Source organism: Ovis aries, chromosome X (assembly GCF_016772045.2).
Source record: "Ovis aries strain OAR_USU_Benz2616 breed Rambouillet chromosome X, ARS-UI_Ramb_v3.0, whole genome shotgun sequence".
Lineage (NCBI taxonomy): Eukaryota > Metazoa > Chordata > Mammalia > Artiodactyla > Bovidae > Ovis > Ovis aries.
The window spans coordinates 129,180,853-129,252,941 of NC_056080.1; the positions used below are offsets into that span (position 1 = coordinate 129,180,853).

The following is a 72,089-nucleotide window of genomic DNA, read 5'->3' on the forward strand; positions in this document are numbered from 1 at the left end:
AGCATGTATCAGCTCTTTATTCCATTTTTACTGAAAAATAGTATTCCATTATTATACCACATTTTTTAATCCATTCATCAGATCATGAACATTAGGGATATTTCCACTTTTTAATTATTATGAGTAATGCTACCAAGGACATTTGTATATAAGTTTTTGTGTGGTATTTTTCCATTTATCTTGGATCTAGAAGTAGAATTGTCAAATCATATGATAACTTAATGTTTAACATTTTGAGAAACTGCCAGACAGCCTGTTTTCTACAGTGGTACATCATTTCCCATTCCCACCATCATTGCGTGATGGTTCTAACTTCTCCGTGTATTTGCAAATGCTTGTTATTATCTGCCTTTTTATTATATCACTACTAGTGGATATGAAGTGGTATCTCATTGTGGTTTTGATTTGCATTACCCTGGCAGCTGATAATGTTGAACATCATGCTTATTGGTTTTCTATACATTTTCTTTGCTGAAATATCTATTCAGATCTTTGACCATTTTTATTCATTTATTTATTCATTGCACCATGAGGCTTATGGGATCTAAGTTCCAACCAGGGACTGAATCCATGGCCTTGGCAGTGAAAGTGCACACAGTACTAACTACTGGACAACCAGGGAATTCCTTGCCTATTTTTAATTGCATTGTAAGTTCTTTTTGTATATTCTAGATGTAAGTCCCTTATCAGGCATATTACTTTCAAAAATTTTCTCTTCTGCGGGTTGTGTTTTCACTTTATTAATTGTGTTGTTTAAATTTAAAAGTTTTCCATTTTGGTGATGCCCCATTTTTCTATATTTCTTTTATTGCTTGAACTTTTAATGTCGTAGTGAAGAAATCATTGCTTAATCCAAGATCATGAAGAATTACACCTTCATTTTCTCCTAAGAGTTTAATAGTTTTAGCTTTTATATTTAGGACTTCATTTAAGTTCTGTATATGGTGTGGTGTGGGAGTCCAAATTCATTTTTTGCATCTGGATATCTAGTTGTCTCACATCATTTGTTAAAAAGATTCTTCTTTAAGCACTAAATTTTCTTGGCATTCTGGTTGAAAACCAACTGATTATAAATCTGAGGCTTTATTTCTGTATTCTCAATTCTGTTGGTCTGTATGTCCTTCTGCCAGTGCCACACTGTCTTGATTCCTGTAGATCTATGGTAAGTTTTGAAATCTGAAAGTGTGAGACCTCAAACTTTATCCTTCTCTTTCAAGATTATTTTTGTCTGTTCTGAGTTCATTGCATTTCTGTATGAATTTTGGGATCAGCTTGTCAAAATCTGCAGAGAAACCATCTGAGATTTTGATAGAGGTTGTGTTGAGTCTGCAGATCAATTTAGGAAATATCGTCCAACTCAATGATATGAAGTCTACCAGTCTATGAAACATAGGATATCTTTCCATTTATTTATGTATTTTTTAATTTTGTTCAACAATGTTTTATAGTTTTCAGTATACAATTCTTGGACTTTCAAAATTTATCTCTAAGTATTTTATTCTTTTTGATGATATTTTAAATGGAAATGCTACTTTTCTTTCCTCTTTGAATTATTCATTGCTAGCATATAGAAACACACTCAATTTTTGTTTATTGATCTTATATTTCTGCCACAGTGCGGAACTCTTTCATTCTCATAGTTCTTTAGTGAATTCCTTGGGATTTTCCATATGTGTGATCATACAATTTATAAATAGAGATAGTTTTTACTTCTTCCCTTCCAATCTAGAAACTTTTCATTTTATTTTTCTTGCCTACTCTGAAAAGAATTTGCGTGTTTGTCAGAAAATAAGGCTCTTCATTTTCTTTAACTATTTAAATAATTATACAAATTTACTTTCCATAATAACCTATACCTTACTACTGAATAGAAATGCTTCTTTATCTTATACTAAAAACTTTATACTTGGAGATGTTTTATTCCTCTTACTATCTTTATTTCAGTACTACAGTGAGTTAAGCTTGTAGCTTTATAAATCATTCTGCTTCACTGAAGTATGAGTTTTTCCATCAAGTATAAATGAAATCCACACCAGATAACATAAGGTAACAAGCACAGTGCCTGGCACATAGGTGGTATTCTCTAGAGCAAGGGTCCCCAACCCTCTGTTAGGAACGAGCCCTTACCGCCTGAGTTCCACCTCCAGCTGGTCAGTGGCGGCTGTAGATTCTCACAGGAGTGCAAACCCTACTGTAAACTGTGCATGAGAGGGGTCTAGGTTGTGCCCTCCTTAGGAGATTCATCCCCAAACCATCCCCAGTCAGGGTCCATGGAAAAATTATCTTCCACAAAACCAATCCCTGTTGCCAAAAAGGCTGGAGACTGCTGCTCCACAGGTCAATACCACATCCTGTGGTTATCCTTTGGGTCACAGCATCCACAGTAATTTCGGGTTATGGATAGCAAATAATTATTTTTACTGCATTTTGAGCACCCAACATAAAAGGATTCTTTTTCTAACCAGATGTCCAAAGATAACCAGAGTAAACAAATATACCAAGAAGCTTATGTAACCCTGGTTTGATTCCTGGGTGGGGAAGATCCCTGGAGAAGGGATAGGCAAGTATATCTGTACTGATGGACAATTGTGATGTTCCCTTTTTTCCCATTGTAAACAAAGCCTACAGAATCCCTACTGTAGCCCCAATTCCAGCAAAGGATAAATGCATAATAAATAATTGGTATGGGAATTTAAAAACATATTAAAACACAAGATTCTATTTTAGCGTTTTATTATCTCCATGGGTAAATATTTGAGTTGGAATTGCTGAACCAAAATATCAAATATTTTTATTTTTAAACAATTTACAAAATTGCCCTGCAGAAAATTTTTACCAGTACACTCTACAAGAGCAGGGAGGGGTCGGGGTGGGAGGGAGGTGGGAGAGGATAGCAGCAGGAGTTTGGGGTTAGTAGATGCAAACTGATATATATAGACTGGATAAACAAGGTGCTACTGTATAGCACAGGGAACTATATTCAATACCCTGTGATAAACCATAATGGAAAAGAATATGAAGAAGAATGTATATGTATATGTAACTGAGTCACTTTGGTGTACAGCAACAATTAACACAACGTTTTAATGCAACTATACTTCAATAAAAAATAAATTTAAAAAAAGAGCAGGGAGAAATGCATGTGTCCCCCATCTCTTACGTTTTCATGTAATCAAATCCATCAGTCAAGTTCTTAATTGTTCAACTTTCAGTTATTATGTTTTTAAAGATCTTCTACGAAAAGCTTATGCAGAAGCAGAAGCTAGTTATTCAGAGCTTGTTATAACAAGGGAGTTAGCCACCCTAACCTGTGTTTGGCAGAGACTTAAACAGGCAGGGCAATGGGAAAACTTAAGAGTGAAAAAAATGAAGACCATATTTTCTCTGATTGGAAGTTGTTGGCAGTGAAACGCTGGTGAGCCAGAGGTATTTTATGTGATTGGTTTGGGGAGCATATTTAGATTTCTGGTTAGTGGCAGGGCAAAAATAGGAAGGCTGGTAGTCATTGATCAAGTCCAGAAGATTGCTGTAGAGGCTGTGGTTTGGCTTGTGGGGCTGCTTGCTACAGAGGTTGTGGGTTACAATTCTATTGTCATCTGGTCATCGTCTGTTCTGTATTCAGTCTCTCACTTAAAGATAAAAATCATTCTTTCATTTTGTTTCAAATATAAAATCATTTTCAGATCTAAATATTTAATTCATTAGAAAACTTATGTTTTGCATACCAGGACAAAGGGACAATTTCACTTTGACGGTAACATTTTTTCCTAAAAGTGCAATATTCTACTCTTTGTACAATATTAAAGTTCACAGTCATAGCATTTCATTTATACGTCTACGTTCTTTCAAAGGAATTTAAGAGCAAAGTTAGACTCCTCCCCCAGACTGCCCAACCCATAAAAAAAAAAAAAAAAAAAAGCCTCTGAGGTTTTGTTTTGTTTTGGTGGCGCCAGGCAGCGTGTGGGATCTTAGTTCTCCCACCGCGGATAGAACCCGTGCTCCCTGCAGTGGAAGCGCGGAGTGCTAACCACTGGACTGCCAGGTAGGTCCCCACCTCTGCGGTTTTTACTAAAATTATTTCTTTGACCAACTTCTCAAGAAGAGGAAAGGGACAAAAGGGCCCAGAGAGGTTAAGAGGCACCTGCCCGAGGGAGGCGGTGGGCGGCTAGCAGACGCCGGCTGGTGGGCGGGGTGCGGGGGCGGAGCTCGGGTGACGCGACGCTCACGTGACCGCTGGGCCCAGAAGTGGGCACCGGTCCGTAGTGGCCCTCCCTCGGTGTTGTCGGACCCGGAGCCGTCTGCGAGCCCCTAGTTGTTGCTCCTGGTTCTTTCAGGTCAGTGTGAGGGTCCTCGTCGCTGCCTGTGGGACACCGGAATGGGGGAGGAGGAACGGGCGCAGAAAGGAGAAAGGTTGGGGATGGGGTTCTGGTCGAGGGGAGCTGGCCAGACTGTAGCTAGAGATGGCGGAGGGAAGACGGCTAAGGGGGAGCAAACGGCCGTTGGGCGGAGGGAGGGGAAGGCGGACACCCCAAGTACCCATTCCCCTTTCTCTAAACATCCTTTTCTCTGCCCTCCGTCCATTTTGGAGCCGGAGATTGTGAGCTAGGGGGCGCCCCAGCAGTGAGGCAGTGGAAATAAATCCCCTCTGCCACTCTGTGCGTAGAGTAGAAAGTTGACCTCGAGGGTGGGGAGGCGAGTTGCCTTTGGGAGAGAAGGACGCAGAGATCCAAAATTAGTTTGGAAAACATCCTGGTCTGGCGCCCGAGGCATGAAAAGAAATGGCGGCTGGGGTGCAGGGGGCGGAGGAGGGGGTGGGGGAGGGAAACGGTGGGTGAGGAGGGCAGAGATTCTGGAAAGGGGCCCGAGTTCCTGTGCATCCACCGGTGCCCATCCCCGGTCTCCTGTCTGTCTGCAGGTCTACGTGTCTGTTGTTCCCTGCGCTCTACTGGGCTATAGAAAGAGGAGGAACCTGTCCAGAATCCCCGCAGGTCAGTGAAGGAAGAGGGCACTGGACAGGGACCCAGAGGGGTGGGGAGTGTGGAGGGACCGCCCGCGAAGAATTGGGGGCCCCACTGCCCACTTCCCAACACATTTACACACTGCCGCGCTGAGCAAGCATAGGGAAAAATGGCAGGGCCTGCCAGGGAAGTGTTGTCTCACGTGTGCACGAGGAATGGTGGGGTAAAGGGTGGGCAAAAGGCACTCTCGGAGGGCCAGACCAGGTCAGGAGATCCCTGACAAAGGGCAAGAAATGACTACTACTGTCCGGACCTGCATTTCCCCCCAAACCTCAGTCTCTCTTGTCTCCTCTTTGTCTTCTCTTCCCCCGCCCCACTCCCAGGACAGGAAAAGGAGGGGACGCTCAACATGGAAAAACTCTGCAGTGAAAATGAAGCAAAGCCTGAGAACCAGGGCAAGATGGAAAACAAAGAACAGCCACTGGATGCAGGAAAACCAGGAGCAGCTTGTACTAGGGAAGATGAGGAAAACTTAGAAAACCAGGGAAGGACAGATCCCAAGGGAAAAACAGATGAGGAAGTATTAACAGTTACGGAAAGGCCAGAGAGTGAGACCAAGCCAGAAGAAGGAGCCCCAGAGAGCCAAGAAAAGCCAGAGAGTGAGGAACAAGCGCAAGAAAGAAAAGCAGAGAGCGAGGGGAAGCCAGAGAGCGCGGGGAAGCCAGAGAGCGCGGGGAAGCCAGAGAGCGAGGGGAAGCCAGAGAGCGAGGGGAAGCCAGAGAGCGAGGGGAAGCCAGTGAGTGAGGAAGAAGCAAAAGAAACAAAAGCAGAGAGTGAGGGGAAGCCAGAGAGTGAGGAACAAGCACAAGAAAGAAAAGCAGAGAGCGAGGGGAAGCCAGAGAGCGAGGGGAAGCCAAAAGAAGACAAGCCAGCCAGCGAACCAAGGGAACCGAGGGCTGGCAGAAAGCGCCCAGCTGGGGAGGATGTACCCAGGAAGGCCAAAAGAAAAACCAACAAGGGGCTGGCTCAGTGTCTCAAGGAATACAAGGAGGCCATACATGATATGCATTTGAGCAATGAAGAGATGATAAGAGAATTTGATGAGATGGCCAGGGTGGAGGATGAGGTGAAGAAAACCAGACAGAAATTGGGGGGGTTTATGTGGATGCAAAAAAGTTTACAGGACCCCTTCCACCCAAGGGGCCCAAGGGAACTCAGGGGTGGCTGCAGGGCCCCGCAAAGAGGCTTTGAAGACATTCCTTTTGTGTAGTGTCTCTGGCAGGCATTTACCAGGCCTTGTGCTTTATTAACCTTAAATGCTAATCCTATACTGTAGGTGTCGCTCTCATTATTCAACTGCAGCCCTCTATGTTTCAGTAGCAGATTTTCATCCATTGCATGGAAAAATGTTTATGGTGCATTGTAAAATTAAAAACAAAAATAGTTTTCAGAACCATATATATGGCATCAGTCCATTTTTGTAAAACTACAAAGATACTTTACTAGTGATCCATGTACAAGAAAAACTGAAAACTATCTACTAAAAAATCAATAGCAGTTATCTGTGGGTGATTTTTTTTCTGTTTTTTGTTCATCTGTTTATATTCTCTTTAAAAACACACAGCTTACTTTTTATCATAGCAATAATGAAAGATAAAAAATAGGAAAGCAATACCAAGCAATCAAGTACTATTCAGTGAAGTGCCTTCTGAGGCAGTGGAGACACATAAAATTTGTGTTGCCAGGATGTGAACTGAGTAAAAGTCACATTACCTCTGGGACTCAAAGGTGCAAGAATCAATTTGGCAGTTAGTACAGATCCATTGTTGTAAGGGAAACTCTTGGCATCAATGAGTTGGGGATAAAACTTGCCTTCTAGGGCTGTGGAGAATATTCAATAAGATGCTGAGTATGTGAGCTGGTTCCCACTCTCTGCCCTGCACTAGCAGGGCCAGAGCCCCAGCAGATGTTTTGGAGAGGGCTGAGGAGGTTTCAAGTGTGTGCAGGAATAAGTCCAGACAGCTGTGAGGTGGGTGGCCCTCTCCAGCTGGGGTAATGTCATGACTCTTGGGGGGTATGCCTCTGCTTGTTGGTACTGTACCCTCCTAAGGCTCCCACTGCTGCTGATGGGCTAGAGATCGTGATGGTCTAAAACAACACCATGTCACAACTGAAAGGTGGAGAATTCTCTACAGTAGAGTTACCCTAACTCACCTGGGTAGCACCCAGTTGTCACTTGGGTCTTGCTATTTATAAAGTTCTTATAAAACATACCTTTGCAAGTATTTTGTTGGTTTGTGTGTGTTTCTGTGTACAGCCATCTGCACTGGATTTAGATACTGGAGATTGAACCGGGAGAAAAATCTGACCAGATGCTGTGCTATTCTCACCTGTTAATCTCGTGTCTGCTGACGCTTTTTTCTTAGAAGTCGTCTCCTAGGAAATTCCTGTTAAGCCCTGGCTTATCATTTCAGCAGACCCATCTACCTATGTGATTTTTTTCCCTCTGTCTCTTCATTAGCCTTTTATTTGCTTATAGTGTTTCTTTAAATAAATGTTTAGGCTAGTTGTAGATTTACAGAATTATTACAAAGATACAGTTTCCATATACCCCATACCTGTTATTAACATCATTGGAAAAGACTCAGGCTGGGAGGGATTGGGGGCAGGAGGAGAAGGGGACAACAGAGGATGAGATGGCTGGATGGCATCACTGACTCGATGGACGTGAGTCTGAGTGAACTCCGGGAGATGGTGATGGACAGGGAGGCCTGGCGTGCCTGGGAGACCCTGGTAGACTACAGTCCATGGGGTCGCAAAGAGTCGGACACGACTGAGCGACTGAACTGAACTGAACTGAACTTTTAGCTTGAAGCGTTCGTTACAATGAACCAATGTTGATAATTTATCATTAACCAAGATACATAATTTATTCAGAGTACCTCAGTTTTTCCCTAATGTCTTTTTTCTGTCCCAGGATCCTATCCAGGTTTTCATCTTACAATTAGTCATCATGTCTCCTTAGGCTCCTCTTGGCTGTGACAATTTCTCACACTTTCCCTGTTTCTTATGCCTTGACACTCTTGAGACGCACTGATCAGGTACTTTGATTAGTGTACCGCAGTTTCAGTTTGCTTGATTTTTCTCTTATGGTTAGTGAAGTGAAGTAGCTCAGTCGTGTCCGACTCTTTGTGACCCCATGGACTGTAGTCTACCAGGGTCCTCTGTCCATGGGATTTTCCAGGCAATAGTCCTGGAGTGGGTTGCCATTTCCTTCTCCAGGGGATCTTCCTAACCCAGGGCTCAAACCCGGGTCTCCCACATTGTAGACAGATGCTTTACCATCTGAGCCACCAGCGAAGCCTCTCTTATGGTTAGACAGGTGTTAAGTGCTTTTTTGGGAAGAGGATCACACAGGCAAAATGGAATCTCATAAAGGGTACATACTATCAATATTATCACTTTATGTTAATATTGGTCACCTGGCTAAAGTAGTGTTCTCAGGATTCTACATGGTAAAGTTACTCTTATTTCTCCCTTTCTAGACTATACTCTTTGGGAGAAAATCACTCTGCACAGTCTACACTTAAAAGACTGTGGTGTTATGTTCAATCTTGTTGAAGATGGAGTATCTCCAACATTTATTTGGAATTCTACATATTTGATTTCTCTCCATTTATTTAATATACTTTGGACTATACTACTACTATATATATTTTCATTGCTCAAATTTTTCCACTTTTGGCCATTGGAAGTTCTTTCAGTTGGCTTTTGCATCTATTTAACATACCCCCATCATTGTGTACGTGTGTATGTGTGTGTTTATAAAACTTTCTGGTGCTACAAAATGGTCTAGTCATATCTTGCATATTTCCTGCCCAAATCCTAGAATCAACCATTTCTTCAAGGAACCCTGGTACCTTTGGTTGGAGAACAGTACTAGAAACCAAGATTTAGGTGTTAAGTATACACCCTACCATTTGGATATCATTGCTTGTAGGCCCTTTCAGTTGATAAAGAAGATATATATGCATCTCTTTCTGTCTCTCTCCATATATATATATATATATATATATATGTACATATATATACATCTTTATATGTTTTAAAATATATATAGAGAAAATTTTGTCTTTAGTCTTAACAGACTCCACTCATTTCCAAAGTTACCTATATCAGTGCCTTATTCTTCCATCCCTTTCAGTGAAGTTGTTTCGTGCATTTGTGATATACTTGAGTCTTTTGTCACATTCTGTGTTGTGGGAATGTTGTTATAAATGCACTTTTAAATATCAATTCCAGTTGTTCATTGCTGGTATATAGGAAAGCAATTAAATTTATATATTAACTTATACCCTGTGATCTTGTGACCAGGAGTTTGTCAATGCTTTGGCATTTTCTACATAGACCGTCATGTCATCTGCAAATAGGGATAGATTTATTTCCTCAGTTCTAATCTGTACACTTTTTATTTCCTTTTTTGTCTTAATACACTAGCTAGGACTTCCAGTATGATGTTCAATAAGAGCAATGAGAAAGGACATCCTTGCCCTGTTCCTGACACTTCAGGTGAAGTGTCTCCTTTTATATCACTAAGTACCATGTTAGTTTCTTGTAGTTTTTGTTGTTCAGTTACCATGTAGATATTCTTTATCAAACTGAGGAAGTTCCCCTCTACTCCCAGGTTGAAAGCGTTTATCATGAATGGTTGTTGGAGTCTGTCAAATACTTTTTCTGTATCAAATAATATCATATAATTTTTCTTTTTTAGTCTGTTAACATGTAGTGGATTATATCGATTGATTTTCAAATGTTGAATCAACCTTGAATACCTGGAATAAATTTCAGTTGTTTGGCACATAGCTTTTTACACATTATTGGATTCAGTTTTATAATACTTTGTTGAGGATTTGTGTCTGTATCCATTAGAGATATTGGTCTGTAATTTTCCTTTCTTGTAGTATCTTTTATCTGGTTTTGGAATTAGGGTAATATTGGTCTCACAGAATGAGTCAGATGTTCTCTACTTCAGTTTTATGGAAGAGATTGTGGAGAATTGGTATTATTTCTAACATAAACATTTGGTAGAATTCACTGGTGATTTCTAAATGTTTACTGGTGGTCCTTAAATGTTTGGTACAAATTGGTCCTAGTGATTTCTATCTTTGGAAGGTTATTGATTCAATTTCTTTAATAGATACAGAACTATTCAGGTTATCTTTTTCCTCTCCTGTGAGTTTTAGGAGTTTGTATTTTTTGAGTAATTAGTCCATTTCATCTTAAGTTATCTAATTTGTAGGCATAGAGTTTTTCATAGTATTACTTCATTACCTCCTTAATATCCATGGGATCAGGAATGATAACCCCACTTTGATTTCTGATATTGTTAATTTGAGTCTGTCTTGTTTTCTTGGTTACCCTCATAAGAGATTTAATAATTTTATCTTTTCAAAGAACCAACTTTTGGTTTTGTTGATTTTCTCTGTTGTTTTCCTGTTTTCACTTTCCTTTCATTTTATTTCTAGTTATTTCTTTTTTCCTATTTGCTCTAAGGTTCGATCCCTGGGTTGGGAAGATAACCTGGAGAAGGGAAAGTCTACCCACTCTGGTATTCTGGCATGGAGAATTCCATGGACTATACGGTCCATGGGGTCGCAAAGAGTTGGACATGACTGAGCAACTTTCACTTTCACTAGGCTTAAATTACTCTTCTTTCTTTAGTTTCCTAAGAAGAAAGCATAGGTTATTGATGGGAGAACCTTCTTTTCCATATATGCGTTTAAGCTAGAAATTTCCCTTTAAGCATTGCTGTTGCTTTACCCCAGAGATTTTGATATGTTGTATTTTCATTTAGTTCAAATCATTTTTAAATTTCTGTTGAGAATTCTTCTTTGACTCGTGTTATTTAGACATGTGTTGCTTAATTTCCAAATAGTTGGGTTCGCCATCTATCCTGTTATTGATTTCTAGTTTAATTCTACTCTTTTAAATTTGTTAAGGTGGGTTTTATGGACTCTCTTGAGCTCATGTTCTATATGAGCTTGAATGTTGAATGGAATGTTCTATAAATGTGAATTAAATCACCTTGATTAATAATGCTGTTCAGGTCAACTACGTATTAGGTGCTCAGTTAGGTGTCTTGACTTTTTGTGATCCCATGGACTGTAGCTTGCCAGGCTCCTCTGTTCGTGAAATTCTTCAGGCAAGAATACTGGAGTAGGTTGCCATTTCCTTCTCTGACTATATCCTTATTCATATTCTGCCTGCTTAATCTGTCAATTACTGATTGGGGGCATTAAAGTTTGTAACTATAATAATAATTTGTCTGTTTCTCCTTTCAGTTCTATCAATTTTTGCTTCATATATTTTGACACTTTTGTCATGTACATATAATGTTTAGGATTATTATATGTTTTGCTCAGAATTGATCCCTTTATCATTATGTAGTGCCTCTTTTGATCTCTGATAACTTTCCTTGTTCTGCTTTGTCTGAAATTATGTAACTACTCCGGCTTTCTTTTTTTGTCCAGTTTTTTGTTTTTTTTTTTTTTTTTTTTTTAGTGCAGATCTTTCTCTGTTGCTTTGCTTTTAACCTCTCACTCTTTATCAGGGCTTCCCTAATAGCTCAGTTGGTAGAGAATTCATCTGCAGTGCAGGAGACCCCAGTTCGATTCCTGGGTTAGGAAGATCCCCTGTAGAAGGGATAGGCTACCCACTCCAGTATTCTTGGGCTTCCCTTGTGGTTCAGCTGGTAAAGAATCCACCTGTAATGCGGGTAGACCTAGGTTCGATCCCTGGGTTGGGAAGATCCCCCAGAGAAGGGAAAGGCTACCCACTCCAGTATTCTGGCCTGGACAATTCCATGGACTACAGTCCATGGGGTCTCAAAAGAGTTGGACACGACTGAGCAACTTTCACTTTCACTCACTCACTGTATTTAAAGTGGGCTTCTTGTACACAGCATATAGTTGGGTTTTTTAATTCACTCTGATAGTTTCAATCTTTAATTATGTATTTAGACCATTCATATTTAAAATGACTCAATATATTTGGATTTAGTATGAAGCATGTTTATAACTGTCTTCTATTTGTTGCCAGAGGCTTCTTTTTCTGCCTTCTCTAGTTTATTTTTGCCTGCACCAGGTCTTAGTTATGACATGTGGGATCTTTCAGTTTAGTTGCAACATGTAGGATCTAGATCCCTGATCAAGGATCAAACCCATGCCCCCTGCATTGGGAGTGTGGAGTCTTAGCCACTGGACCACCAGGGAAGTCTGCCTTCTCTAGTTTTCATTGAGTATTTTACATGATTCCACTTGTCTTCTCTTAGTGTATTGATTATATTTCTTTAAAATTTTTTCAAAAATTTTCCTTGAGTTTACATTTTTAACTAAGAACATTTTCAAATAATACTGTTCTGCTTTACTTATATGTAGTACAGGTACCTTAAGTGTTCATTTCACTCATCCATTTCCTGCAATCACTTAATACACTGTTATTTTATTACTTTTGATAAAGAGTTATCTTTTACATCAATTAAGAATAAGACAAAAAATTTCATTATACTTTCACTTATTGCATTTCCAACGCTCTTCCTTTATGTAAATCTGAGTTGCAGGCCTGCACCATTTTTTTGCAGAAAATCTTTTAACATTTCCTGAAGGAAAGGTTTGCTGATGCTGAATTCCATCAGTTTTTGTTTGTCTGAGAAAGTCTTTATTTCTCCTCCACATTTGAAGGATTATTTCACTGGATATAGAATTTTAGGTTAGTTTTTTTTTCTTTCAATATTTTAACTATTTACAGTTATAGAGATAGGAGTGTTAACACTGAAATGAAAGATATTTTTTTATTTCTTCTTGTAGTTCTGTCAGATTTATTTATTTTGTGGTCTATTTAATAAATGCATACAAATTTTAAATATCACTAAGTGATGCTTATGTCTTGTAATGCTTTTTGCTTTAAAGTCTATTTTGTTATTAATTTAACTATAATGGCTTTCTTTTGGTTAGTGTTTTCATGTTATTTTTCCCTTATACTTTTACTTTCAGTCTTTATGAATCTTTATATTTCAGCTATGTCTTTTGTAAATAGTATATAGTTGGGTTTTTCCAGTCCAAAAATCTGTGTTTTTTAATTGCTTCATGTAAACCATTTACATTAATGTACTTACTGCTATTAATACTGGATATAACCATTGTACCACATTCCTTCTCTTATATCCCATCTGGTTTATGTTTGTTTTTCCTTCCTTAGGATTGATTAGTTTCTTATTTTTGCCCCTCTATTAGCTTAGAAGTTTTACTCTCTTACTCTTCCTTAATAGTTATCCAGTAATTACAGCATAGTCTTGACTTACTAAAGGCTAACATTAATTTATACTTATACATACTCTTTAGATAATGCCAGAACTTTAAATGCTTTTACTCTAGTCCTCTTGACTCCTGTGTTGTCAGTATGAATTAACAAGATAATATTATTTTATATAGTATTGATTTAAATTTAAATTTATAGATAGATATTTAGCCTTTTAATTACTTTCTTTTCCTTCCTTCATCCCCAGTCTTCCATCTGAGATCATTTTCCTGTTATCTGAAAAATGTCCCATAGAATTGAGTATTTCCTTTGGTTTCTGACTGCTGCTAGAAACTCTTTGTTTTGGTTTATTTATAAAGCTTTTATTTTGCCTTCATTTTTGAAGGGTATTTTTGCTGCTTATTTTCTTGGTTGGCATTTACTTTCTTTCAAGATACTAAAGATGTCACTTCACCATCTTTCATTATTGCTGTTGCAAAGCCATTAATTAGCCTAAGTTTTGTTCCTTTTGAGGCATACTCTATCGTTTTGGCTATTTTTATGATTTTATATTTGTCTTGAATTCTCTGTAAATTCACTATTATGTATTCTATGCATGGGCTTCTTTTTATTTATCCTGTTTGGGATTTGTTAGACTTCTTGGATCTATGGATCAATGTCTTTAATCAGTTTTGAAAAATTCTCCACCATTAAATCTTCAAAGAGTGTCTCTGAACAGTTCCATTTCTCTTTTCCTTTTGGAATTCCAATTGAACATGTATTAGACCTTATCCTTGTCTGTATTTTCCATCTTTTTGACCACCTGTGCAGCCTTACAGATAATTTCATCTGAATATAAGTTCTAGTTATTTAATTCTCTTGAGTTGCATCTAATCTGCTGTTAAAAGCCATCCACTGAGTTTCTAATTTCAGCTTTGTTATTTTTCAGTTTTGGAGTTTTCTTTTTTCCCTACTTTTTTTTGGTTTTCTGGTTCCATGTTGAAATTTTCAAGATTGGATTTTATTTATCTGAATACACTGAGCATTGTGGTTTTATTGTTCAGTCACTCAGTCGTGTCTGACTCTTTGAAACCCTATGGACTGTAGCATGCCAGGCTTTCCTGCCCTTTACTGTCTCCCAGAGTTTGCTCAAACTTGTGTCCATTGAGTTGATGATGCCAAGCACTATGGTTTAGTAGTCTGTATCTGATAATTTGAATAATTCAAAGCTAATGGATCTGCTTCTGTTGTCTATTGCCTATGGTGCTTCTTATCTATGATGTCTCTTCTTTGTTTTTCTGGTTATCTTTGTGTATGGGCATTGTACTTAAATAGCTGTTTGTTGGAATAATTTGAGGCTGAGGATGGTGGAATCTTTTCCAAAGAAGATTTTGTTTGCACTGGTTAGGCCCATAAGGATACTTCTTGTCTAAAACCACCATAATCTATATTCAAAAATTAAACTTTACTAGTCCACCTAGATGTTGCAAAGCCAAGCTAAAAGACTTTGTGAGGGCTAGTTTATTTCCAGTTTATAATTACCCTTAAAGTGAAACATTTGGAGTTCCTAGGAAACTCCTTCCCTTTTAATAAGACTTGGGCTTTGAGTTTTATTATTCTAGTGCTTTGAGTCTTCTAAAGCTTCAATTCACTTAACACTGGTTTATTCCTTAACCTTTACTCCTTAACCATAGATGCCCTTAAGACAAATACAGTTAACCTTATGAGTACTAAAAGAAAATGGGGAATTCTTCTTTGACCTCATATAGGAAAAGTTTTTAACTATGAGTCAAAAATCTAGATGCAATAAAAGACAAATCTGATAAATGTGACTACTTTTTTTAATGTATGGCAGAAATACATCATAAAAAGTCAAAAAGCAACTAACAAGTTGGAAGTAAATATTTGCAACTTTTATAACAGATAAAGGCCTAATATAATGTATAAAGAACACTTCAAAAGTGCAAAGGAGCAATAACCCAATAGAAGAACGTGGAAAAGGGAATTCCCTGGAGGTTCAATGGCTAAGACTCCACGCTCCGAATGCAGGGGGCCCAGGTTTGATCCCTGGTCAGGGAACTAGATCCCACACACCACAACTAAAGATCCCACATGCGGCAACTAAGACATGGTGCAGCCAAATGAATAAAAATAAATTAAAAAAAAAAGATGTGGAAAAGACATGTACAGACAATTCACAATGATATTTAATTTGCTATTAAACAGAAATGCAAAATAAAATGCCATGGATATACTACTACTCACTTATATCAGTGAAAATTAAAAAGTATGCCACATTATGTCGAAAACGGGAAATAAGCACTCACCTTTATTTTTGGTGGGAAAGCAAAAATGAGCCTGAGATTCAGGAGAGGGAATAACCTGGATGTGTAGATTTGGGAATCTGTGTTTACAGGAAAATGGACAGAGTCAGGGAGAGAGAACACGTGGATTGAGAAGAGCTGAGGCTCAGGCACGGCTACGCAAGGTGGCAGCGCGGCTCCCTGGCGGGACCAGCACCAGGACTCTAGAGTCAGGAGGAGCTAGTCTTGAAAGCGGGCTGTGGGGCTATGTGGTGCTTTAGGCAAAATCTGGCACCTTCCTTGTGATCAGCTGCCACAACTGGGGATGATGGGCATCTCAGAGGGATGCTGAGCGAGGACCCGAGATGCTCCAGGTAAAGCACCTGCAGTCAGGAAGCCTCTCCACTCCTGCTTTATTGGTAATGCCTCCTTCTCCAACTACCACCACCCTCCGCCGGCCCCCACCTTCTGGAGCTGTCGGGTCCCTCTGGGCTGGGGGCGAGGGAGTGGGGCGGAGGACCTGGCTCAGGTGACGCGACGCTCACATGACCGGCTGGGCGCCAAAGTGGGCAGCAACCCCCATGCCCACCCTGCCCGAGTAGAACCAGTTCCCAGAGCTGCCCGGGCGAGGGGCGAGAGGGCTTAGGCGAGCCCGAGGAGGTGCAGACCTGGCCCAGGCCCCACAGGTCAGTGTGAAGGTGGCCACTGCTGGCGTCCCGGGCAGGGGTGGAAGCTGATGGGACTAGGATCCAGGAGCAGCGGGGAGAGATGGGGAGAGAGGAGGGGGTCCCGAGATGAATGTGGAGAATGGCGAGGCGCAACGTGGGTAGGTGGCCCCGTCTCCTCCTCGACGGCCCTCCTCTGTGCTTTCCACCCATTTTTGAGCCTGAAATTGCTAGGGTTGGGGGGGGGATGCGCCCCCACAGTGCAACGGTGAAACGTAGACAAATTCTGAAAATAATTCCCTTTCACACTCTGAGCCCAGGAGGAAATAACTGACCTCACGTAAAGGGGTGGGGATGCGGCGGGTTGCTTGCGCGGGAGGAAGACACAGACCCAAAATAGTTTGGAAAGCATCCTGGTCTAGTGCTTGCGGCCTGAGAAGTAATGGTGGCTGGGATGCAGGAGAAGTAGGGGAAAAATTGTAGGATGAGGAGGGCCCAGATTCAGGAAAGGGACCCCAGCCCATGGACCGTGCAGTCCCTCTCTGTCTTCTGCCTGTCTGCAAGTCTGCATGTCTGTTCCCAACACTCTGCAAGGCTAGAAAAGGAGGAGAAACCTGGCCAGAATCCCTGCAAGTCAGTGAAAAATAAGAGGGCACTGGACAGGCATGGGTCTTGGGGACACAGCTTTGGCAGCATTTTAAGGCCCCACTTCCCATCCCCCCACCAGATAAAATATATACCCTCCCTGCCACGCTAAAGGATGGTACAAGGTGGTAGGGCCTTCCAGGGAATGGTTGGCTCTCAGTGCAGGAGGAATGGTGGGGTAAAGGGTAGGCAGAAGGCACACTAGGCCAGGCCAGGTCAAGGGACCACTGACGTGGGTCAGATGCCAGTGCTGTCCAGACCTGCCTTCCACCCAAGCCCGCAGTCTCCCTTGTCTCCTCTTTGTCTCTTCTCCACCCCCACCTTCACCCCTAGGACAGGAAGGGGAGGGGACATCTCAACATGGAAAAACTGCAATGAAAATCAAGGAAAGTTGGAAAGTGAGGGAAAGCCAGAAGATGAAGTAGAGCCTGAAAATGAAGGAAAGTCAAATGAGAAAGAAAAGCCAGAAGTGGTGGGGAAGTCAGAATAGGAATGAGAGCTCCAGAATGAGGGACAGCCAGACGATGGGAGACAACCCGCACATGAGGGACAACCAGCAGATGAGGGGAAGCAAGAAAAGCAGGGCAAGTTCGAAGCTGAGGGAAACCCACTCAAGGGAAAGCCAGGGTCCCAGGCAAAGTCAGAGAGCCAGTTGCGTGCTGCCAAAAAGTGCCCTGCTGAAGATTATGTGCCCCAGAAGGCAAAAAGAAAAAAGGACAGGATTCCCCCAAGGACTATCAGGACAACTTACAGGAAAGGCATCTGGGAGGAGATACTGAGAGAATGTGGAGATCTGTCAATGGCTCAGCTTGAAGAGCTAAGGAAAAGACAGAAAATTGGGTGGATTTCATTTGATACAAAGAAATGTACAGGATCTATTCACCCCAAGGGGGCAACGGGGTGTCAAGGGAACGAAGGGAGGAGGGAGGAGCCAAAAGGGCATACATGATATCCCATATCTTTAATGCCTTGGCATTTGATTCTGGTTTCTTTGATGAGAATATCACTGACACTGCTTTCCCTGGCAGGCACTTGCCAGGCTATGTGCTTTATCCTCAAGCTGATACTTTGCTTTAGGGGTCACTGTCCTTACCAGCAGCCATTTGATCCAACTACAGTGCTCTGTGTTTCCGTAGGGGGTTTTCACCCACGTTCATGGAAGAGATGTTCATGGTACACTGTAAAAAGAGCAATAAAAAACACTAAATGTATAGTATCAAACCAGTTTTGTAAAAGGGCTTCCCTAGTGGCTCAGACTGTAAAGAATTCGCCTGCAATGCCAGAGACCTGGGTTTGATCCCTAGGTCTGGAAGATCCCCTGAAGGAGGAAATGGCTACCCACTCCAGTATTCTTGCCTGGCAAATCTCATGGACAGAGAAGTCTGGTGGGCTACAGTCCATGGGATCGCAAAGAGTCAGACATGAATGAGTGACTAATACTTTTCACTTTGTAAAAGTAGTAAATGTTTGCATAATGCATTTGTGCACAGAGAAAACCATGAAAACTAAAAACTAGGTGATAGTTTTTTCCTGCATTGTAGCCAGAAAATAGGTCTTGCCTGTACTATCATCAGATGGTACCTCCATGCCATTCCTCCACAGGTATGTCCATCCCCATGTCTTCCCCTAGTTGTAACCATGTCAGTGGGCACTGGCAGCCCTTCTCCTGGGTCCTCTACCATCCTATGGCTCCTCCCAACATGTGTGATTCTTTTTCTTGTCTTTGCTCACTCATCTCTACTTTTTCTTAAATGATGTTTGTCATAATAAAAAAATTCCTAGAAATCAATACATGATAAAAAAAATGGAAATGTTCAGTGAGCTTATGAGGGCAATGAAGATTCCTGTTGTCAGACTGTAAAATGATAAGTAAAACATTACATCTAGGACTCATAGCTAGAGGAATCAACCTGACAGTTACAACAGATCCAGTGCTCTAAAGGTCAGTCTTGTCATCTGTGAAATGGGACTAAAACTTGTCTTACAATCTGCTGAGTGGATCATATGAGGTACTGGATATGTTAGCTGTGTTTGGAGAGCTCCTTTGTAGCAGTAGGACTCTGAACCTTGTCAGACACTCAGGAGAGAGCTGAGGGTAGGTCTCACCAATGCCGAGGAACAAGTCTAAGCAGACGAGAAGAGACTGCCACTCTTCTCTGGATACTACCATATCTGCTGGGCATGCCTGCTCTTCCCAGCCCTGTACCCTCTGCTGACAGCTATTGATATGATGGAGGCCTTATGGTGACAAAGCCCCTCTGGTTCCCTTTAGTCCCCAAAGGGTCAAAGCCCCTATCTGACTTCTATAGGAATGTGGGTACATTCCCTCTCCCAACTTCAGAGTTGTATCTACCCTGGTGGCATTGCCCCAGGGCAGTTTGGGCTCCATTATATTATATAATTCTTAGCAAAGTAGTCATTAACATTTTAGTTCATTTTATATTTGCTTATAGTAGTTTCTTATCTCTTACAGGACTCATATATTTTGGGTCCCCTGGGGATTGTATCCTGAGACACATCTATGGATGAAACAGTAGATAGTTATTTGAACTACACACCACAGTACCTCAGGGAAGCCATATCTAAATTTATATACCATTATTAGTGTGAGTTTTCTCTCTAAAAAGTCTCCTGGTTGGTTTCCTACACAAATTCAAAGGACTTGTCTACACATAATCAGAGAGGGTTACACAACTGAATTTCAAACTGAAAATATCCCTTCCCATTCCAGACCAATTCCAACTAAAAACTGTAACAGTGCTCTTAAAAATATTAAAAACTCTCAATGTTAGGGATTTTAATTTAACCCACTAGTATGTCGCTTTTTCCAAATGAGGACTTTCTTATTCACATATGTTTAATAAATTATGTGATACATATACTTAATTATGAATGAATCAGAAGCCCTGAGTTAAAAAAAAAAAGATACCCTATTCATGGATTAGAAGCCTTGATAGTGTTAATATGGTAATTCTCTCCAAAAGTTATCTATAAATTCAATTTTATATGGAAAAGCAAAGGACACAGGATAGCCAAAATATTTTGAAAATGAAGAACACATTTGAAGGACTCGTTGCCTGATTTCAGGGCTAACTAAAACTGCAGTAATCAAGACTATGTGGTATGGCATAAGGATAGACATATAAATTGATGGAATAAGACACAGTCCAAAAGTAGACCCACATGTCTATCATCAATTCATGTTTTAAAAAGGACCCACAGGAATTCAGTGGAGAAAGATTTTTCAACAAATGATACTGGAACAACTGTATGTCGTCTTGGTCAGTTCGGATTGCTATAACAAACATACCACAGACAGGAATTTTTCATAGTTCTGGAGTGTGGGAACCCATGATCAAGATGCTGGCAGATTTCGTATCTAGTAGGTGTCAGATTCCTGGTTCATAACCAGATGTCTTCACATGACAGAAGGGGCAAGGGAGCTTTCTGGGGTCATTTTTATAATGAAACTAATTCCTCATGAGGGCTCCACTTGCATGGCTTAATTGCCAAAGGCCCTACTTCCAAATACCATCCAACTGGATGAATTTTGCAGTTACACAAACATTCAGTCTATAGCAGACATCAATATACAAAAAAAGTACCCTTACCTCACACCATATACAAAACATGAATTAAAAATGGCTCACAGAACAAAATGTAAAACCCCCAATTATAAAAACTTTATTTAGAGAATTCCTGGGTGATCCCAGTGGTTAGGATTCTGAGCTCTCACTGCCAAGGGCCTGGCTTCAATCCCTGGTCAGGGAACTAAAATCCCATAAAGCCACGTGATGTGGCCAAAAAAACCCAAAATAGAATAAAAATAAAAATTTCATTTAAAGATAGGAACAATATGGAATAGTTTGTTTCAGAATAAACTATTATTGTTTATTCTGAAGTAGTGTAAAGATTTTTTATTGTAATTTTTTATTTTAGGCTGCACAGGGTCTCCACTGCTGCTTGGGCTTTTCTCTAGTTGTGGTGAGTGAAGGCTACTCTTTGTTGCAGTGCGCAGGCTTCTCACTGTGGTGGCTTCTCTTGTTGCTGAGCACAGGGTCCAGGGCACTAGGGCTTCAGTAGTTGTGGCATGTGGGCTCCAGAGCACATGCTTAATAGTTGAGGTGCACAGGTTTAGTTGCTCCACATCATGTGGGATCTTCCCGAACCAGGGATTGAACTTGTGTCTCCTGCATTGGCAGGCGGATTCTTTACCACTGAGCCACCAGGAAAGCCCAGTTCAAAGATTTTTGAAATGAATTTTCTGCCACTATCTACTTCATAAGTTCCAGAGTTTTCTTCTACTAAGAAATGGGAAAAGGTGAATGCTAATTATAAAATATTACATGTGGACAATAAAATTTAAGATAGCATTAGAAGAATAGGGAAAAGGGTAATCCTGGATTAGCATATAACATGAATTTGTGCCATATGACAATTGAAGATAATAACGACAATGAGGGTATTGACAAATTTCTGTGAAGTTCAAACAAGTCTAGAATATCTGTCTTAGTAACATATATCCATACATATATAACCTAAGAAAGCATAATATTTCTTATTTGACAATGTTTCCCATGTAATTTAACATACCAAAAAAAAAATCTAATTGTTTTAACATCTCTTTTATAAAGTGAGAGACAATTTTTTTGAGATTTCCTAAGGACCCTCTGGGAAATCTCAAAACTAGTTTGAGGTCAAAAAGACTCCATTTAGATTTTGATTTTGGGAAGTTGCCAAAAATGACAAAAAGTTTGAATATTTGATTAAACAGGATCACAAATCAATATGAAACAATACTTACTTATCTATCTAACCAAAGGGACAATCAAAAAAAATTTTAAGGTAAATACAGAAGGTTACAAAACTGTGAATGAAAATATAGCTCTTTTCACATTGAGAAGACTCAATTCTCCCACATAATCAAAGACCTGATAAAGACAACATGAAACACAAAAAATTCTTTTGGTAAGACAAAACCTTTGCTTTCCAGGCAGATTACCCAAAAGGTAAAGAAAAACATTTCACAATCTCTTGTCAAGAGAAGACCAATAGTCCAAAAGACATTTTCTTTTTAACGGAGAGAAAACCAAACTAATTTTGTACCATTGTACCCTCCCTCCCTCCCTTTCTCCCTGCCTCCCTCCCTCCCTTCCTTCCTTTCCTTTCTTTCTTTTTTTCTTGCCATACCTCTAAGCAAGCTAGATCTCACTTCCCCGACCTAGGATCAAATCCTTTCCCCCTACAGCGGAAGCATGGAGTCTTAACCACTGGACTGCCAGTAAAGTCCTTGTACCACTGTACTTTTGAGGTTAAAGCTCATTCTTTAAAAAACTTATAAATAAATCCATTCTAATCTTAGCAAGCTTGACCACACATAAAATTCCTTTCCCAAGATTTTGTTTACTGAAACTGTCTACCCACTCAGCCACTCAGGTTTTTTTACCTGTATTTTCCTCTTCCTCATTCTAGAATACCAGTCATTTGACTTTAGAACAAAATTACTTTTTCCCTTAACAAAAACATGTCTTTCACACTTCTTATCCAAAACACACATCCTACTTTTTTTTAACCTACTTTTCATACATAGTTGTTTCCTTTTACCCTTATTGTTTCTTGTATTTTTAATTACATATATAGATTAGCATTCTTAACCCTTAGAAACCTTAATTTCTACTGAAACTAAAAAGTAAACAATTGAGGACTGCCTGTTACTTAAGCATTCTATAATTGGCAAATTTATAAATATATTTCATAATTTCTAAAAGCATATTCTTTCTGACAGTGAATTTTCCAATATGGTACAACACATGTTTGCTGATACATACAAATATCTTCAGTTCCTTTATAAGAAGATGCCAAAGTAGATAAACCTATGTTCAGTAGTGTGTTTCCGTATTTTATTTTATCTGAAAATGATCTAGATATTCAATGTTTATCCATCATTAGTTAATATAACTTTTAAGTTTTCAAGTTATCAAAAAGATTTTTGAAACTATTTTTAAGTAGACATATCATGAAACATAATTACTGTGGAAAAGTTCATATATAAAGTTTTATCTTAATTATATCTATATAATTAACCTTTTAAATCACTCATGAAAATTTATTGAGGCATTAAATAGCTAACCATCATCTTAAATCAATTTTCTTTCTAACAAATCCTGTAACATAAATAATATGACTTTTAGTAAACCTGGTAGAATAAAAGCTGTATGTTTACATCATACTTAATGCTGATACCTCTGAAGACATGCCAGTTTTAATTAAACCAACAAAGTTAGACTAACTATTATTTATGAAAGATTATCCTCAGTTCAGTTCAGTTCAGTCGCTCAGTCGTGTCTGACTCTTTGTGATCCCATGAATTGCAGCACGCCAGGCCTCCCTGTCCATCACCAACTCCCAGAGTTCACTCAGACTCACATCCATCGAGTCAGTGATGCCATCCAGCCATCTCATCCTCGGTCGTCCCCTTCTCCTCCTGCCCCCAATCCCTCCAGCATCAAAGTCTTTTCCAATGAGTCAACTCTTCACATGAGGTGGCCAAAGGACTGGAGTTTCAGCTTTAGCATCATTCCTTCCAAAGAAATCCCAGGGTTGATCTCCTTCAGGATGGACTGGTTGGATCTCCTTGCAGTCCAGGGGGATTCTCAAGAGTCTTCTCCAGCACCACACTTCAAACGCATCAATTCTTCTGCACTCAGCCTTCTTCACAGTCCAACTCTCACATCCATACATGACCACTGGAAAAACCATAGCCTTGACTAGATGGACCTTAGTCGGCAAAGTAATGTCTCTGCTTTTGAATATGCTATCTAGTTTGGTCATAACTTTTCTTCCAAGGAGTAAGTGTCTTTTAATTTCATGGCTGCAATCACCACATGAACTTGAAAAACATTTGGGCTAATTTCTGTATTTCTGAGAGAATACTTTAAAAAAAATTTTACTGGATCAACAGTCCAACTTTCAATTATCCAAATTCCTATATTAAGATTCAGGGGATTCTGAATTGCATGATTTATTAGCATAAATAAGTGTAAATTTTCTCTGCAGGAAGTTTACATCATCCTAATCCTACAGTTATTTTGGTGAATAGTCTGTCTACATAGTAAAATGTAGCCAGGTACAAAATGAGTGCAGACATGAAAAAAAAAATTCAGCAGAAACAACACACAGCAAATACAGATCTATAGGAGTTCCAGATATTGGAATTATAAGACTCAATTTAAAAATAATTTTTCTGGGAATTCCCTGGCAGTCCAGTGGTTAAGACTGCACTTCCACTGCCACTACATGGGCTGTGTTTGATCCTCGGTTGGGAAACTAAAATCCCATCTGCTGTCCAATGCAGCTAATAATAATAATAATAATAATAATAATAATAATAATAATTTTTCATACTAAATAGGGGATAAAAGACTGACTCATGGAAATTTCAGCCAATAACTAGAAAGTATAAAAAACATGAAATAGGCCATTCTATAACTAAAATTTTTAAATTTATTTTTCATTATAGTTGAATTACAATGTTGTCTTAACTACTGCTTACAGGGAAGTAACTTAGTTATATATATATATATATATATAAAATATTCTTTTCATATTCTTTTCCATCATGGTTTTTCACAGGATATTGAGTATAATTCCCTGTGCTATAAGTAGGACCTCGATGTTACATGCCAGTCTGCATCTGCTAATCCCAAACTCCTAATCCAACAGTCTCCCACCATCCCCCTTGGCAACCACCAGTCTATTCTCTATGTCCCCAGTTCTGTTTCTGTTTCATAGATAGGGTCATTTCTGTCATATTTTAGATCCTACATATAAGTGATATAATATGGTGTTTGTCTTTATCTTTCTGACTTACTTCACTTGGTATGATAATCTCTAGTTGCATCCATGTTGCTGCAAATGGCATTATTTCGTTCTTTTTTATGGCTGAGTAGTATTCCACTGTATATATGTTTGACATCTTCTTTATCCATTCATCTGTCAATGGGCATTTAGGTTGTTTCCACGTCTTGGCTATTGTAAATAATGCTGCAGTGAACATTGGAGTGCATGTCTCTTTTTGAATTCCAGTTTTGTTTCTACTATCCTGATCATTTACAATATCTATAAGCACTTTTGATACAAATAGAGCAAATTTAGGATTTGGTAAAAATGATAGATAGGCTTTAATTGCTTCTAGAGCCACAAATTGAGTTCTCTAAAAGACTCTATTTGTAAGACAATTACAATTATTTTTAATTCTTAAAAGAACTGGGTTGAAACCTGAATGATATCAAGAGGCTAACCCACCCATCCAACTATCATCAATTTGCTTCTTTATATCAGGGAGAAGATATCCAACTAAGACAGAAATCAAAAAAATCATATGTTCTAGACTTAGAGCTGTATCGTTGGACATTATTTTCTTGGGATCCAAAATCACTGCAGATGGTGCCTGCAGCCATGACATTAAAAGATGCTTGCTCCTTGGAAGAAAAGCTATGATCAACCTAGACAGTATATTAAAAAGCAGAGATGTTACTTTGCTGACAAAGGTTCATCTAGTCAAAGCTATGTTTTTTTTTCCAGTGGTCATGTATGAATGTGAGAGTTGGACTATAAAGAAAGCTGAGAGCCAAAGAATTGATGCTTTTGAACTGTGGTGTTGGAGAAGACTCTTGAGAGTCCCTTGGACTGCAAGGACATCCAACCAGCTCATCCTAAAGGAAATCAGTCCTGAATATTCATTGGAAGGACTGAAGCTGAAGCTCCAATTCTTTGGCCACCTGATGCGAAGAACTGACTCATTGGAAAAGACCCTGATGTTGGGAAAGATTGGAGGCGGGAGGAGAAGGGGACGACAGAGGATGAGATGGTTGGTTGGCATCACTGACCCGATGGACATGAGTTTGAGCAAGCTCTGGGAGTTGGTGATAGACAGAGAAGCCTGGTATGCTGCAGTCTATGGGGTTGCAAAGAGTCGGACACGACTGAGCAACTGAACTGAACTTATTTGGAATGTTTTAGTAAATCTTTCCACAAAGACTTCAGAAGGTCTCATTTTGTTTTCTGTGCTCTGGGTGCATAGTTTCATTTTAGCTTAGGGGTGGTGGTGGTGGTTTAGTCACTAAGTTGCATCCAACTCTTGTGATCCCATGGACTGTAGCCTGCTAGGCTCCTCTGTCCATGGGATTTTTCAGGCAACAATACTGGAGTGGATTGTCATTTCTTTCTCCAGGGGATGTTCCCAACCCAGGGATCAAACCTGGGTCTCCTGCATTGCAGGCAGATTCTTTACTGAGCTATCAGGGAAGTTCTTGCTTAGGGGAAAAGCCTAAAAATGTTCCTATCAGGCTGTGAATATCAGCTTCCAATTTGCCAAACTTCTAACCAGAGCTTCCTTTAAAGAAAAATTTTCTCAAATATCTTATAAGGTTTTCAAAAACAGTAAATATTCCTGGCAATATTGAGCTCTTTAATATTTTTCCCTTTACCTTTAAGTCAAGTATATACCTATCAAGTTATTTCCAACCCAAAGCAATAAGCCTTTTATGATTAACCATGGACACTTCAAGCGTCCCCAAAGATGGTAAAAACATGTAGTTTTCCCATGATCCAGGACCACTTGCAAAGACAACCAAAGGAAAGAAAGACTTGGACAATTCCCCTGAGAGCTAGCAACAATCAGTAAGACACTAGCTGCAAATGGAATGCAAGTCATTCTTGGGGGTCCAAACCTGACAGTTGAGCTGCCTGTACATGTAAGCAGTGACAACTTGTGCTCCCCAGCAGGAAGAAACCCGAGCTAGTTCCTCAGTACACATAATGAGAGACATGCAGGAAAGTAATAGTTGTCCTTGGGGTGGAAAGGATTAATAACAAATGGGTATCCCCAAACCAAACTCACAGAAGTCTGAATTTAGAAAAGAAGGAACACCATAAATTTTTACTTAATATTCTCTCTACCATTCTGAGTATTTGGCTGATAACTGTTTTCTCATAAATAGATGAGCTCATCTAGGCTAAAAGTTTCTTACTGTGGCCACTGTAATTAAAAGATTATCTTTGGTAAAAGTAAACCATTTGTTCAGAAAAACATAGGTTTGGGGATCTTAATTTTTATCCACATTTATACTTGATATGCATAATATACATATTTATATTTATTTTTCATATATACATATAATCCCAGTTAACTGGAATCCAAGATGGAGGAGTCTCTGATTCTTTGGCCTTGAACAAACCCATTTTTTCTTTTTCTCTCTTAAAACAAAATTTATTTACTTGAAGCCTCACACTGGCCCAGTGCAGTTTAAGTCAGACCAGTCCAACTTCAGACCCAGTCTAGAAAAAGAAATGCTCAAGTGAAGTCAGCTCACTCATTATGCAAAAACAGTAGAGCTTGGATATCCAAGAGGGACTTATTCATGACCCCCAGACAGAGCAAGAAGGCAATGAGCACAATGGGATCAGCAGGTATCTGCTCTTGCTCATTGCTCCTTAGGACCATTGGTGATCTACTTTGGATACCACCAGGACATTTAAAGGGCTTCCCATGTGAGTTTAGTGGTAAAGAACCCACCTGCCAATGCAGCAGACATAAGAGACATGGGTACAATCCCAGAGTCAGGAAGATCCACTGGAGAAGGAAACAGCAACCCATTCCAGTATTCTTGCCTGGAGAATCCCATGAACAGAGGCACCTGGAGGGGCTATAGTCCATAGGGTAGCAAAGAATCAGATATGACTGAGTGACTAAGCCCACAGGACAATTAAAACATATACCGAAGCATATTAAACATCTTAGAGTTTATCTGGGGCTTCCCGAGTGGCTCAGTGGTAAAGTATTCACCTGCCAATGCAGGAGACACGGGTCTGATGCCTGATTCGGTAAGATCCTGCATGTCACAAGGCAGCTGAGCCTGTGCACTACAGCTACTGAGCCTGTACTCTAGAACCCAGAAGCCACAACAGTTGAGCCTATATGCTGCAACTACTGAAGCCCGCACACCTTAGAGCCTGTGCTCTGCAACAAGAGAAGGCACCACAGCATGAGAAACCCTCACACCACAACTAGAGAAGTAGCCCCCACTCACTGCAATTAGAGAAAAGTCCATGCACAGCAACAAAGACCCAGCATAGCCCCAAATAAACTAATTAAATTTTTTAAAAGTTTATCTGAGCAAACATTGATGCAAACTAAGCTGTACAAAACCAGAAGTGGTTAGAAGCACTCCACCAACAGGACCTAGGGGGAAGGATTTTATAGAGAAGACACAGAAGCAAAGCAAAAAGAAAATTATTTGATCAGTTATAGCTTAAGTGGTAGCATTATTTTGGAAAGTCTAGTTGGCTGATTGTGATTAGTTGTTCTTCTTAACCTTGAGAAACTTACAGGAATTGACTCTGGCTTACATGGACTACCAAAAGTCATTAGAGCCACCTCAGTTTAGTAGTCTCCTTGTTTGATTACTGTAAGAGTATAGTAGAGGAACACATCCCAATTGACTCTATGAAAGCTGTATCACTCTGATATCATAACAAGACTAGGTACAACAAGAAAAGTACAGACCAATATTTTTTATGAATATAGAGGCAAAATCCTTAACAAATTACCAGCAAGCTGAATCTAACAATATATAAAAGATTATACACAATGGCCAAGTGGAATTTATTCCAGGAATGCAAATTTGGTATAACACAGAAAAATCAGAAAATATAAACTACTGAATTAATATAATGAAGGCCCCAAACCACATGATCATCTCAAAAGATACAGGGAAAAAAAACATAAATCCACTACTTTTTCATGATAAAAATATCCAACAAACTAGGAATAAAAGGTGACTTCCTCAACTTGATGGAGGAAATCTACAAAAAGATGCAACTGACATCACACATAAGGATGAAACACTAAAATATTTCCTTCTAGGAACTGAAACAAGACAAGGATGACTTCTATTGCCACTTCTGGAGGTTGTACTAGAGGTTCTGGCCAAGGTAATTAGGCAAAAATAAATAGGCATCCAGTTAGGAAAGGAAGAAGTAAAAACATCTCTATTTGAAGATTACAGTCTTGTACATAGCATAACCTAAGGAATCCATGAAAAAAAAAAACTATGAGAACTAATACATGAGCAGAACATGGTGGCAGGATACAATATCAACATACAAAAATCAATTGTATCTCTTTATAATAGAAATTAGCAATCTGAAAATTAACTGAAGAAAATGATTCTACTTATGATGACATCAAAAAGAAAAATATTTTAGGGATACATTTAACAAAAGAAATTTCAGGCTTATAAATTGAAAATACAGAATGTTGTTGAAAAAATTAAAGAAGACCTAAATAAATAAAAATAAATTCCATGTTTGTGGATTAAAAGACAATATTGTTCTATTGGTCATATTACCTAATTGATCTACAGATTCAATTCAATCCCTATCAAAATCCTATCTGGCTTTTATGTAGAAAATGACAAGGTGATTAAAAAAAATCAAAAGATGCAGAATAGATAAAACTTAGTTTAGAAAGAATAACATAGGCTATCTTATACTTCTTAATTTCAAAACCTACTAACAAACGACAGTAATCAAGACAGGGTGGTACAGCGACTAGAGATGATCATACTAAGTGAAGTGAGTCAGAAAGAGAAAGACAAATACCATATGATATCACCTACACGTGCAATCTCAAGTATGACACAAAGGACCCGATACATGAAACAGAAACAGAATCAGGGACATAGAGACAGACTGGTGGTTGCCAAGGGGGAAGCGGGTGGGAGAGGGGAGGAGCAGGAGTTTGTGGCTAGCAGATGCAACTGATATTATATAATGGATAAGCAGCAAGGTCCTACTGTATAGCACAGGGAACCATATTCAGTATACTGTGATAAACCATAATGGAAAAGAATATGAAAAAGAATAAATATATATGTATTTTATGTATTAAATGTCTCAGTATATATATACTGAGACATTTAATTGTACAGTAGTGATTAACATATTGGTATTCAACTATACTTCAATAAAAAGAAATTTAAAAAAAAGACAGAATGGCCCTGTATGCAAGACAGCAAAAGAGACACAGATGTGTAGAGTGGACTTTTGGACTCAGAGGGAGAGGGAGAGGGTGGGATGATTTGGGAGAATGGCATTGAAACATGTATACTATCATGTAAGAAACGAATCGCCAGTCTATGTCCGATGCAGGATACAGCGTGCTTAGGGCTGGGGCACGGGGATGACCCAGAGAGATGTTATGGGGAGGGAGGGAGAAGGGGGGGTTCATGTTTGGGAACGCATGTACACCCGTGGTGGATTCATGTCAATGTATGGCAAAACCAATACAGTATCGTAAAGTAAAATAAAGTAAAAAAAAAAAAAAGACAGACTGGTACTGCCATAAAGACATATAGATAATGGAAAAGAATTTAGTCCAAAAGTAAATTATCACATATAGGGTCAATGGATTTTTGACAAATGTAACAAGACAATTCAAAGGGGGAAAGAATCATTTTAAAACTAACAGTGACAGAACAATTGGATATCCAGATGCCAAAGATTGAATTTAGATCACTACATTATAACATACACAAGGGTGATAAATATTAATGCAAGAGCTAAAATTATAAAAACTCTTAGAAGAAAACAGGAGTAAACCTTCATGTCCTTAGGTTTTACAGTGTTTTCTTAGATATGACAGCAAAAGCACATGTGACAAAATATAAGATTAGAAGTCATCAAAATAAAAAAAAACTGTGCCTCAAATGATACCACTAAGAAAGTGAAAAGACAACCCACAGAGTGGGAAAAAATACTTGTGAATCATTTATTCAATAAGGAACTAATTTCCAGAAAATACAAAGAACTCTAGAAATTCAACTATAAAAAGACAAGTAACCCAACTAAAAAATGGGCAAATGATTTGAATAGATATTTATGAAAGTCATATAGATAACCAATAACCAATAAGCACATGTAAAGAAGCTCAATACCATTAGTTGTTGGGGAATGTAGATCAGAATCAAAAGGAGAGAACACTTCATATAAATTATGGTGGTTAAAATTAAAATGATGGAAAATGACATATTTTATTGAGGATGATGATAAACTGGAGCTTTCAGATTACATCTGAGTTTATACTAATGAGGTAACTCATGGTGAGTCCCCAGATAGCTTCAGGTTAGGGGCTGGTCACCACAAGGACCAAATAAATTATTAGAGGGATATGTGGACAAAAAAAATGTTACCTGCCATTCAGGCAGACAACATGTTGCCTACTATCAAGCCATCAGCCACTGCAAGCATCTACAGTGGTTCACCCAGAGGGTAATTCAGGATGAAGAAAAACAGAACACTGGCCCTAGGTAGTTAAGATTCCTATCAAAGGGAAAATTTCAGTGAGCCCAGACTCTTGTATTTTACCACACATAGAAAAGCACTAAAATTATTAACTTGAGAGGTCTGCTTTTGTGATTAACAATAATTTTTGATGTTCAACTACAAGTTTGTTTTTGGTTTTGTTTTTCAATAAAAACTCCTATATATCGTGGCTCCTGCCTTATCTCTTTGGAACAGTTCCTCAGAGCTATCTGACAAGCTGTATCCTGGGCTACAGTCTTCAGCAAGGCCACTGAATAAAACACAATTCTCAGCTTTTAGGCTGTGCATTGTTTTTCAATCCACAGCTGAAACTTTCAGTCTTAACATCCCACCCCTCTCCCCTGACCTCTGGAGAGAGAAAGACTGAAGATTTCCTGCCAAAAAATTTTGGCTCCCTGTCCACCAATGGCAAATAGAAATATGGAGACAGTAAGGAGGAAATATAAAAGAGTAGTTATATTTTTGCCTGACAAAAGGGAAACACAGCAGGCTAATGCTAAGAACTGTATACTCCTTCCTGGGGTACTGAGGATCTTATAGGTAGAACTCATAGTCCAGGGTGAGTGAAGGTTTTGTATTCTTCTTCTTCTTGCATTATTATAAAATAGTCACTGCTGGCATCAGCCAGCCTGGTATATGGGTCCATTCCTTTCTGGGTTATTGGCCTGTGACCTTTTTTCTGAAATGTAAACAGCTATAAGGGGTAACCTGCTACAAGAGAGTACAGGGAGGATAAATACCAGTGCAGGACATAATTCACACAGTATTAGGGGGTGATAGGTTAGCTTTCTGAAGAATAGATCTAGCACAGACACTACAGATTAATAATAGTGAGTGAAGTCACTCAGTCATGTCTGACTCTTTGCGACCCCATGGACTGTAGCCTACCAGGCTCTTCTGTCTATGGGATTTTCCAGGCAAGTGTACTGGAGTGGGTTGCCATTTCCTTCTACAGAGGATCTTCCTGACCCAGGGATTGAACCCGGGTCTTCCGCATTGTAGGCAGACGTTTTACCAACTGAGCCACCAGGGAAATCCAGATTAGTAATAGTTAAAACTAAAATTAGCTAGCTCTTTCAGGCCAGTTTAGGTTTCTTCTCTAGCCTGTTCACTGTTCTCTTTATTTTCCTTGTTTTTCAGGAGGGAAAAAAAAAAAAAAAACTCATTTCTTTTTTTTTTTGGCAGCAGATTGAGTTCAATCACCATTGGTTGATGATTTAATCAATCATTCCTATGTAATAAAACATCCATAAACCACCCTAAATGACAGGGTTTGGGAAGCTTCCGGGTTGAATGTGCTGGGAAAGTGGTGTGTCTAAAGACAGCAAGGAAACCCTGCCTTTCTACTTCCCCCCAGTACCTTGCCCTATGCCTCTCTTCCATTTAGCTATGCCTGAGTTGTATCATTTAAAATCAATACTAGAAACTAAAGCATTTTTCTGAGTGTTGTGAATTGTTCTAGTAAATTATTGAAATTGAGGAGAGGGTCAGTCAGTTCAGTTCAGTCGCTCAGTCGTGTCCGACTCTTTTCGACCCCATGAATCGCAGCACGCCAGGCCTCCCTGTCCATCACCATCTCCCGGAGTTCACTCAGACTCATGTACATCGAGTCTGTGATGCCATCCAGCCATCTCATCCTCTGTCGTCCCCTTCTCCTCCTGCCCCCAATCCCTCCCAGCATCAGAGTCTTTTCCAATGAGTCAACTCTTCACATGAGGTGGCCAAAGTACTGGAGCTTCAGCTTTAGCATCATTCCTGCCAAAGAAACCCCAGGGTTGATCTCCTTTAGAATGGACTGGTTGGCTCTCCTTGCAGTCCAAAGGACTCTCAAGAGTCTTCTCCAACACCACAGTTCAAAAGCATCAATTCTTCGGCGCTCAGCCTTCTTCACAGCCCAACTCTCACATCCATACATCATGGGCATCCCCAAATTTGTAGTTGGCTGGCAGAAGGGTAGGCAGCCAGGGCACCCCATTTGTGGCTGCTGTCTGAAGTGGAGACATTCTTGTAGGACTCAATCTTGAAACAGTGATGTTAGTCTCAGAATTGAATTGACTTACAGGACACCCAGTTGAGGTTGAAGAATCAGAGAACTGGTTGGTGTTGAAAAACACGCTGCCTCTGTTGTCAAAAGTGGTGTCAGATAATACCATACATGGTGAAAAGAAGCTGAGAGGACATTGATAGATTCATTGGAAATAGAAACTAAACTGCATGTCAGCTCATTTACCAGAGAAAACCTGGGAAAGAGAGAGCTGGGAGGAGACCTGGGAGCAGAACTAATTTCAGTCTGCAGAACAATTTATGCTTCAGGACATTGTTGAAAACAATAGAGCAATCAGCAGGCCAGTTGTCTCTGGAGAATCAGAAAATTGGCTGCTGCGGAAAAATACACTGCCTTTGATATCAGAAATGGTGTCACATAACACCACACATGGTAAAAAGCAATTGAGAGGACATTGATAGATTCATTGGCAATATAAACTAAACTGTAGGTCAACTCATTTACCAGAGAAAACCTGGAAAGAGAGAGCTAAGAGGCCTGAGAACAGAACTAATCTCAGTCTGCAGAATAATTTATGCCTCAGGGTATTGTTGAAAACAGTAATGCAATCAGCAGGCAATTAGTAGTGTTTTAGTGGCAATTAGTGGTTGCATTTGGTCAGGGACAAAGAGAGTCCTGCCAAAAGGCACTGTCATTCCAGAGTGACTGTGGGCATACCTAAAGCTGTGCACACTGAGGAGCAACAAAAGACGTTTCACACATCTTATGTGTGTGGGCACAGGCATTACTTATTTAGAGACTCGCTGGATTACCAAAAATAATCTAAATTATCTAAAATTACCTAACTAGTCACTAAACAAATAACCTTGAAAAAAACAATAACAAGCCCCACATGGGGAGGAGGAGTTGCTATATTATCTAATATGTTGTTTTCAACAAAAATTTATGAAACATGCAAAGCAAGAGGAAAGTATGACCTATATATCAGGGGAAAAAAAAAAAACAGGCAACAGAAACTGCCTGTGGGGGGGAAAAACTGCCTGTGAGAATGAACATATTTCAGATTTAACAAAGACTTCAAAGTAGCTGCTACACATGTAATCACAGAACTAAGAAAAGTCATGATTAAAGAATTAAAGGAGGATGTGATGACGATGTGAAATCAATAAAGAGAATTTAAAAGAAAACAAATAAAAATTCAGGTATGAATTCAAAGTTACAATAACTGAAAAGAAAAATTCAACAGTGGATTTAAACAGGCAGACTAATTAGTTAACTTGAAGATAAACTGATGGATATGAATCAATCTGAACAATGGAAAGAAAGAAAGCTGACAAAAAATGTTCAGAGCCTCAGAGAAATGTGAGACACTATTAAACTCAATATTGGTTAAAGAAATGACTCCCAATTGATACATTATGGTGATAGATTATGGATTCTTGATCTCCAAAGAACAAGATTTAGCTTCGGACCAGAGACCAGCCTTGATCACTCAAGAGCTTTTGTGTAGCAGAGTTTTATTAAAGTGAACAAAGGGACAGAGAAAGCTTCTGACAGAGACAACAGAAGGGAGGCAGAGAGTGTCCCCTTTCGCTAGTGTTAGCAAGGGAGTTATATGTTTTAAATTAGTTATTCCATTCACTTAAGTTCAGTCGCTCAGTCGTGTCCGACTCTTTGCGACCCCATGAATCGCAGCACGCCAGGCCTCCCTGTCCATCACCAACTCCTGGAGTTCACTCAGATTCACAGCCATAGAGTCAGTGATGCCATCCAGCCATCTCATCCTCTGTCATCCCCTTCTCCTCCTGCCCCAAATCCCTCCCAGCATGAGAGTCTTTTCCAATGAGTCAACTCTTCGCATGAGGTGGCCAAAGTACTGGAGTTTCAGCTTTAGCATCATTCCTTCCAAACAAATCCCAGGGCTGATCTCCTTCAGAATGGACTGGTTGGATCTCCTTGCAGTCCAAGGGACTCTCAAGAGTCTTCTCCAACACCACAGTTCAAAAGCATCAATTCTTCGGTGTTCAGCTTTCTTTATATTCCAACTCTCACATCCATACATGATTACTGGAAAAACCATAGTCTTGACTAGACGGACCTTAGTCGGCAAAGTAATGTCTCTGCTTTTGAATATGCTATCTAGGTTGGTCATAACTTTTCTTCCAAGGAGTAAGCGTCTTTTAATTTCATGGCTGCAGTCACCATCTGCAGTGATCACTCACCTAGAGCCAGACATCCTGGAGTGTGAAGTCAAGTGGGCCTTAGGAAGCATCACTACGAGCAAAGCTAGTGGAGGTGATGGAATTCCAGTTGAGCTATTTCAAATCCTGAAAGATAATGCTGTCAAAGTGCTGCACTCAATATGTCAGCAAATTTGGAAAACTCAGCAGTGGCCACAGGACTGAAAAAGGTCAGTCTTCATTCCAATCCCAAAGAAAGGCAATGCCAAAGAATGCTCAAACTACCACACAATTGCACTCATCTCACACACTAGCAAAATAATGCTCAAAATTCTACAAGCCAGGCTTCAGCAATTCACGAAATGTGAACTTTTAGATGTTCAAGCTGGTTTTAGAAAAGGCAGAGGAACCAGAGATCAAATTGCCAACATCCGCTGGATCATCAAAAAAGCAAGAGAGTTCTAGAAAAACATCTCTTTCTGCTTTATTGACTATGCCAAAGCCTTTGACTGTGTGGATCACAATAAACTGTGGAAAATTCTGAAAGAGATGGGAATACCAGACCACCTGACCTGCCTGTTGAGAAACCTGTGTGCAGGTGAGGAAACAACAGTTAGAACTAGACATGGAACAACAGACTGGTTCCAAATAGGAAAAGGAGTACCTCAAGGCTGTATCTTATCACCCTGCTTATTTAACTTCTTTGCAGGGTACATCATGCAAAGCGCTAGGCTGGATGAATCACAAGCTGGAATCAAGATTGCCAGGAGAAATATCAATAACCTCAGATATGCAGATGACACCACCCTGATGGCAGAAAGTGAAAAGGAACTAAAGAGCCTCTTAATGAAAGTAAAAAGAGGAGAGTGAAAAAGTTGGCTTAAAGCTCAACATTCAGGAAACTAAGATCATGGCATCCAGTCCCATCACTTCATTGCAAATAGATGGGGAAACAGTGAAAACAGTGGCTGACTTTATTTTTTTTGCGGGGTGGGGGGGAGGTACTTAAAAATCACTGCAGATGGTGATTGCAGCCATGAAATTAGAAGATACTTACCTCTTGGAAGGAAAGTTATAACCAACCTAGACAGCATATTAAAAAGCAGGGACATTACTTTGTCAACAAAGGTCTGTCTAGTCAAGGCTATGGTTTTTCCAGTAGTCATGTATGAATGTGAGAGTTGGAATATAAAGAAAGCTGAGCACCAAAGAATTGATGCTTTTGAACTGTGGTGTTGGAGAAGACTCTTGAGAGTCCCTTGGACTGCAAGGAGATCCAACCAGTCCATTCTGAAGGAGATCAGCCCTGGGTGTTCATTGGAAGGATTGATGTTGAAGCTGAAACTCCAATACTTTGCCCACCTGATGCGAAGAGCTGACTCATTTGAAAAGACCCTGATGCTGGGAATGATTGAGGGCAGGAAGAGAAGGGGATGACAGAGTATGAGATGGTTGGATGGCATCACTGAATCAATGGACATGAGTTTGAGTGAACTCCAGGAATTAGTGATGGACAGAGAGGCCTGGCATGCTGTGGTTCATGGGGTCGCGAAGAGTTGGACACGACTGAGCGACTGAACTGAACTAATCTCCACTTTGAGAGCCCCAGGCCTCTTTCTCCTCCTCGGGGACCCCAGACTTCTTACCAACCTGCCTAGGAATTGACTCTCATAATGGTAACTCAAATCCAGAGAAGCCAAGTGAAGAGACCCAGAAATGATGCATAAGAAGGTTGATATAACAAAAGCTATGAATATATACTAGCTTTCCTTCTTTCTCTCCTAAGTTATATAAAGTAATAATTATAACAGTATATTGTTGGGTTTGAAGATATATAGGTATCATACATATAGATATCTCATGCTCATGCTCAGTTGCTCAGTGGTACCTGACTCTTACATATATATATATGTGTGTGTGTGTGTGTGTGTGTGTGTGTTAGTCGCTCAGTCGTGCCCGACTCTTTGCGACCCCATGGACTGCAGTCCACCAGGTTCCTCGGTCCATGAGATTTTCCAGGCAAGGATACTGGAGTGGGTTGCCATTTCCTTCTCCAGGGGATCTTCCCAACCCAGGGATCGAACCCAGGTCTCCTGCACTGCAGGCAAATTCTTTACCGACTGAGCTACAAGGGAAGTATATACATATATATATATATATAACAATAAAGTCTCAGAAAAGGGTAAAGCGAATAGTTACACAGGAATAATTTTTCTGTATCTCAATAGAATTAAATTAGCTATAAATCTGCAGCTCATTCTGGTAAATTAATATGTATATAGTAAATAACTAAAAAATATAGCCAAAAAGTTAATGAAATTAGAATGCAACATTAGAAAATATTCACTTAATGCAAATGAGGAATAGAGGAACAAAAAAAAAAATTATGAGCCATAGAAAACAAAAAGTAAAATGGTAAGTAGAAGTAAATCCAACTACATCAGTATTAATAGAAAGTGTAATGGATTAAACTATGCAAAAAAGATAGAGTTGTCAGACTGGATATGAAAAAAAGGCTAGGGACTTTCCTGGTGGTCCAGAGCCTAAGACTCTGCACTCCCAATGTGGGGGGGCCGGGAACTAGATCCCACATGCTGCAACTAAGAGTTTCATGTGCTGCAGCTTAAGATTCCAGATGCCACAATGAAGATTGAAGATCCTGCATGCCACAACTAAGACCCAGCACAGCCAAATAAATAAAATAAAGATTAAAAAATAATAAAGTCTAGTAATATGCTATCTGCAAGACACACACTTCAAAGATGCAAATAGATTTAAAGGAAAAGAATAAAAAAGATATACAAGCAGCAACCATAAGAAAGTTGATGTGACTATAATAATATCAGACAAAATAGACTTTAACACAAAAATGTTAGTAAAGACAAAGAGAGACATTTTATAATGATAAAAGGATCAATCTATCAGAAAGATATAACAGTTATAAACACATATGCACCTAATAAGAGAACATTAGAATACATGAAGAAACATTGACAAAAATAAATGGAAAGTAGACAGTTCAACAATAGTTGGAGATTTTCAATATCTAATAATATATAGAACACCTAAGCAGCAGACCAACAAAAAATAGAAACTTGAACATTATAAACCAACTAGAACTAATAGATATCTATAGAACTCTCCACCCAACAATAATAGGATTCTTCTCAAGTACACATGGAATGTACTCCAGAATAGACCACATGCTAGTTGACAAAACAACCATGATATATTCATCATCAACCATGATAAACTTGAAAGATTAGAAATACTATTAAGTATGTTTTCTGCTAACATGGAAACTAGAGAACAGAAAGAAATTTGGGAAAATCACAAATTCATGGAGATTAAACAGCATGCTCCTAAATAACCAATAGATCAAAGAAGAAATAAAAAAAGGAAATTCAATTATATTGAGATGAATGAAAATGAAGATACAACATACCAAAACTTTTGGGACGCAGCTGAAGCAAGGCTTAGAAGTACAGGTGTTGCAATAAATGCCTATATTAAAAAAGAAGAAAGATCTCAAATCAATAACCTAACCTTTTACCATAAGACCTCAGAAAACAGCAAACTAAACCTAAAGCAAACAGAAGCAAGGAAGTAATAAAGACTAGACAGAAACTATTGAAACAGAGACTAGAAAAACAGCAGAGAAAATCAATCAAACTAAAAGCTGGTTCTCTGTAAATATCAACAAAATTGACAAACCTATAGATTGAAAATAAAGAAAACTCAAACTACTAGAGTCAGAAATGAAAGAGAAGACATTACTACTGACTTTACAGAAATAGAGGGATTATGAAGGAATACTAAGAATAACTGTATGCCAAAGCATTAGATAACTTAGATGAAATGAGCAAATTTTTAAAAAGACACAAACTACCAAAACTGACAAAATGGGAAATATGAACATACCTATGAAAAGTAAAGAGAATTAATTAGTAAACAAAAAGCTACCCCAAAGGAAAAGTCTAGGCCCAGAGTGCTGCACTGGTGAATTATGCCAAACATATAAAGAATTACTACTACTCTCTCAAAAATTATTTTAAAAAATACAAGAAGAGAGAATACTTCCTCACTCATTCTGTGAGGTCAGTATTATCCTGGTATCAAAACCATACAAAGACACCACATGAAAAGAAAACTACAGATTAATATCTTTATAAATATGGATGCAAAAATCCACCACAAAAATACCAAAAAGTGAATTCAGCAACATATATAAAGAATTACACACCGTGAGCAAGTGGGATCTATTCCAGGAGTGTGAAAAGTGAAAGTCACTCAGTCGTATCCAACTCTTTGTGACCCCATGGACTATACAGTCCATGGAATTCTCCCGGCCAGAATACTAGAGTCAGTAGCCTTTCCCTTCTCCAGGGGATCTTCCCAACCCAGGGATCCAAGCCAGGTCTCCTGCATTGCAGGCGAGTTCTTTACCATCTGAGCCACAAGGGAAGCCCAGGAGTGTGAGGTTGGCTTAACATCCAAAATTTAACCAATTTAAAATGCCATAGCCATAGAATAAAACACAGGGACTTCCCTGATGGTCCAGTGGTTAAAAGTCCACCTGTCAATGCAGGGGACATGGGTTCAATCCCTGGTCCAGAGACTAAGATCCCACATGCCGTGGGGCAACTAAGCCCACGAGCTAAGACTGCTGAGCCTCAGTGCTACAACTACTGAAGCCTGCATACCTTACAACAAGTCACCACAATGAGAAGCCCACACACTGCAACAAAGAGTAGCCCCCCCTTGTTGCAACTAGAGAAAGCCTATGTCCTGCAAAGATGCAGTGCAGCCAAAACTAAAAGGAATAAACAAACAAAAGACCCCACAAAAACCACATGATAATCTGAAAAGGTGCAAAAAAAGGTATTTTAAAAAATCAAACATCTTTTTGTGATAAAAACACACAACACATTAGAAATAGAAGACAACTTCCTCAAGCCGGCAAATGGCACATACAAAAAATGCACAGCTAACATACTTAATGGTGAAAGACTGCATGTTTTCTCCTTAAGATTAGGAACAATACAAGGATGTCTTCTCTTCCCACCTCTATTCATCATTGCGCTAGAGGTTCTAGCTATGACAGGCAACACAAAAAGAAAAGGCATCCAGATTGGAAAGGCTAGAAGTAAAACTATCTTTATTCACAGCTGACATGATTTTATATAGAAAATCCTGAAGGATCCACTAAAAAACTGCTGCTGCTGCTGCTAAGTCGCTTCAGTCGCGTCCGACTCTGTGTGACCCCATGGACAGCAGCCCACCAGGCTCCTCTGTCCACGGGATTCCCCAGGCAAGAATACTGAAGTGCACTGCCATTTCCTTCTCCACTAAAGAACTATTAAAACTAATAAATGTGTTCAACAAGGTGGCAGAATACAATTTCAATATATAAAAATCAACTGTATTTCTATATACTTGCAATGAACAATCCAAAAAAAGTGACAATGAGAAAGCAACTCCATTTACAGTAGCATCAAAAAATAAAATACTTGGTGATAAATTTAACAAAAGTGTAAGAACTATACATTAAAAAAATTAAGAACAGGACTCCCCTGGTGGTACAGTGGAAAATAATCCACCTGCCAATGCAGGGAACAGAGGTTCGGTCCCTGGTCTGGGAACATTCCACATGCCGTGGAGCAACTAAGACTGTGTGCCATAACTACTGAGCCCATGTGCTACAACTCCTGAAGTCTGTATGCCTAGAGCCTGTTTCCTGCAATACGAGAAGCCACCATAGTAAGAAGCCTGTGCACAACAATGAAGAGTAGCCCATGCTCCCTGCAACTAGAAAAAACCCATGAGGGAACCAAGATCCAGTGCAACCAAAAGGAAAAAAAAAAATTTAAGAACACGGTTGAAAGAAATTAAAGCTCTAAACATGGAAAAACATCTCATCTCCATAGATCGGAAGACTTAATATTGTTAAAATGACAATAATCCCCACTTGATTTACAGATTAAATGCACTCCCTATCAGAATCCCTGTGAACATCTCTAGACACTGACAGTTCAGTTCAGTTTAGTTGCTCAGTCGTGTCCAACTCTTTGACCCCATAGACTGCAGTAAGATGACTCTAAATACACAACACAGAGCTACCATATGACGCAGTGATTCCATGCCTAGTTATACACCCAAGAGAAACAAAAACATATATGTCCACACAAAAATTTGTAGATGAATGTTTAAAGCAACATTATTCATAATAGCTAAAAGGCAAAAACAATCCAAATGTCCATTAATTGATGGATGGATTTTAAAGTATGGTATATCCAGATGATGAATATTATTTGGCTATAAAAAACAACTAAGTACTGACACATGCTACATTTATGAACCTTGAAAACATTCTGCTAAGTGAAAGAAGTCAGTCACAAAAGACCACATATTATGTGACTCCTTTCATATGAAAGGTCTAGAATAGGTATATCCATATAAACATGAAGTAGAAGAGTGGTTTCCTAAGTATGGGGAGAATGAGGGGGCTGATGGGTGATAGCTAAAGTGTATGGACTTTTGTTCTGAGATGATGAAAATGTTCTAATATTGACTGTGGTGATGGTGGCACATATTTGCAAATATACTAAGAACCACTGAAATGTACACTTTCAATTGTATGATATGTGAATCATACCTCAATAAAATTGTTTTTAAAAAAGAATGAAAGAGGTCATCGTTACAGATACTCCAGACATTTTAAGGATAGTAAGGGGAATATTATGAGTAGCAATTATATCAATAAACTCAAGGACATACATAAAATTGTCAAATTTCCAGAAAGATACAAATTGCCAAAGTCACTCAAAAAGAAATTGAAGGGGCTTCCCTGGTGGTTTAGTGGTTGAGAATCCACCTGCCAGTGCAGGGGTCATGGGTTTGATCCCTGGTCCGGGAGGTTCCCACATGTCGTGGAGCAACTAAGCCCCATGTGCCACAACTACTGAGCCAGTACTCTAGAGCCTGTGAGCCACAATTACTGAGTCCCTGTGCTGCAACTACTGAAGCCCACTGCACCTACAGCCCATGCTTTGCAACAAGAGAAGCTACCTCAATGGGAAGCCCATGCACCACAGCAAAGAACAGCACCACTTGCAGCAAATTAAAGAAAGCCCAAGAGCAGCAACAAAGACCCAGCACAGCCAAAAATAAATAAAAATTTTAAAAAAAATTGAAGACCTGAACAGAAGAATGGATCTTAACCATCAGGTCTCTAGAAGAAAATAAAGTCCTTAATTTATAAGTATATCTAGCTTCTACAGTGTAAACCATGGTCAATTTCAAGCTATCAATGTGACATCACTGAATGAAGATTAAAGAGATGAAAGCAATCAGCTTTCAATTAGCTAGTACAAGCCAGCTCTAACATGCCACTCCCTGTATCTATTAAAAAAAAATAATTTGTTTTTAAAAACTTCCAGGAAAACTCCAGGCCCAGATGTCTTCACTAGTGAATTCTATCAAACATTCAAGGATGAAATAATATGAATTTTACAGACTCTTTCAAAAACTAGAGAAAGAGGTCTCCTCTTACATAATGAGGCTAGAATTACTCTGATACTAAACAAAAACATTACACAAAATCTAAGACCAATATACTTCATGAACATAAATGCAAAAATTCTTTAAAAAATGTTGGCAAATTGAACCCAGCTATATATAAGAAGTATAATAAATGAGCTTTATCATGAGCTTGGTCATGCCAATATAATTCAACATACTAACAGGATACAGAAGAAAAATTATTACCATTTAAATAGATATATAAAAGGCATTTGATCCAAGACAATACCCACTTACGATAAAATTTCTTAGGAAATTCTGACTAGAAAGGAAGTTCCTCAGGCTGAAATAAGTCATCTATGAAAAAACTACAGCTGACATCATACTTAATAGTGAAACACTGAACACTTTCCTCCTATTAAAGGAACAATGCAAGGATGCCTGTTTTCACCACTGCTATTCAACAATGTGGGGCTTCCCTGGTAGTTCAATGGCAAAGAATACCCTTGCCAAGCAAGAGTTGCAGGTTCGATTCCTGGGTCAGGAAGATCCCCTGGAGAAGGAAATGGCAATCTACTCCAATATCCTTGTCTGAGAAATCCCACGGACAGAAGAGCCTGGTGGGCTCCAGTCCATGGGGCCCCAAAGAGTTGGACACAACTTAGCAACTAAATAACAGCAAGAGCAATTCAACAATGTACTGGAAATCTTAATTAGTTCAACTAAGGCCAGGGGAAAAAGTGTGTAGATGGGGAAGGAAGTAAAACTGTCTTTATTTGCAGGAATATTATGAGTATGTATATAGAATGCCCTAAGAATCTATTTTGGACTTCCCTTGTAACTCAGTTGGTAAAAAATCTGCCTGCAATGCAGGAGACCTGGGTTCGATTCCTGGGTCAGGAAGATCACTGGAGAAGGAAATGACAATCCACTCTAGTATTCTTGCCTGGGAAATCCCACGGACAGAGGAGCCTGGCAGGCTATAGTCCATGGGGTTGCAAGAGTCAGACACAACTTAGCAACTAAATCACCAAGCCAAGAATCTATATAAAGTTATTAGAACTAATAAGTGAATTTAGCCTGGTCTTATAGCAAAAACAGAACTGAGTCAACAGCCTTCAGCACATACCAGCCAAACAGGCCTGCAAGAGTTAAACAATCTTGGTTATTCTTTAGCTATTACTACTAACAAATATTTGCAGCTAGACTTGTGCTTCACAAAGCTAACTACTCTCTGAGTCCATATAGATTATACTCTACACATGGCATTCTCCTCCTCCAATACCCTGTTGTAGCATTCTGCATTTCAGAAAGAAGGTCCCAGGTCAATAACTTCAGGGACACCAGATCAAACAGTAAATTTTTGGTTTTTACTGTAACAGTAAAATTTCAGTTTATTTTACCAAACTGTAAAACAAAAACACTTGATGAGTTGCCTGGTACCAGCTGTGGCTGTTTTGAAACTTTGCAAAGAAAAAAAAAAAAAGCGAAACTTTGCAAAGAAAAAAAAAAAGTGAGACTTTCATTGGGATAATGAAAAAAAAATCTCTCCAATCCCCTAGAGAGAGGGGACATAGTTCTTGAGGCACTAGCCTGCTGTGTATTCCCCTTTGCCAGGAAAAGATAAAGCCATTTTTCTATTTCCTCCAAACTGTCTCTGCATTTTTTAAAATTTGGTACCAGTGGACAGGGGGCCAAGATTTTGGCAACCATCTCAGGATAAAAGGTAGCTATATGTGAATCAAGTATATATCTTAAATACTGGAAATAGTCAATTAGAAGATGAAAAACTTAAATACTATTTGCAATGGTATATCAAAAATAGTGAAGTCGGTAGGGATACATTTTAGGAAATACATGAAGACTTATACACCGAAAACTACAATATACTGCTGAGAGTAATCACAGAAGACCTAACAAATGACAAAATATACCATGTCATGTTTCAGAGAACTCAATACTGTCAAAGTGGCAATTCTCCCCAGATCTGTATACTCAGTATAATTCCAATTAAGATCCCAGCTGGCTTTTGTATATGTGTGAAAATTGACAGGCTGATCCTAAAATCTGTTAAGGAAATGCACAGAATCTGTAGCAGTCAAAGTAACCTTGAAAAAGAATATCAGAAGACTGGCAATAACTGACTCTGAGCTTTCCTATAAAGCTGTAGTAACCAAGACAGCATAGTACTGGCAAAAGGATAGGAGAGGAAATACACAGTATGTGTGTCTGTCATTCTTGCTGTTCAGTTTGCACATTGCATTCCCTGCACCCCATGAGCACCAAATTCCAATGGAGCCTTGAATGGGAGCTTAGCAAGACTCAAAGCAAGAAACTGGTAATCTGGTTACTTTTATGACTGCTGATAGCCTGGAGAGGCCACCCTCTTGATTGCACCCAGAACTTACTTGCAACACATAGTTCCATTCCAAAGAACGCGGAGGCGGTAGCAGCAGGGGGAATGTCTGGGCTGGAGAGAGAATTCCTCAAGTCCATCTCCAGACAGATGGGCCCTGCAAAGGCAAACCAGACCTCCATGGAGTCTGTGCTGGAGAGGGGCTCTCTCTGCAGGCAAGGGTCGGGGGGACTCTATCTGCCACACAAGTGCAGTCTCACCAGGGAGCAGGAATCCCTGAACCAGGACCTACCCTGGGCTTCCTCAGAGCTCCCAGAGAAACGCCACAGCCCTGGAGACTGCTGTCACGGCAGCAGCTGGCAGGGGCTGACAGTCTTCCCCCTTGGCCTGCATGGCTGCCCTGCCTGCCTTCTGGGACCTTCAGCTCCTGTTCCCTGAAAAGGCCTCTGCTGTCCACCTTGACTGCAAGTAAAAATGCCTACAGCCCACTGCCCAGTAGCAGTTTTACAAAGTTGTTAAAGGTTCAGTGTCTCATGTCACATTACCAGGGTTTAAATCCCATCTCTGCTACTCACTGGGCTTCCTTGGTGGCTCAATGGTAAAGAATTCACCTGCCAATGCAGGAGATGGGTCCCTGGGTCAGGAAGATCTCCTGGAGAAGGAAACGGCAATCCACTCCAGTATTCTTGCCTGGAGAATCCCGTGCACAGAGGAGCCCGGAGGACTACAGGCCATGTGGTCACAAAAGAGTCAAACACAAAATGACTGAGTGACTAAACAATTGCTACTCACTATTACCTGTTTCCATGGGAACAATTTGTAACCTCTCAGAACCTGAGGCATCTCACTTTCAAAATGGAGTTCCTTAGACTAAACTGTCACGGGACCCTAAATCAGCAGTATCAAATCAAATCCATGGGAAGAATTATTTCATCATCATCACCTTCCCTCCCCCATATGCGCCAAGTAGCAGATCACATTCCTTTGTACCAAATGGTTGTCACCATGGCAGAACCCTCTTCACTTTATCCTCTCAAAGGAACCCCAAATTATCTACTGTCAGGAAGAAACTTAGAGCCAATACAAAGACATTGTCTTCATTCCTTCTTTCTGGTTCTAATTCCTCATACCTCCCTGTCTGCCTTCTGTGTTTACCAAGTTCTCATTAAGGGTTAATTTATATTGGTTTGGGAGATTTCAGAGGCAACCATTAGCTTCTATCAGCTCTCCAGGCAAGAATACTAGAGTGGGTTGCCATTCCCTTCTCCAGGGGATCTTCCCGACCCAGGGATTGAACCCAGGTCTCCCACATTGCAGGTGGATTCTTTATTGTCTGATTCACAGCAGCAGAAGGTAAATCCACCCTACGAAAGGAAAGAAGCGGGGTTGGCCTGGCAAGGTATACTCCTGGCTGCCACACCCAAAGGGAAAAGGAATTTATTTTTTTCATTAGGAGTCAGAGCTCTTTGCTGAGGATCTCCCTTAGATCCTTCCTGAGCTTGCTGAAGTTATCATCCCATTTTGTACTAATAGTGTGCTATAAACTAATATTTTGTAGCTAATGTACTGAATCTGGATTCAAAGAATGAGGAAGTGAATCTTACAGACAACATTTAACCCAGAAAAATACAAGCTTCTGCACTTGGGTTAAAACTAAACTGATGGACTTCCCTTTTGGCACAGTGGATAGGGAATCTGCCTGCCAATGCAGGGGACATGGGTTTGATGCCTGGTCCGGGAAGATTCCACATGCCACAGAGCAACTAAGCCTGTGCACCACAACTACTGAAGCCCACATGCCGAGAGCTTCCACTCGACAACAAGAGAAGCCACCGCAATGAGAAGCCTGCACACTGCAACGAAGAATGGCCCACAATCACTGCAACTAGAAAAAGCCGACATGCAACAATGAAGACCCAGCTCAGTGAAAACTAGGTAAATAAATAATCTCTTTTAAAAAATCTAAACTGATTTACAGAAGTGCATTAACAGGGATTGAGGGGTTCTCAGCTGACTGCAACTTAAAGTGGATTCAACTGTGTGATATGGCATCTACGAAATCTACTACGATCTTAGGATGCACCTGTAGATATAACTCAGCTATTTTAGAATGAAGGATGTGGCCAAATCTCTCCATGCTACACCAGGAAGAATATTCAGTATTTTCAGACATTTATGAATTCAGAGGCATGTAGGATGGCGAGTGACTTTGAACAAATCTATCACATTAGAATGAGCCAAAATAACTTGGGAAATTAAACTGAACCAAAAAAAACAATGAGAAGGTAATTGTTTAAAGATTAAATGAGACAGCATATGTGACAGTGCTTAGTGCAATGCCTGGCACGCATGTTCAATTAATGTTAATAAAAAAGGATGATAATTAGTAGTATTAGTAGTATTATCATACTATCATTAGTTACTATTATTACAGTTAATACTTATAGAATGCTTTCTATATGCTGGGCACTACTCCAGGTCCTTTACATATACTGACTCATTGATTCCTCTTACCAGTCCTGTGAGGTAGGTACTAATCGTCTCCAGTTTTGCAGATGAGGAAGTAGAGTCACAGAAAAGTCGAGAATATCGCACAGTGTCTCACAGCGGGGCAGGGGAAGGAAGCAGAATGTTAACTTTGCCAGAGTCAGGCTGTCGGGGGTAAAAGGCATGTTTGTTATTTCATATGTCTTTGTGGGCTTCTCAGGTGGCGCTAGTGGTAAAGAACCCACCTGCAAGTACAGGAGATGTAAGAGACTCGGGTTAGATTCCTGGGTGGGGAAGACCCTCTGGAGGAGGGCACGGCAACCCACTCCAGTATTCTTGCCTGGGAAATCCTGTGGACAGAGAAGCCTTGTGGGCTACAGTTCATGGGGTTGCAAAGAGTTGGACATGACTGAAACAACTTAGCACACACGCACACAATTCTTTAGTAACACTCCAGAAGGGAGAACCAGGACCAATGTGTGTAAATTACAGGAAGGCAGATTTCAGCTCAAAGTGGGGGGGGGGGGAGGAGGGGGGGGACACTGAATGATTAGAACTGTCTGAAATTTCAGTGGGGTGTCTTTTAAGGTAGTGAGTTCTCCATCACAGGATGTAAGGGAAAAAAAGATAAAAGAATAAATAAATGGGATTCCTCTTGGAAAGAAACCATACTAATGATGAAGCCAACCCTTGGTGAAATGGATGAAGGGAATTCTCTGGTGGTCCAGTGGTTAAAAATCTAGGTTTCCACTGTAGAGGGAAGATCCCTGGTCTGTGGGTTGGATCCCTGGTCCAGGAACTAAGATCCTGAAAGCTGTGTGACCTGGCAAAAAAAGAATAAAGAAGGTATATTGAAACTTGGTTTAAAAGACACATATTGGGACTTCCCTGGTGGTCCAGTGGTTAAGAATTTGCCTGCCAATGCACAGGACACAGGTTCAATCCCTGGTCTGGAAAGATTCCACATGCCATGGAGTGACTAAGCTCATGTGCTTTAGAACCCATGTTCTGCAGCAAGAGAAGTCACCACAATAAGAAGCCCTCATACCACAGCTAGAGAGTAGCCCCCACTCGAAATAACGAAGACCCAGTGCAGTCAAAAATAATAGAAAAATAAATAAATTTTCAAAAATTAAAAAAAAAGAATCAGTTGGGTTGCCATATTTTTTTAAAGACGTAAAACAAAAGAAAAGTAAAACAGTTATGGAAAGGATATAATGTCTAGCTGTTTTGATGCTTCTCAACACAAAGTAAATTAGATGTTCAAGAAAAGTGACTAAAAGCTCTTAAAATGGGAAATTCCACATATAAACTTCTGTTTGGAAACTTACTAGACCACCTAGGATCCTCACAGGTCTAACGGTAACCTATCCTGAAAGTGTAAAATACAGTGAGGAGAGGTATAGTCTGCTCTCTGGAAAAAAGGGCATCTGCATGATAAAGTGGCATCTAGGTTGGTATGAGACGCAGGTATGAAGTTGAAGATCATAAAACACCATTAGATCCAAAAACACATGCTTGTAATAACTGTGTTAGCATGAGTTTAATCCTGGTACTCTGTGTACAGTCCACAGAATTATTGCATAGTTTAATATGAATGTCCTCTGTGCTGAATCTTTTTGGGTGTAGCAGTCCCAGGATGCAAATATTTGCTGATTTAATGAATTAATGTAAACTGCCTCAACCAGCAACACCAGGAGGTTGCTGTTCCAGAGACTGCTGGAACAGATTGCTGTTCCAATCCAAAGATTGAGTTCCAGCAAATTCTTTCTTACTTCTATTATAATTACTGAATTGTATATATACGTAGAGTACATATATACAATATGCAAATACATACATATATATATATAGTAATGCCATAGTGTTAAGTTGCTCAGTCGTGCCGGACTCTTTGCAACCCCATGGACTGCAGCCCACCACGCTCCTCTGTCCATAAGATTTTCCAGGCAAGGATACTGGAGTGGGTTGCCATTTCCTTCTCCAGGGGATCTTCCCAACGCAGGGATCGAACCCATATCTCCTGCATTGCAGGTAGATTCTTTACCGACTGAGCTACAAGGGAAGCCCATTAATAATGCCCTGTTCTCCAGAAGGCAATGGCACCCCACTCCAGTACTCTTGCCTGGAAAATCCCATGGACAGAGGAGCCTGGTAGGCTACAGTCCATGGGGTCACGGAGAGTCGGACACAACTGAGCGACTTCACTTTCACTTTTCACTTTCATGTATTGAAGAAGGAAATGACAACCCACTCCAGTGTTCTTGCCTGGAGAATCCCAGGGACGGGGGAGCCTGGTGGGCTGCCGTCTATGGGGTCGCACAAAGAGTTGGACACAACTGAAGTGACTTAGCAGCAGCAGCCAATGCTGCTCCCATTTCAGATAATCAATGTTTTCAAACTATTTGTACTTAGATGCATGAATGTGCATTCTGATTTATGAAAATCAAAGTACTCAGTCTTTTTAGATTCATGTTCTTTACAAACTTTACTTTATTCTAGAGTTCTAGAACTGAATGATTACTAATTTAGACTGGCGCTTCTGTTTGTGATTTAGGTCTAGAGACTCAAAAATCCTGAAGTCACGGAAAAGTGAAAGCTTATTGTCCATGAAAATGATAAGACTTGAGAATCATTTTGATAGAACCTAAACGGACATGATTGAGTTATGGATGTGGATTAAAACTGGAAGAGGTGGCATATGATAGTGGCTCATTAAAGAGAAACAGTTCAGTTTCAGTGCAGGATCTGAACTGTAAGGGAAATAATGGGCCTTGGTAGCTGATGACAGGAGAATGAGGGAGAGAGGTGTTACCAAGGGAAGGCAGAGAGGAAGAGGCAATAACCCTCAAGACTGGATGCTGACCGTCTCTGGTAACCAAGAAAAGGCACACGTAAACAAGAGAGGTGAGTGACGATGTCTAGTGTGTCAGGGGTCAAGAAATACCGGCTGGTTGCGGCAGCACGGCCGCCGGTCAAAGTGGTAACTGGGGATCTGAGCTCGGCGGTGACGCGCGGCCCTCACGTGACCAGAGCCCGTGTCTACCCAAGTCCTTCTCGTCCTGGTCCTTTTTGCCTGTCCAAACACCATCTGCCTATCGCCCTTTGGACGAGGGGAAAAGCAGAAGAAAGTAAGTCCCCTTCGCCCTCTTAAATCGGTGTGAGTGTTGGTGCTGCCCAGTAACCTCTGGGACTGGGATGGCACTGAGTCCAGGCGTTCTCCCTGCAAAACCCCGCCCCCGCGCCCCCATTTCGGTGTAAAAAATGGTGGTCTAGGGAGTGGGCTGGGGAGGTGAGTGGATCCCCCCGCCCGGGAAGACAACACGGGCATTGAGAACTAGTTTCTAAGCAGACCTTCGCTTTCACTTCCCGCCTGAAAAGAAATGACGAGCGTTACTGGGTAGGGGTGGGGTGGGGGGAGCACGAAGCTTTGAGCTGGAGCGGGGCGGGGGCAGGGGAAAACGGGGGGCGGCGGCCCGTGCCCAGAAAAGGGGCGTGAGTCAGTTTTTCCCTCCTCCCCGCCCCCTACCCTGTCTCGGCGTCTGTCTGCCGCTCCGCAGGTCACAGCGGCGCACCTGGAGGAGAGGCCGCCTCGGAACCAGCCGCCGGGAGAGGTCCAGGTAGGGGAAGGGGCGGCCAGCGGGCCGGGACGGGGTGCGAGGGAGGCTGCCGGAGGGAGCCGGGGCCACGGCACCGGCGGCCCGCTCCGCCCGGGTCCCTGCGGGAGAGGCCTGTGTGGCAAGGCCTGCCGGGAAAATGGTGGGCTTTCGGAAGGAGGGGGCGACAAGGTGGCGGGGGGTGGGAGGGGAACCGGACGCGGCGGGGCCCCGGGGCCGCAGGGCCCCTCGGTCAGCGGAGGCTGCAGGACTCGGGCCCGGGCCGGGGAAGAGGCAGGTACTGGAACTCGGGGGCGGGGTCTCAGTCCCGGCGGCGCGGACTCTGACTCGCCTCTGCCTTTCTCGTCTCCTCTGCATCACCGTGCTTAGAAAAAGACCATCCTGAACATGGAAAAAGCCGGCAAAGAGCCCGAGGAGCAGCCACAGAGCTCGCCCAAGGCGGGTGAAGAGCGGCCTTCTGTGGAGCCGTCTCCCGAAAAGTCGTCTCCGGAGGAGCAGTCTTCGGAGGAGGTGTCCTCGGAGGAGGAGTTCTTTCCCGACGAACTCCTTCCTGAGCTTCTTCCCGAGATGCTCGAGTCCGAGGAGCGCCCTCCCCAGGAGCGCCTGTCGAGGAAGGACCTTTTTGAGGCGCGGCCCCCCATGGAGCAGCCTCCTTGCGGAGTGGGCAAGCACAAACTAGAAGAGGGGAGCTTTAAGGAACGGCTGGCCCGCTCCCGCCCGCAGTTTCGAGGGGACATACACGGCAGGAATTTAAGCAACGAGGAGATGATAAAGGTAGCAGAGGAGATGGAAGAGATGAAGCGAGTACGGAACAAACTGATGATCATGCATTGGAAGGCCAGGCGGAACCGTCCTTATCCTATTTAATGTGTTCCGCTTTGAATTTTGTTTCGCCGGATGTATTATCACTTGAACTTGGCTTTTTCTTACATACCTTACAACGTCTTCCTAATCTGGACTTTTTGTGTGGCTATGAGGTATTTCTCTCGTAACTGGCATACAATTGCGTCTCACCCCCATCTGCAAGACGTCCTCTTTCAATCATGTCTTCTCCATTTGCATGGAAAGATGCACAACATATATTGTGGAGTGGAGAAAAGCAGTTTTCAAAAAGTATATGTAGTATCCCATTTTTGTAAAAAGTGTATATTTGTATATTAATATGCAAAGAAAAAACTCAGTATATACTGCAGAGATTTAACAGTGATTATCTGTGTGGTAGGATAACAGGTGATTTGTTTTGTTTTTCATTTTCGCTTCATCTGAATTTCTCATTTTCTCAAGATGAACACATTTTACACGTGTTACCAAAAAAAGACAATACAATGGGAAAAATTGTAAAGCAATGAAAAAATTTGTCAATCAGCTTATAAAGAAAATGTGGCACTTAATAAATACTTTGCAGAACTTTAAAAAAGAAAAGTAAATCCCACGTTTTTTTCCTGAATCTCTTAGAAATGTAAACAAATGTTTTCCTACTTAAATAGGAATAAGATGATTTATTATTTATGATTTATTTATTACGGGGCCTCAGTGGAACCAAGTGAGGTGAAGGTCATGTGAGCTATATTTTTTCCCCTACTGGCACAGGCTGGACCCATCCCCTATAGATTCCCTTCAGATACTGGGGATAGTACCCAAAGGTCTTGTTTGAACTCACAAATCCTGTGTGATGCCAGATAAATGCTACATACTCCTCCTGTCCTGCTATTCTCTTCCCTGGATACTGCCATGTCGACTGGCTATAGCTGCCCCTTCTCCTGGGTCCTGCTCCTTCAGTGGCCCCCGTCACAGCTGAGGTACCAGAGTTCTCCAGGTGCAAAGCTTTGTTGATTGCTCTGGAGTCCCTTCAGGACCAAAGCTGAACCCCGTCTCTTAAGATATATGAAGGATGCCCCTTCTCTAGCTTTAATATTACACCTATCCAGGTGGATACCATCCCAGTGCTGCTTAAAATCTCTAAATCTTATAGAATTCTTAGCAAAATAGTCCTTATTTATTTTTCTCCTGAAAGCCTCCCTTTTCTCCATTGGACACAATCATGAGTTCACCTGGGCTTGGAGAAAAATTTGTGAGCCAGACACAATGCTATGTGCCTAGAATTGGAACCCTCCTCTCTCAAATCATTTCCAAGGATAACTATGGTTGTAATTGCCCGATACTTGTCTTAGGATGAGTTCTCTCCCAGAGGCTTCTGGCAGGCTTGCCTTACCAATTCCTCTAACTTGCTCAGTAGGTATAAGTTAGAGGAAATTATGACTTAAGCTCAAGCTAGGATATTACCCATCTGCCCCACCCTACACCAACAAGAAACACGCAGAAGTACATTGTAAGTCATTAAATTACTATATATGTCTGTATCAGATATTATGATTTCTGTGTTAAACTTGTTTGTAAAAACCTAAAATTTTGTTTTATTGATTGTATTCACTCTAGAAACACGGACAGTGGTTAATAATTTCTCAGAATTGTAACCCAATCATGAACCCAGTCTGTCTCATGAACTACGTAAGCTTCAGTGTGTTCACATCTCTAGAAAGTGTAATTTGCAGTTCCAAAGGGATCTGGGAGAAGTATTGTTTCCCCAAATTCCACAGTAAAATTTAAATATTTCAGGTGTCAGTGTTTCTCCTATAAAATAAGCAGAGACCTGGGCTGTACCCCAGACCCACTAAATCTGCTTTTCTGTTTATAAGCACATAAGAAAGTGACTGCTAGCTATATACAATATATTCCTAGTTTTAGTAAGGATAAATTATGACATAAATAGAAGTACAGATGATTATAAGAAAACTAAAGAGGTAAAAGCCTTGTCCAACCATATTTTTAAATAAGGAATTAAAAATAACTCCACCAATTTTACTACATAAAATTTAATTTGGGGGGTGAGGGGGCTTCCCTGGTGGCCCAGTAATTAAGCCTCCATGCTTCCAGTGCAGGGGGCATGGATTTGATCCCTGGTTGGAGAACTAAGATCCCACATGTGGCATGGCACAGACAAAAATAAACAAAAAGTTTAGATTTTTTTGTAGCAAAGCAAGACCATATACAGAATAAATATGGTATAAATAAATAAAAACCTAAGAGAGGTGACAAAACAGCAAGATGTATTTTCTATGACTGACATTATGGAATGCCTTGCACTGCTTCCTTACAATATGAGTAAAGTACATCAAAAATAAGTTCAAAGTTCTTTGGTAATCAGATCTCAAAGTGGTAAGCCAGTCCTGTGCCCTTGATTTTGCTTTTAATTTTTTCACTGTGTGATGCCATTTGGAGGATCTTCATGTCTTCAGACCATTCCTCAAGATTATGGTAGCCTGATCATGCTGATTGGGCTGGATTCTGGCTGGAGTGAGACGAGGGTCTAGCAACTCTATAGGACAGGTTGAATCTAGCCCCTGGGCAGGATGTGGAGGGGCTCCCCCAAGGCACATCCCTCTCCAGGGTGGTCTGACATTGGTTTCTCTGCTCCAGCCCGCAGCAGGCACCAGACTCTTCTAGGCTGAGGCCCAGACTGTCCTAGACATGCATACCTGGAAGACGACTGTCCCCATTGCAGGTCAGAGCACTTTGCCTCTCCTTCCTTCTCCCTCCCTCTTTTGGAGAACCTTCTATAGGGGAGGAGATAAAGCCCAAGGATTCCCAACTGGAAACACTGGTTGGGATACTTGAGCAAACAGGTGTCTGGCCTGGGCCTAACCAGGTAACTTAGGGCTGAAGCAGAAGGGCCTGCCCCTTCTGTCAGAGTCCAGTGAAGTACCCGCCCCCATCCCGAAATGGAGTTAGACCTCAGACAAGACCTCACACATCCCTCTCCCACTCACCTTGCTCAGATTCCCGGAAGGGCCTCAGATGTGCCCTGGCCTGTTTGGGTGGTTCTGTGGTGACTTTAGGTCTGTGTGTGCTGGTGCGGCGCTTCTGATGTTTGCGTCAGCCCAGGCCCAGAGGTACAGATGCCCCCAGGTAAAGGGAGCTTTAAAGGCCTGTGGTCTTACAGCTCAGGAGAACAGAGGTGTCACTCCTGTGTGAACACCCCTATGCACTGCAGTTCCAGGGGTCAGGGCAGTCAGGCAGTGGGTTGGTGTGAAGACGTTTTGGGGGTGTTGATGGTGGAGGGTCAGCAGCATCCAGAGTCTGGTTTTCTGGGCCTCTCACCACTTCCCTGCTCACACAGAAGGCTGGTATCCCTGTCACATGTCCAAGAAGCTACCAGCCTGCCAACTCCAGAGCACAAAGCATTGAGGGTCCAGGACCCTGGAGAGAGCTGTGTGCTAAGCAGGATGCCCACAATGCCTAGGAGTGGGAGCCCCTCTGGTGAGGAAGCATAGAGGGATCAGGTTCAGGGTTCTTGAAAATGCCCAGAGACTGCTCCCTTTCCCATTCAGAAATACAAACTCAATTATTTTTACAAATGAGGAAGATTATACAGATAAATAAGAGGTAGACCATGTGTTCTCAGATTTATCTCAATCAAATTCTGTATTCTCCCCAGTCTGCCTCCAATTTAGATTGTAGCTTTCTGGGGCTTAAATAATAATTTATTTGGATTTGCTAAGTATGCTATCCTTGTTGGTTTGTGCATTTGGGTGAGTTTCCACACTATTATCTTTTTCCAGGTGGAAATGTCCAGTAGGCAGTTAGATATGTGTCTAGAATTTGGAAGAGACTGGCATGGAAATAGGGATTTTGGCTTGTGGTATGCAGTCCATCCGAGAAACTCAGCGGTTAAAGAATCTGCCTGCAATGCAGGAGACACACGTTTGATCCCTGGGTGGGGAAGAGCCCCTGGAGGAGGGTATGACAACCCACTCCAGTATTCTTGCCTGGAGAATCCCATGGACAGAGGAGCCTGGCGGGCTACAGTCCATGGGGTCACACAGAATAGGACAGGACTGAAGCGACTGAGCACGCACACACTCGGTGCGTAGTAATCAAGAATCTGATTGAATATCCTTCTACCCTTTACTATAAATATCCACGTTTCAGAGTGAGATTCTACTGAATTCACTGATTCATGATCTGTGTGTAAAAAATGAACTTTTTCTTTACACCTCTTTGCCAAGATAATGGAGAAGGCAATGGCACCCCACTCCAGTACTTTTGCCTGGAAAATACCATGGACGGAGGGGCCTGGTAGGCTGCAGTCCATGGAGTCGCTAGAGTCGGACACGACTGAGCGACTTCACTTTCACTTTTCACTTTCATGCATTGGAGAAGGAAATGGCAACCCACTCCAGTGTTCTTGCCTGGAGAATCCCAGGGACGGGGAAGCCTGGTGGGCTGCCGTCTATGGTGTCGCACAGAGTCGGACACGACTGAAGCGACTTAGCAGCAGCAGCCAAGATAATACCCCCTTTTTTAAGTTTAGAAACTAGAGGTAAGCGCGCCATCTCGTGGCCTTAGCCAGAACTGCGAGTAGAAAACAGCTATGCTGTGCCAGTAGTGTCTGGCAGGATTGAGGTCTTCTCCCCTCATCACCCAATAGTTTCTCCTTCCCTCTCCTTGAGTGAGTGAATCCGAATCCGACTCTTTGCGACCTCAAGGATTGGGGCCCGCCAGGCTCCTCTGTCCATGAAATTCTCCAGGCAAGAATACTGGAGTGGGTTGCCACTCCCTTCTCCAGGGGATCCTCCCTACCCAGGAATGGAAGCCACATCTGCATTGCAGGCAGACTCTTTACCATCTGAGTCACTATGCTTTGGCAATGCAGGAGATCCCAGTTCGATCCCTGGGTCGGGAAGATCCTTTGGAGAAGGGATTGGCAACCCACTCCAGTATTCTTGCTTGAGAAGTTCCATGAACAGAGGAGCCTGTTGGGCTACAGTCCATGGGGTCGCAAAGAGTCAGACACGACTGAGCGACTAACACACTCACTCATTCAAGAGGGAAGGAGAAACTATCAGGTGATTGGGGGAAGAAGACCTCAATCCTGACTGACACTGGGCCGACATAGTTATCAGCTTCTTCCTGGGCAGGCAGGGGTAGTAAGATGGCACAAGAAGGTGGTTTAATCTTACACTATTGTCACTTTTTCTCTCAATGGGAAGTTACATATTTCTACTAGAAAAATATATGCAAATATAGAAAAGTATAAAAGAAGATATAAATTAGTTTATGTAGAGAAAATAATTAATATTAATATGCATTACTTATATTGTGTGTAAATATATATATATATCTCCTTTTATATACTCATAACTTACTTTTTATATAGTATATATGTACTGGAAAAGGAAATGGCAACCCACTCAAGTATTCTTGCCTGGAGAATCCCCATGGACAGAAGAGCCTGGCGGGCTATAGTCCATGGGGTTCCAAAGAGTTGGAAAGGACTGAGGGACTAACACATATGTGTATTACTTTATATAATTATATGATATATATCTGAATACCTTTATGTATTCATATGTATATTTGTATTTATATCTTATATAGCATTGAATTGAATTGAAGTCGCTCTTCCGCCCATGGGATTCTCCAGGCAAGAGAATGGAGTGGGTTGCCATTTCCTTCTCCAGGGGATCTTTTTGACCCAGGGATTGAACCCAGGTCTCCCACATTGCGGGCAGACGCTTTAACCTCTGAGCCACCAGGGAAGCCATCTTATATAGCATATATTTTGTTTATTCCTTTATTTTTCTTTACGTGTGCCATGATATTCATATAGGTATTCATTCCATCAACCATACTGCTTGACAAGGAAAAGCATCTCACCATGTGTAATCAAGCTGGCTAAAACTGATATTGGTTCAGTTCAGTTCACTCGCTCAGTTGTGTCCGACTCTTTGCGACCCCATGAACTGCAGCACGCCAGGCCTCCCTGTCCATCACCAACTGCCGGAGTCTACCCAAAGCCATGTCCATTGAGTCAGTGATGCCATCCAACCATCTCATCCTCTGTCGTCCCCTTCTCCTCCTGCCCTCAATCTTTCCCAGCATCAGGGTCTTTTCAAATGAGTCAGCTCTTTGCATCAGGTGGCCAAAGTATTGGAGTTTCAGCTTCAACATCAGTCCTTCCAATGAGCACCCAGGACTGATCTCCTTTAGGATGGACTATTTGGATCTCCTTGCAGTCCAAGGGACTCTCAAGAGTCTTCTCCAACACCACAATTCAAAAACATCAATTTTTCAGGGCTCAGCTTTCTTTATATTTCAACTCTCACATTCATACATGACTACTGGAAAAACCATAGCCTTGACTAGACGGACCTTTGTTGACAAAGTAATGTCTCTGCTTTTTAACATGCTGTCTAGGTTGCTCATAACTTTCCTTCCAAGGAGTAAGCATCTTTTAATTTCAAGGCTGCAATCACCATCTGCAATGATTTTGGAGCCCCCCCAAAATAAAGTCTGACACTGTTTCCACTGTTTTCCCATCTATTTGCCATGAAGTGATGGGACTGGATGCCATGATCTTAGTTTTCTGAATGTTGAGCTTTAAGCCAACTTTTTCACTCTCCTCTTTCATTTTCATCAAGAGGCTCTTTAGTTCCTCACTTTCTGCCACAGGGTGGTGTTATCTGCATATCTGAGGTTATTGATATTTCTCCTGGCAATCTTGATTCCAGCTTGTGCTTCCTTCCAGTCCAGCGTTTCTCATGATATAACCTGCATATAAGTTAAATAAGCAGGGTGACAATATACAGACTTGATGTACTCCTTTTCCTATTTGGAACCAGTCTGTTGTTCCATGTCCAGTTCTAATTGTTGCTTCCTCACCTGCATACAGGTTTCTCAACAGGCAGGTCAGGGTCTCTGGTATTCCCATCTCTTTCAGAATTTTCCAGTTTATTGTGAGCCACACAGTCAAAGGCTTTGGCATAGTCAACAAAGCAGAAATAGATGTTTTTCTGGAACTCTCTTGCTTTTTCGATGATCCAGCAGATGTTGGCAGTTTTATCTCTGGTTTCTCTGCCTTTTCTAAAACCAGCTTGAACATCTGGAAGTTCACGGTTCACAAATTGCTGAAGCCTGGCTTGGAGAATTTTGAGCATTACTTTACTAGCGTGTAAGATGAGTGCAATCACCTCCACTAGTTTTGTTTGTAGTGATGCTTTCTAAGGCCCACTTGACTTCACATTCCAGGATGTCTGGCTCTAGGTAAGTGTGAGTGATCACACCTTCGTGATTATCTGGGTCGTGAAGATCTTTTTTGTACAGTTCTTCTGTGTATTCTTGCCATCTCTTCTTAATATCTTCTGCTTCTGTTAGGTCCCTACCATTTCTGTCTTTTATTGAGCCCATCTTTGCATGAAATGTTCCCTTGGTATCTCTAATTTTCTTGAAGAGATCTCTAGTCTTTCCAGTTCTATTGTTTTCCTCTATTTCTTTGCATTGATTGCTGAGGAAGGCTTTCTTATCTCTCCTTGCTTTTCTTTGGAACTCTGCATTCAGATGCTTATATCTTTCCTTTTCTCCTTTGTTTTTCTCTTCTCTTCTTTTCACACCTATTTGTAAGGCCTCCTCAGACAGCCATTTTGCCTTTTTGCATTTCTTTTTCTTGTGGATGGTCTTGATCCCTGTCTCCTGTACAATGTCAGGAACCTCCGTCCATAGTTAATTAGGCACTCTGTCTATCAGATCTAGTCCCTTAAATTTATTTCTCACTTCCACTGTATAGTCACAAGGGATTTGATTTAGGTAGTACATGAATGGTCTAGTGGTTTTCCCCATTTTCTTTAATTTAAGTCTGAATTTGGCAATAAGGAGTTAATGATCTGAGCCACAGTCAGCTTCCAGTCTTGTTTTTGCTGACTACATAGAGTTTCTCCATTTTTGGCTGCAAAGAACATAATCAAATTGATATTATAAGGGTCTTTAAAAATAAGCTTTAGTATCAATAGTGTGGGGCTTCCCAGGTGGTGCCAGTGGTAAAGAATCTGCCTGCCAATGCATGAGATGCAGCTTTGATTCCTGGATGGGGAAGATCCCATGAAATAGGGAATGGCAAGCCACTCCAGTATTCTTGCCCGGAAAATTCCATGGACAGAGGAGCCTAGCAAACTACAGTCCATGGTGTATCTATATAAAACTAAAACTTAATTCTCTTTTTCTCTGGTATAAGGAAAAAGTTTCATAGACTATCAGTCTGCTCTTGATAAGAGATTATGAAAGGTTTTTCTTTACCTTTTAATCTGCCTAGAAAGAAACAAAATTTTGTGTCTTACCAAAGTAATTTCCTATGCTTCATATTCATCATCAGGTCTCCAGTTACTTAAAACCAAGTCTTCTGAGTATTTGCCTTTAAAATCTTTTTTTCACTTTGGTTAGATGGATAATTAAGTAGCTTCATAATGATCTGTGATCCTTCTTAGTTAAGCGTCTACCTTTTTTTATTTTGTATTAACTTCCCCAAATCAAATTATAAATGAAGTCTTTTTGACCTCAAAGTAATTTTGGAATTTCCCAAAGGTGCTCTGGAAAATTTCAAAAGATTTATTCTCTCTCCTTTAAAAAAATGAGCTATTAAACTAATTAGGCTTATTTGATATTTTAAACTTTCTTTGGGTTATATTCATATATGTTAAATATAAGTGTTCCAGAAATTATATGAAAATTTCTAGATTTCTGATATGTCCTAGTATAATGTTATCAGTCATAATTCTAATTATCTTAGAATACTGTCACAGAAATAGCCAAATTTCCTTATCAATTGCAGTACAACGTACTCTCATCATATCTTTAATGATGGCCATTTTTAAGCCTTTTGTCATTTACAGAAAGATCAAACCAGTCAATCCTAAAGGAAATCAGCCATGAATATTCATCGGAAGGACTGATGTTGAAGCTGACACTCCAATACTTTGGCCACCTGATGCAAAAAACTGACTCCCTGGAAAAGACCCTGATGCTGGGAAAGATTGAAGGCAGGAGAAGGGGATGACGGAGGATGAGATGGTTGGATGGCATCACTGACTCAGTGGACATGAGATGAGTTTGAGCAATTTCCTGGTGCTGGTGATGGACAGGGAAGCCTGGCCTGCTGCAGTCCATGGGGTTGCAAAGAGTCAGACATGACTGAGCAACTGAACTGAACTGATTGTTTTATTCTGATGATTTTGCAAAAGTGCTTCATCTTCCAGATTCATGGGAAGGACTATGAGAACTACGATTTCTGAAATCTTTCACATCATACCACTGGACTGGATAAGAATTTACAGAACCCTAATGAAAAAATTGAATTCATAAAACTGCTAACAAAAGAACAAGATCAACAAGAGTTAATTTATGTGGGGCTGAATCAACTAATGAGGATGATTGGAATTTTTTATGACTTGTTTGAAACATCTTGATTCAATGTTTTGTTTTCCACATTTAAGGAAACCTCTTTTTCTTTTCTCTTAAGCTATCTATGACTTATATCTAGTTGTTCAAGTATACTCTTGGGGCTTCCCAGGTGGCTCAGATGGTAAAGAGTCTACCTGCAATGCAGGAAATGTGGGTTTGATCCCTGGGTCGGGAAGATACCCTGGAGAAGGGAATGGCTACCCATTCCAGTATTCTTGCCTGGAGAATTCCATGGACAGAGGAGCTTAACAGACTGGGGTTGTAGAGTCGGATACAGCTGAGTGACTAACACACACACAAAGTATACCCTTATGAACAAAGGTGAAACAATTGATTTTCCTCCCTATCTGATCCCTCTAGAATTTGGAACCTTACTGGGTAGTTTTCATGGCAATTAGCAATTAACAGGGCACAATTAGAAACACTGGTTATATTAACAAGGCTTTAACTGTGTAGGAGAAGAAATATAATTTTCTCTCTACCTTTCCAAGGTTGTAGTTGAGATCTGCTGTAATAAAAGACTAACAGGAGAAAAACAAGCAGAAGTTTAATATCATGTATACCTCCTGTTCAGTTTGTGGGGTCACAGAGTCAACACGACTAAAACAACTTAGCATGCATGCACGGATACCTCCTGTGAGGAGGTGCCCAGGAAAACTGAGCAACTCCCCCAAATGGCCCAAGCCATCACCTTAAATACTATCTTCTGCGAAAGACAAAAGATGTTGGTGGAGGTGGGGGCAGTCACAGGTGGTTACTGTTACTGAACTGGCTTTATTTGCTTGATGTTCAGCAAGGTGAATGGTGAGATGCTGAGGTTTTATAGCAGAGGACAAGTTTATTCACAAGGCAGCCAAGTTTATTCACAAGGAGACAGGAGAACAAGTCTCAGATCTGCCTCCCCGATGTTGAGAGGCTTGAGATATTTATGGGATAAAGAAGCAGGGTGGCCATAGGCATGGGGAAAGGTGATTGGAGGTAGTAGGGAAAAGGTTAGGTAATTAGTGTTTTGTGCAGGCGTATCTGAGTTACCTGCTTCTTCATGGGATGTATGTTATGAAAAAATGGAGATGCTTATCATAATCTAAGGGTAGAGTTTTTGGCCCTCTGATGTTAAAGGTCCTTCACTGGACACCTGTGCAGGCTTGATTTTAGGATTGCTGGTCCCAACCAGTTTTAGCCAGTTTGAACTGGACAGGAGCTAACTCCAAGTTCCTAGAAAACAACTTAAGCCCCGTTACTATAGTGACCCCTACGTCAGAGATGGTAGGCGTGGTTAAGAAGTCTTATGATATATTACCTAAGCTTGGAGGATATGCAATAGAAGAAGGAAAAAAATAGAAAAAAAAAAGTTGAAAGCATGCTTAATCAGTAAAGACAGATTACAAACAGAGGGTTTTTTTTTTTTTTTTTTTTTTTTTTTTTTAACAAGCTGTTCCCTTATCTGCTGTTCTGTAAGATACACTCAAGAATTTCGGTTAAGGTGCCAGCTTCTGTTAACCCTATGCGGCATGGTTTTATAGTCAGACAAAGCACAGCAAACAAGAGTGCCGTTATTTAAGTTTGCTCCTTCTCCATGAGTTTATAGAGATTTCTGTCATCCTCCTCTTCCTGGTACCAAGAGGAAGACACCCTTACAAAGGAGACTTCCCTTACTAGACTCATTTTGCAAACTAATTAGTCTTCCTTTGATTATCCCTGATAGAAATGGGGGTGAGTGTAGAGAACAGAATTATGTTTTCAGTGGAAACTGTAACATACCTGTGTGGATTTCAGATTCTAGTCCTGTTAAATAAATGTGTTTGATGTTTTGTATTTTGCTTGATAGCATCTCATAACTGCCCCTCCCTCCAAACATCTTTCTTTTGTCTTTAGCTGAAGATGCTATTTAAGGTGGTTGTTTGGGCTATTTCAGGGAGTTACTCAGTTTTCCTTGATTATCTCCTGTGTATACAGGAGGTATATATAGTATCAAATTTCTGTTTGTTTTTCTAAGGTTGAAGTGAAGTGAAGTGAAGTCGCTCAGTCGTGTCTGACTCTTTGCGACCCCATGGACTATAGCCTACTAGATTCCTCCGTCCATGGGATTTTCCCGGCAAGAGTACTGGAGCGGGTTGCCATTTCCTTCTTAATCTATCTTTTATTACACAGGGGGGTCTCAGCCAAGGCCCCAGAAGGATAGAGGGAAAATTATTTTTCCTCCCCTACAACACATGTACTCCTTTTATACAGTTTGTTCCCTGGTGGCTCAGATAGTAAGGCATCTGCCTGCAGTGTAGGAGACCTGGGTTCGATCCCTAGGTTGGGAATATCCCCTGGAAAAGGAAACAGCAACCCACTTCAGTACTCTTGCCTGGAAAAATCCCATGGACAGAGGAACCTGGCAGGCTACAGTCCATGGGTTCACGAAGAGTCAAACACGACTGAGCGACTTCACATACAGTTTGTCAATTTACTTTTCTATATAGTATATATGTATGTTACCTTATATATTTATATAATATTGTCAACTAAGAAGATGTGCATATGTATTCATTTACATATTTATTGTCGTCATATCTTATATAGCATATATTTTATTGATTCCTTTTTTTTTTTTTAAACACATGTACCATGGCATTCATCCACATGGACATTCCATCAACCACAGTCCTGGACAGTGGTGTCTATAGTGAACATAAAATTGTTCTCATTGACTTCAGAGGCCTCTGTCTGAAGGCCACATGAATGGGCAGGTCCCCCAAAAAAGCATAAGGTAGAGCAAAGAGCACTAGCTCTGTTTGGAACTGAGCAAAGAAATTCAAAATGAGCTAGAACCTACTTTAGGCCAGATATTTAATCTCTGAGATCTTAAATCCTTACAACACTTTGAGGAAGGCGTTCATCCTTATTATAGACGAGGAGACTGAAACTCAAAAAGGTTTGGTGACTTATACAGGATCACACAATCTGTAGGAGGAGGCTGGATTTGAACTTACATTTGTCTGCCTCTTAACCATTATGCCTTGCTTGCTCCTAAAATTTCACACTGAGTCTAGTGGCACTCACTTTTTGGAACTCAGAAAAGGTGTGAACACTACCCCACTCTTATTATCTACCACAAGAATGCTTTTGCAATCAGAAAATTTAATAGAATGATCTCTTTCAAAATTTTTGAAGTTAAAAAAATCTCAAAGAATATCAACTGGCACATGAGAAACAGATGAAATATTTAAAACATATATTACAGATTTTGAGATAAACATACATTACAGATTTTGAGATAAACATATATTACAGATTTTGAGATATCTTTGAAATATATTAAAACATATAAATCTCCACTCACCAATAGAAAATAAGCAAAGTATATGGAGAAGTTCACATGAGAAACAATTCATACACATGGAAACACACATATTCATAGAATTTGAATGATATTATATAAATGACATTATACCCTACTTTTCATTCAACAAAATGTTCTTTTTTCCATTCCAGCATGTCTTAGAAATCTATCCAGGTTGTTACCTACTATGGTATAATAAGAAATGTATTTGATTTTTGTCCCGTTACTTGCGCATTGCTCTTCAAAGCTTTGGAACTGCCTGAGTGGTAGGAGTCTATTGTTATTCATAGGGAGACCCTTTTGAGCTTATGCTTAAGAGGGTGGGGCCACTAGATAGCTTCAAGATGGGGCTGGTCACCAGAAACCAGAACTTTCAGCCCCAAGGACAACTGGGAAGGGGAACAAGACTGGATGAGCTTCCAGTTGGCTTCCCCAGTGGCTCAGTGGGTAAAGAGTGAAGTGAAAGTCACTCAGTCGTGTCTGACTTTTTGAGACCCCATGGAGCATTCTTCAGGCCAGAACACTAGAGTAGGTAGCTTTTCCCTTCTGCAGGGGATCTTCCCAACCCAGGAATCAAACCCAGGTCTCCCGCATTGCAGGAGGATTCTTTACCAGCTGAGCCACAAGGGGAGCCCAGTGGGCAAAGAATCCACCTGCAATGAAGGAGATGCAGGGGAGGTTTGTTTTTATTCCTCAGTCAGGAACATCCCCTGGAGGCTAGTGTTCTTACCTACAAAGTCCCATGGAAAGAGGGACCTGGCACAAAGAGTTGGACACAGCTAAGCATGCAAGCACAGGCTGGCGAATGCATCCACATGCTGAGAGGGTGGGACACCCCACTTCCTTGGGAACAGAAGTCCATGCATTCAGGTCCCTTCAGGACCTTGCCCCTACCTCATCTGACTATTCATCTAATTTCTTTAAAATAAACTGGAAAACATAAGTAAACTTCTCCAAGTTCTGTGAGCCAATCTAGCAAGTGTATCAAACTGAGGCAGAGGTTCATGGGAACCTCTGGTCTATAACCGGTCTGTCAGAAGCACAGGTTGACATCTGGAGTACAAGAGGGCGCAGTCTTGTGGAAATAAGCCCATGTGGGATCTGACACCCCCTCAGTGTCAGAGTTGTTAATTTCTTGGTGGGTTAAAAAACTGGCCTCTGTAATGGATATCTGTCATCTGAATTGCTGCTGGACTGGTTCAGTCAGATCTCTGAGGCCAAACCTCCATGGCTTTGCCTCAAGCTTTCTCCTGCTTTCCCCCTTCTGTCTAGACTGCCCTCTGCTTCTCTGTTAAGCAAAAATCCTATTTAATCACTAAAACTCAACTGAAGTATCTTCTTCACAGTCATCAGAGTTACATGTCTTTTCCTGGTGTTCCTAGAATTACCAGTTGACTAGATTTATTATCAAGCTAAAACTATGTTTAGACATCTCTCTCCCATATAAAGGCTTCCCAGTTAGTTCAGTCGTAAAGAACCCACCTGCTAATGCAGGGGACATAAGAGATGCAGGTTCAATCCCTGGGTTGGGAAGATCCTCTGGAAGAGGGCATGGCAACCCACTCTGATATTCTTGCCTGGAGAATCCCATGGACAGAGGAGCCTGGTGGGCTACAGTCCATGGAGTTGCAAAGAGTCGGACACAAATGAAGTGACCTAGCACACACGCATGCTCCCATATAAATCAGTGATCCCCGGGAACATTTGTGTCTTATTTGACATCCTATATAGGACAGAGGATAAAAGATTTATTAAATATAAGTTTGGTGAACCAAATATTCAAGATTGTAACTGTCTCCTCTGTTTCAACCTCTATCACCCAGACCTCAAAAAACTAGGGTTGATTTGGACCCTTTCGAGAGGCTGAGTGGCCAAGAGTAAGTAAGGCTGTGAGAAGGCTGGGGCTCAGGAGGGAGAGTTCTGTGCTCTAAGTTCACCTGGATTCTGGGAAAGGCAGCAGCCACCAGTCTGGAAAGGCCCCCAGTCAGGCCAAATGGTGTTCCTAAGAAAGACCCCTTTTCATTCCACTCTGGTGGACAGTGTGGACTCAGAGCATCCTGGGTCTGGAAGGGACCGTGTTCATTGCTCTATCACAGCCCCTAAGCCCAAGTTTCAGGGAGCAGGAGGAGGACACAGAGGTATGGAGAAGGGTAGAAGGCGCCCAGCCCCCACGGCCCTTCAGCCAGTGGCAGCCCAAGCCCTGCCCAGCCAAGAGCCCGCCACTGCAACCTTCAGCCCAGGTCTGCACCTGCCTTCCCTCCCCCTGAGTGTCTCCCAGAAAACGGAGGTGCCACCCCACCTTTCCTGAGAGTCCCCTCCTTCTTTCTCCGGGCATCTGCAAGGGTGTGTGCGTGTGTGTGTCCCTTCCTCATTTCTCTGGACATCTGCAGTGTGTGTGTATGTGTGCGTGCATGCGTATGTGTGTCCCGGTTCAGTTAGGACGAGGCCAGAAGCAGAAGAGAGGGGCTCCTGTCACTGCACTTCCCACCTGGCTATTCCCCCTGGGGCAGGAGTCGGAGAGGCAGGCCTGGGCGCCCCAGGCTGGACGGGGCCTGCTACAGTCCCAGGCAGCAAGTCTTGAGATCCAAGTACTGACACGGGTATCATTAGGAAAGAACGCAGAGGCGGTAGCAGCAGGGGGAACGTCTGGGCTGGAGAGAGCAGAATTCCTCAAGTCCATCTCCAGACAGATGGGCCCTGCAAAGACAAACCAGACCTCCATGGAGTCTGTGCTGGAGAGGGGCTCTCTCTGCAGGCAAGGCTCGGTGGGTACTCTGCATCTGCCACACAAGTGCAGTCTCACCAGGGAGCAGGGATCCCTGAACCAGAGACCTACCCTGGGCTTCCTCAGAGCTCCCAGAGAAAGGCCACGGCCCTGGAGACTGTTGTCATGGCAGCAGCTGGCAGGGGCTGACAGTCTTCCCCCTTGGCCTGCATGGCTGCCCTGCCTGCCTTCTGGGACCTTCAGCTCCTGCTCCCTGAAAAGGCCTCTGCTGTCCACCTAGACTGCAAGTAAACATGGCTGGAGCCCACATCTCTGTGAGCAGCCTTCACCAAGGAAATATCCCTGTAGCATATTCTGAACATCTTTAGATGGTGGGATGTTGGGAGCAAGTCCCTCCTGAATCATACAAGCCATCAAGGAACCTAGTGAGGATAACCAGAAGTCCATAGATGTATGTCCCAGGGCTGGTCTCTTTCCTGGCTTGCTAGATGAACTTAGCAATATATTTAATCTTTTTCCAGGTCTATTTTCTCATCTGTAAATAAGATCAAAAGCAGATTTATAAAGTTGTGTCTGTATAGCATGTATAAATAAATTTTCAATCTGGTCTCAATTCAGAGATGCACAACAACGACCTTTTGGACTAGGTTCAAAGTGGTGTTAGTTTGGTTACAACTAAAGTAGCAAATATGCAAAGCAAAGGACACAAAAGAGATGATAGTGCAGGTGACTGAAGGAAGCAATCCCTTCTCTGTCTTGTAGGTCACTGTAGTGTGGCCAAAGCCCAGTGGTCTTGGCAGCCCATGTGACATGAGATGCTCACCAAGTCAGAGGAGCACAGAACTGTGGGTTCACCACTGTTTAACATGTTATTGACCAGCGATTTTTGTTGAAATTCACAACTGTGGCATTAATAAATCTCTTGTCAATAATGTGTTAAGCTCCCAGTGCTGTCAGCTTGCAGAAATAATTATAGACTAACCTACAAGGCGCTTCCCTTGTGGCTCACCTGGTAAAGAATCCGCCCACAAAGTGGGAGACCTGGGTTCGATCCCTGGGTTGGGAAGATCCCCTGGAGAAGGGAAAGGCTACTCACTCCAGTATTCTGGCCTGGAGAATTCCATGAACTCTATAGTCCATGGGGTCACAAAGAGTTGAACGCGACTGAGCCGACTTTCACTTTTACTTTCACAAGGCGCTCTATCAGCTCTGTGTGAGGCACTTCACCAAGACCTAATGCCAGCTTCTGGGCCTTGACATTCTGTGACAGCACTGAGAAATGCCTCTCTTCTGTATTTGGTCTTCAGGTAAGGAGTTTTCAGTGCATGTCAACTTAGGGGCATTTTTGCGGACAGGGCTAGACATGATCTATTTCATTGGGAGGAGAATATGTCCACCTCTGCTCAATTTGGCAGAAGAAAAGAACTAGAATATTGATCCAAAGATTGTGTGGAAAAAAGTAAGGAATATATATTAACAGCATAAAGGGAGGCATGAGAAAGGATAAAAGAAGAGATCAAGGTGTTCAAAGTGAAGGAGATCTTCACTATCTGCCATGATAAGTGATGAAATCAGATGTTGACTACCATCCAAGCCATGGGTCCACAGTGCTCTGAAAATAATCCTTTTTCTTCTAGCCTGAGCTAAAGTACCTGGTTCTCTCCAAAAGCAATGGTGGTGTGAGGCCTTTGAGGTCATATGTTCGTATGGCTCTCTGTACCTGTGATCTATTTTTATGCTCCTGAAACATCCCAAGGAGCATTTCCTTTATGAGATGTGCCTTCCTTTACACTTCCTGTTCATATTCCTTTATAGTACCAGGTCTGGGTAACTATTCATTCTAGAAGAATGGCACAGCAGGAGCAGAATGGGTAAGGCATGTTGGGAGTCACACTGACTCGGGGTCGGGGTCTCTTTTCGCTGGTACAGAGGAAAAACTGTTAATAAAGCTTAGACTGTGAGACTCAGACTAGATCCTGAAGAGTAATGAAGGTCAGGATAGGGAATCTAAGATTGTTCAATGGACTGTGGGCCAGAGCATTTGAGCAGAATGGCAAGATAAAATCAGGAAATATGGTAGATTAATTCCAGTTTGCACTGGACATTATCTTCTCCAAATTTCTACTGACCTGCTAATAATCCCCACCTCACACAAGAGGTGAGAGGGCACGAGGAGTTGTGCACTGGCCTATATAAAGCAACTGTCCCCATGAAGGACACATAGCAGGTACAGTAGTGATAAATTCCCAGAGACCTCTAAAGGATAATCATTTCCTTGTGATTTGGTCTTTTTGTCTCCCCCAATTTATTCACCCTCAATGTAACATATACACTGGTGGTTATACAAAACAATCATAACTGCCTTTCATTGCATGTCCAAGATGGAAGGCTTCAGCACCCCCAATTTAGGTAAATGGTAAAATTCTTAGCAGCCAAAACAATGTTGGTTAATACAGCTTAGAAATTCTGTTAAAACTGTAAGCAGTAACTAATTCATGATTATGTATATGTGAGGTTTGGGGGCTCATTAGCCGAATACAGTTGCATAGATGAAATGGAAAACTCTGAATGCATAGATATAATGCAGAGGTTAATTCACCCTGAAAAGGGCCCCTTGATTTGTATGGACACTATCTAAGAAGGGTTATGGCAGGCAAAATTTTAAGATGGTCCCAAAGACCTTCAAGCTTATTCCCTCCTATTTATTGTAGATGGGACCGATGAATATGAAGAGCTACCGCTCCCATGATTATGTCTCATTATATGGCAAAACGGATTTTGCAGATAGAATCCATGTCCCAAATCACTGTGTTAATCAAAAGGGCAATCACTTAGTGGGTCTGACCTAAGTGAACAAGTCCTTAAACAGATGACCATTCCTTAAGTCAGAAAGACTTGAAGTGTGAAAAGGATTCGATGTGAGGGAGGTTTTCCACTTTTGGCTTTCAAGATAGAGGGGCCATGTGGGAAGGAACGTGAGTGACGTCCGAGCAAAGTGTGGCCCCCAGCTGATGGTCAGGAGGAAAGCCGGATCTCAATCCTACAACCACAAGGAACTTAATTCTGCCACAACCATGTAAGCCTGGAAAAGGACTCTAAGTTCCAGATGAGTGTAGCCTGGCTGACACCTTGATTTCAGCCTTATGAGATCCTGAACAGAGAACTCAGTACACGCCTGACTTCTGACTTACTGAACTGGTAGCCAAAGAAATGGATGTTATTTCAAGCAGCTAAATTTGGTATTTTGTTACATGACAACAGAAAACTAATACAGGAGTCATACAATGTCTCAGATATTTTTGTAAAGTTACCAAAGCAAAAGTACTGACAATTAAAAAATACTGTCTTTTTTCACTCTGACTCCCCTCATGTTGGTAGTGGTGAGATGGAGGTAGGCATATTTGGGATCAAATTAAGGTGAAGTTGATTTGGAATTACATTTAGTTTGGGTTTACTTGTATAATGTATTCATGCTTTTCTCAGTCACTTCTGCGTATAGTTAATTACCAGTAAGATTTCACAGTGAACTAAGTAGAAGCTCTAAGATACAAACTAGAGTTATCTGCCTCTAATGCTAATGAACTCATGCTATATTCTATTGCTGTTCATACTTTTAGTGAATCTTGAATAAATTTTACAGCTCAAATGAATACCATGGTGGTTTAACACCAGCCACTTGCTAGCATTTGATGCTATTTCCCACTTCATTACCTGATTCCAAGATACTTTTTCAGTCTTGGCTCCCATTGCTTCCCTATAAATATGTAAAATGTGATTTATCAAAGATGAACTTCTGATCTTTTGCTACACTAACAACATGTATGGGTTTGCCCAATCACATCCACATAGCTTCATATTAATTTCTTTGTGATATGGTATGAAATACTGACATTGACTAAGAAGATACCTTAAAATTCTAAATTTCTACTACTGTGAAGACTGTGGAAGAGGACAAATAATATTCCCTCTACCCTTCTAGGTTCTTTACTGAGACCCTCCTGTAATAAAGAACAGATTAGTAAGAGAAAAACAAACACATTTAATAACATGTATACATCCCAGGTGGCGCTAGTGGTAAAGAGTCTGCCTGCCAATGTAGAAGGCCCAAGAGAAGTGGCTTTGATCCTTGGGTCAGGAAGATACCCTGGAGGAAGAAAGGGCAATCCACTCCAGCGTTCTTACCTGGAACATTCCATTGATAGAGGAGCCTGGCTGGCAACAGTCCATGTAGTTGGAAACAGTTGCAAAGAGTTGGTCACAACTGAGTGAGCACACATGCACCCATAGGTCCTGTATATAAAGAGGAGACCCAGAAAAACTGAGTAACTC

At 41.1% G+C, this 72,089-nt stretch overlaps 4 protein-coding genes across 8 annotated transcripts; 3 read left to right on the plus strand and 1 right to left on the minus strand.

Annotated features, from left to right (window-relative positions):
• Positions 1–4,224: 4,224 nt before the first annotated feature.
• Positions 4,225–7,243, plus strand: TCEAL4 (transcription elongation factor A like 4). Of its 5 annotated transcripts, none has more exons than XM_027963599.3 (3): positions 4,225–4,334; positions 4,916–4,988; positions 5,342–7,243. In XM_027963599.3, the coding sequence occupies exon 3, from the start codon at positions 5,368–5,370 to the stop codon at positions 6,226–6,228; it is 861 nt and encodes a 286-aa protein (XP_027819400.1). In that variant the 5' UTR covers positions 4,225–4,334; positions 4,916–4,988; positions 5,342–5,367; the 3' UTR covers positions 6,229–7,243. The 5 variants fall into 5 exon arrangements, with proteins under 5 accessions (XP_027819400.1, XP_027819403.1, XP_027819401.1 ...); XM_027963602.3 differs by having other exon boundaries at positions 5,347–7,243; XM_027963600.3 differs by having other exon boundaries at positions 4,242–4,766.
• An 8,195-nt stretch (positions 7,244–15,438) lies between these two features.
• On the minus strand, positions 15,439–53,150 carry LOC121818353 (uncharacterized). The gene is made up of 6 exons (XM_060408000.1): positions 53,145–53,150; positions 51,330–52,092; positions 45,366–45,470; positions 38,882–38,940; positions 17,960–18,044; positions 15,439–17,683 (listed from the first exon to the last, which is right to left on the minus strand). Exons 1-5 carry the CDS (start codon positions 53,148–53,150, stop codon positions 17,979–17,981), a joined length of 999 nt encoding a protein of 332 aa, XP_060263983.1. The 3' UTR covers positions 15,439–17,683; positions 17,960–17,978.
• On the plus strand, positions 17,108–21,704 carry TCEAL3 (transcription elongation factor A like 3). Its single transcript, XM_027963605.3, is given in 4 exon segments — positions 17,108–17,582; positions 17,585–17,630; positions 17,632–17,698; positions 17,700–21,704. Coding segments are annotated over 4 exon segments (720 nt in total). The 3' UTR covers positions 17,832–21,704.
• On the plus strand, positions 50,832–52,839 carry TCEAL1 (transcription elongation factor A like 1). Its single transcript, XM_015105120.4, has 3 exons — positions 50,832–50,931; positions 51,361–51,420; positions 51,787–52,839. The coding sequence occupies exon 3, from the start codon at positions 51,805–51,807 to the stop codon at positions 52,282–52,284; it is 480 nt and encodes a 159-aa protein (XP_014960606.1). The 5' UTR covers positions 50,832–50,931; positions 51,361–51,420; positions 51,787–51,804; the 3' UTR covers positions 52,285–52,839.
• Positions 53,151–72,089: the final 18,939 nt, after the last annotated feature.

Excerpts from the sequence above, each read along its gene's own strand:
- TCEAL4 (XM_027963599.3), top strand. The coding sequence starts at position 5,368 with ATGGAAAAACTCTGCAGTGAAAATGAAGCAAAGCCTGAGAACCAGGGC.
- TCEAL1 (XM_015105120.4), top strand. The coding sequence starts at position 51,805 with ATGGAAAAAGCCGGCAAAGAGCCCGAGGAGCAGCCACAGAGCTCGCCC.
- LOC121818353 (XM_060408000.1), bottom strand. Across the intron at positions 45,471-51,329 it reads CAGACAGACGCCGAGACAGG|GGCCCATCTGTCTGGAGATG; the intron begins GTAGGGGGCGGG and ends TTGCCTTTGCAG. Across the intron at positions 18,045-38,881 it reads GCTGCGTCCCAAAAGTTTTG|TGTACCATGAACATCTCTTC; the intron begins GTATGTTGTATC and ends CTCTTTTTACAG.